The following is a 72,089-nucleotide window of genomic DNA, read 5'->3' on the forward strand; positions in this document are numbered from 1 at the left end:
CCACTGTGTTTTATCAAGGGCAGGGTCAATGCAGCTAGCTATCAGGATATTTTGGAGCACTTCATGCTTCCATCTGCTGAAAAGCTTTATGGAGAAGATTTCATTTTTCAGCACGACCTGGCACCTGCTCACAGTGCCAAAACCACTGGTAAATGGTTTACTGACCATGGTATTACTGTGCTCAATTGGCCTGCCAACTCTCCTGACCTGAACCCCATAGAGAATCTGTGGGATATTGTGAAGAGAAAGTTGAGAGACGCAAGACCCAACACTCTGGATGAGCTTAAGGCCGCTATCGAAGCATCCTGGGCCTCCATAACACCTCAGCAGTGCCACAGGCTGATTGCCTCCATGCCACGCCGCATTGAAGCAGTCATTTCTGCAAAAGGATTCCCGACCAAGTATTGAGTGCATAACTGAACATAATTATTTGAAGGTTGACTTTTTTTGTATTAAAAAAACACTTATTTTATTGGTCGGATGAAATATGCTAATTTTTTGAGATAGGAACTTTGGGTTTTCATGAGCTGTATGCCAAAATCATCAGTATTAAAACAATAAAAGACCTGAAATATTTCAGTTGGCGTGCAATGAATCTAAATATATATGAAAGTTTAATTTTTATCATTACATTATGGAAAATAATTAACTTTATCACAATATGCTAATTTTTTTAGAAGGACCTGTATATATATATATATATATATATATATATATATATATATATATATATATATTCAATATACAAAGCAAAATGATTTTATATATATATATATATATATAATAATTTTGCTTTGTATAAGGCCATGTTAAAGCAAATTTGAATTTTTTCCATATTTTCTCTCAGTGTCTTAGTTTCCTTGTAAATTCATAAATATATTTGAACAAATAAAAAACAAAATAAAATAAATAGGAATACAAGTCAACAAGATATTTATTTGGTTACACATGTAAACATTAACGGCATTGTCCATTTCAAGGAAGACGAACACAAATTAATGTATTTATTCACAGACCTGCTTGTCTTTGATCTAAAGATTCAGCTTTCAGCTTCAAAGGACTTGTTGCTTTAGTCTATTTTTGACACACTGTCATTTACATGCACAAGTGTGCAAAACACAGTACTGAAGATAGCGTCACATTTGCATTTGAGGACAGCATAATAGTCCTTTTACAGAATATTTAATTTTCTGTAGAGGTAGCAAAAAAGAATCTGGCTGAAATGATAGTCACATGATCTTCAGATGTGAAAACACACTATATATAGAGGATACAACAATGTCCTCAAAATCACAAGTCTAATATAAAATCAATCTACAAATAGATCTGAATGGCTATAATTATTTAAGTATTAATCAGGATCAAAAATCGAAATTCCTACTAAAACTTTGAATGTGTTCAAAGCGCATTGTGGATTTCAAATTTCTGAATGCGCAGTTCTCACAGAACTGACATGACATTTATTCTGTTGTAGTACATTTCTGTATTCAGGTTACAGAATTCAGTTAATGTCACAAAAGCAGAAGTGAAATGGCACCAGGAGAAACAAGAATGACGCAGAGCTGAAGGAAGGAATTTTTTATATTGTGTTATACAAGTGTTTATTGCCAACAAAGCTGGCATGCGATGACAAATGTGTTATACCATGAAAGGAGTGCAATTATTGTCATGACAACGGCAGCGTTTATGGCAACGGTACCTCTGAGCTCCAGTGTACAGCAAATCCGCCGCAGCCCTGAGGTGACGTTATTTTATCCACTACAAACAGCGAGTGCAACCAGATTCCACTGATGCAAATGGGTTTTATTTGATTTATTATGAGTATTATGAACTTTGTGAAACCTAAATCTTAGGGTGGGACTTGTACGTCACAGAAAAGTGATGTACAGCCATCATACTCAAGAACTCGAAACCGAAGGGTTTTCAATTGTAAATGTGAATTACTTATTTGAAAAAGTAACTTATATATTATGATTTAAATGTACCAATGTGTAATTATATATATATATATATATATATATATATATATATATATATATATATATATATATACAGGTCCTTCTCAAAAAATTAGCATATTGTGATAAAGTTCATTATTTTCCAGAATGTAATGATAAAAATTAAACTTTCATATATTTTAGATTCATTGCACATCAACTGAAATATTTCAGGTCTTTTATTGTTTTAATACTGATGATTTTGGCATACAGCTCATGAAAACCCAAAATTCCTATCTCAAAAAATTAGCATATCATGAAAAGGGTCTCTAAACGAGCTATTAACCTAATCATCTGAATCAACTAATTAACTCTAAACACCTGCAAAAGATTCCTGAGGCTTTTAAAAACTCCCAGCCTGTTTCATTACTCAAAACCGCAATCATGGGTAAGACTGCCGACCTGACTGCTGTCCAGAAGGCCATCATTGACACCCTCAAGCAAGAGGGTAAGACACAGAAAGAAATTTCTGAACAAATAGGCTGTTCCCAGAGTGCTGTATCAAGGCACCTCAGTGGGAAGTCTGTGGGAAGGAAAAAGTGTGGCAAAAAACGCTGCACAACGAGAAGAGGTGACCGGACCCTGAGGAAGATTGTGGAGAAGGACCGATTCCAGACCTTGGGGGACCTGCGGAAGCAGTGGACTGAGTCTGGAGTAGAAACATCCAGAGCCACCGTGCACAGGCGTGTGCAGGAAATGGGCTACAGGTGCCGCATTCCCCAGGTCAAGCCACTTTTGAACCAGAAACGGCGGCAGAAGCGCCTGACCTGGGCTACAGATAAGCAGCACTTGAGTACCCACAGTCAGTGATGGTCTGGGGTGCCATGTCAGCTGCTGGTGTTGGTCCACTGTGTTTTATCAAGGGCAGGGTCAATGCAGCTAGCTATCAGGAGATTTTGGAGCACTTCATGCTTCCATCTGCTGAAAAGCTTTATGGAGATGAAGATTTCATTTTTCAGCACGACCTGGCACCTGCTCACAGTGCCAAAACCACTGGTAAATGGTTTACTGACCATGGTATTACTGTGCTCAATTGGCCTGCCAACTCTCCTGACCTGAACCCCATAGAGAATCTGTAGGATATTGTGAAGAGAAAGTTGAGAGATGCAAGACCCAACACTGTGGATGAGCTTAAGGCTGCTATCGAAGCATCCTAGGCCTCCATAACACCTCAGCAGTGCCACAGGCTGATTGCCTCCATGCCACGCCGCAATTTCTTTCTGTGTCTTACCCTCTTGCTTGAGGGTGTCAATGATGGCCTTCTGGACAGCAGTCAGGTCGGCAGTCTTACCCATGATTGCGGTTTTGAGTAATGAAACAGGCTGGGAATTTTTAAAAGCCTCAGGAATCTTTGCAGGTGTTTAGAGTTAATTAGTTGATTCAGATGATTAGGTTAATAGCTCGTTTAGAGAACCTTTTCATGATATGCTAATTTTTTAAGACAGTAATAAAACAATAAAAGACCTGAAATATTTTAGTTGGTGTGCAATGAATCTAAAATATATGAAAGTTTAATTTTTCTCATTACATTATGGAAAATAATGAACTTTATCACAATATGCTAATTTTTTGAGAAGGACCTGTATATATATATATATCGTTGCTGTCAGGCAGAAACCATTTTAATTTTTTTCTTATTAATCATTACTATCTGTCTGTGGGTTTTGCAAATATTTATCCAATGAAAAGTAGCCTATTAAAGAACTTGAACTTGAAACTGTCGGTTAAACCTCATAACTCCTCCCTGCCTAAATCTTGAATGAAGTAGGGTTCACATTTTGGACCATCGCTGCTAGTTTGCAATGTAAGGGTAAATAAAGAACTGTTTTTTTCTGTACTCAAGAAATACCATATATATATATATATATATATATATATATGTCAGCGGTCGGCCATCGGTGCACGTCTGTCGGGCTAGTTTATGCAGTGTGTTTCACAGGTTGGCCCTGTCCCAAATGGCGCACTTCATGTGGACTTCTCGGTCTCGTGGACTTACATTGCGCGTGCTCGCTGAGTCTACGAGTCCGTAGGCCGTACCATTCATCATTTAAACGCTCTGAAGTGTGCTCAGCAGCGCCCCCTTTGTACCCTTGAAGCGATCTTCCGCAAAACCCGCATGGATGCAGGCTCCACACACTTTAACTACCCAGGAATCCTTGCGAAAGGCCAATCAGACAATGGATGGGTGGAGATTTCGCTCACGGACAATTGTTAACATGGCTGAGAAGAAAACGGTCCTTCCATTTTGTGGTTAGTGGTTGGTGTCTCAAACATAGGCTAATAATAGCTCGCTAAATAATACGATCGCATTATGATTCATTAAATAAATAGAACTGAATGTCAGGGCTTTACTGAGTCATATGTGACAACAACAACAATAGCATATTTCCCCGAACCTGCAGACCCTGTCCATAACAACAATCAGACCGTCTTCCTATTTCCGACGTGACGATCAAGTCTGTCCCAAAAATACCTCTCAATGTGCCCTCGTGGACTCGCGCCAAGGGCCCTATAGGTCTGCACTACATGACGTCACCAAAGTGTGGACTCTGAGGAAGTCCACAAGTCTGGAGTGTGCCATTTGGGACAGGGCCGTTGGCTCACTTTTGTGCCAGTTTACCGCCGGGGCTGTCTGTAAGACCGATAGCTCTGATTGGCTGCTTAGCCTCCTTGCGAACGATAAAAGCGGAAGTGATGACAGCAAGCAAAAAATTCAAGACGGCACTGACAGAAGGCTGTTCTAATTTTACGCCATCTTATCTCAGCATTCCAATACGGAAATATTTTCATAACATGAGCCGCCTCAAATGAAGAAACTGATCAACATGATGGATCTTCAAAATGGTAAGCAAACCTTTATTTTGGCCCAGACGCAGTCGACGCAAGGTGACAAAACAGTAGGCTTTTGTCGCAGCTAGTTCTTTGACAGAAAACTTATTGTGTCGACCTCTAGTCTAGCATTTGTCATTGAGTCATAGACAATACTGTCAGTCTGTGCTAAGCACTTCATCTTTTATAACATGAGATTTTGGCCAAATGACAGAAAAAAACAGAGCGTCCACATAGTTACAATAAACTGTAAGTTGATGAAAACGTAATGCCTCAGATGCGCCCATTCTAATGACAGACAAAACACATGTCTGAAATTCTCCAAAACTCGCTAGTCAAAAACCTTTTAACTCCATTAGTGCTTGATTTTGGTAAATGTAAATAACATAAATAACACATGCAAGTGTCTGACCATATATAAAGCCACATATATTATATATATTTTTTTCCATTTCCTGAAAACTAGTCGTTTTGGACATACAGGTTTCCACCCGACATCGACAATAAATAATAATGAAAATTGGTAGGAGCTTTTGAGGAACTTTCATGTAATTTAAAAATCCAAAAATAGCTGAAAATGTCCAATGAGTGTTCAATGTCCAATGAGTGAAAATGTTGTATGAGTCCAATGACAAATTAGAGCAATTCTGTGGTTATAGGGTGAACTCTTATTCTAGTGAGCTTAAAACGTTGGAGCCGGGCTTGAATGTTGCTCACCTCTTGCCTGGAATGTGCCATTCAAAAACCAAGCCTCACCACAGTAAGGTACGGTGCTACAGATGCGTTCCCAGTTCCTGTGACTCAACTGATGGGAGAAATGGGAGGTAGTGGAGCAATTTGAACCTCTGAATAAAGTTCATGCAGAAAGGCAGATTGTAACAGGAATGATCGGTCATGTGTATTTTAGATCCTACTTCAACCTTCCTCCAGCTCTTTATTCCTCTTTCTTCTTCGGTTCCTAAGGAAAAAGACATGATTTTTTTATTATTTATATTAACAATACTTTGACACAACTAGAAGAAAAAGCAGATATTTTGAATCTATTCATAATGCAAACATTCATTTAAATAGATTTCAGGTTTTTTTTTTATTGGCATCTAGTTCCACGAAAATCCTTTTAAAGGCCTGTTCACACCAAGGACGATAACTATAAGGTTAACAATAAAGTTTTAAAAATCATTCTAATGTAAAATAGCAGAGTCTACACCACAACTATAACAACAATGTCACAGAGGAACAATATTGTTGGATACACTTTAATAATATTTTTTTTCCATTAAGAGCTTGAGCATTTAAAGTGTGCAAAAGAATGCTATTGGTGTGGACGCTATTATAGTTATCATTATAGTTATCGTTCTTGGTGTGAACGGGCCTTAACATCCATCGAATCTTTCCATTGGACAAAAAGTTCTTTATAGTGGAAAAATATTCTGTACATTACTAAAATGTTCTTTACACTAAAAAAATGATTCTTTTAAGAACTGTTAATTGAAAGGGTCTCTGGGGCACCAAAAAATGGTTCCTTCCATGACATCACTGCAAAAATTACCTTTTGGAGTGTTCCTTAGCATTTCCTGTTGTGTTCACAGATGTCATTTTTATTGAATAGTGAGTTTCATATAGCTTCCGAAGAGCCTGTACAAAGGCGTAACAGCGCGCTAGCTAAACCTTTTGACCACAGCGTGCCCCTGCGGATTTACATGCCCAACAGTCATACTTTATAAAGTCATACTTTATAACGACTTACCTGGTATTGTGTTGTCCAAAACAAACCCAAAGAATCCACCAATGAACATGTGGGTGGTGAAGAGAATCATAATGAGCTGATCCAACTCTTTTATGCCTGTTGACAGATACAAACCATTCAGGTCACAAAGAGCTGGGCGGACAGTGACAGATGCCAAATGCATGTGTGTATATATATATATATATATATATATATGCAAGTCAACGGGTGGGCGTAAAAACTCTTGGTATAAGATAGCTTATTATTATGTCTTAATAGGGTAAATATTCTTGGACCAATTAACATCCATCTGACGAGACCAACGCAGCAAGGTCAGGAGTTCAATGTGTCAGCTTAGATCACTAATTCCTGAAAACCTATCAATAAACTGCTTAAAAGAGCCCCTGATGAATCACTATAAGACTTATGGAGATGAACCCCCCCCCCAAATTTTAAGCAGTGTTAACCCAACACTCAGGACGAAGATTATCGAAAGAGTGCAATGGGCCGAGTGTCGAAGGGGGAACGCTGGCTTTCACACAAAAGGTTTGCACTGAAGCGAAGGGAGGAGATTACAGCAGAGTAACAGAGACTTGTAAAGAGGATTGGCAGATAAGTCGCCCTAACCTCAGGAGTCCAGACAATGCTTCTTACCACTGTGGATAAGCTCGGGATGCGCCACTTGCACTGAGTGACCCGCCACATAGACTCTCAAATGAGATCTCAAGGAACTACTGTTCCCTATCGGTCAGTCACTACAACGTAGGTCATGACTGACCAATAGGAATCTTGCTAGATAGGCCAATCTACTTCGAGTGAAACTAAAACAAGCCAATACACATTGGCGTGCAATCATTTGCAACAGCTGTGCAGCCTCGAAGCGCAGGTATTTAACAAGCAGCTGGTGCGATTGCACACTAGCTTTTTGCTTCGGAGCCAAGCAATTCGTATGCTGAACAGAGTGAATTTGAAAGCAAGCCTCTTCTGGATCTCTCCACTTTGGTGCGGGCGTGACAGCACAGCAGCGCGAGCGGTCTTTTTCTCTTCTCTCTCTCTCTTCTTTGTTTGTTGTTTTAAAACTGAGCAAACAAAAAAGCTGTTTTCACGGCTGGTAAGGTGCGCGGTTAAAGCGCTCAACGGCCGTTTTTACGGCTGGTAAGGTGCGCGATTAAAGCGCTCAACGGCCGTTTTCACGGCTGGTAAGACCAGCTAGAGAGAATCGCGCACAGACAGGTGCACATTCCTGTCTGTGTTCGCCGTGACCGTTCCCCTGCGTGCTTCAGCACCAAGGAGAGCAGTCTCTATAAGAGCTTACACAGTTAGTTTGCATCTTTTTCAAGATGACATTCTATCTGTGTGTTTCTGGATGCGGTCGTTACCTGGGGTCGCGGGATGGTCACGATCGCTGCATTGTGTGTCTGGGCCTCGAACACGCACAGGCAGCGTTCGTGGATTAGTCATGTACCCATTGTGGGAAGATGACCATCTCGGAGCTGAGTTCGAGACTCACGTTCCTGCAAAGGGGCGGAGTCCCCGTGCCTGCACCTCGTTCCAACCCCCCTTCGCGGGTTGCTACGGGCAGTGACACGGGTGACCTGAGGATTACAGTGAGCGCGCTTCCTTCGGGGAACCAACCCCCTAGGAACCCTCACTCCTCTCATGCTCCGCAACCAGTTGAGCTGCCAACGGAACGTTCTGGACCATCCTCGAGATGTGTACCAGTCGTTTCGTTCGGCGCTCCCTGCGACGACCAGATGTCGATCGCTGCATCGGAGGGTGGGTCAGACCTCTCCGCGGACGACGGCTCGGAGCCGCTGCCTCCTTCAGGTGTGTCAGCGGTGCCCGAGTCGGACCCGGAGATGATGGCCATGCTTTCCCGTGCCGCCAACAGGATCGGGCTCGTGTGGAACCCTCCACCGTGTCCCGAGCCCTCGAGGTTGGACGATTGGTATCTCGGGGTGGCGCGCGCTGGTTCTCAGCAACCCACCCCAGTGCCTTTCTTCCCGGAAGTGCATGAGGAGCTCACAGGGACGTGGACGGCACCTTTTACTGCCAGAAACCGTCTCGGTGGCTCCTCCTCCCTCACCACCCTTGATGGCGGGGCAGCTAAGGGATACGCGGGTATCCCGCCAGTGGAACGGGCCGTTGCTATGCAACTGTGCCCTAACTCCACTTGGCGTGGAGAACCGTGTCTTCCTTCCCGGGCCTGTAAGTACTCGTCGGACCTGACCGGCAAGGCTTACAAGGCCTGTGGGGAAGCTGCCTCTGCCATGCACGCTATGGCGTTGTTGCAGGTTCATCAGGCCAAGGCACTGAAGGAACTGCACGAGAGTGGTCATGATCCACAAGTTCTCCAAGAACTTCGTACCGCAACTGACCTCGCGCTTCGTGCGACGAAGATCACTGCGCGGTCAGTGGGTCGTGCGATGTCCACACTAGTGGTCCAGGAACGCCACCTCTGGCTGTGTCTGGCTGACATGCGGGAGACCGACAAGATCAGGTTCCTTAACTCCCCCGTGTCCCAGACCGGCCTCTTCAGCGACGCGGTCGAGAACTTCGCCCAGCAGTTCTCGGCTGTACAGAAGCAGACTGAGGCCATTAAACACATCCTGCTGCGGCGGTCAGCTGCTGCCTCCACCCCACCACCCGCGGCTCCTCGGTCTGCTCGTCGCCGTGGGCGTCCGCCTGCGTCTTGCCCTGCTCCCGCGCTACAGCAGCAGCCTCCATCCAAGCGGCACCGTGGAGCCAGTCGCAGGCAGGGCGCCCTGCCCGTCCAGGCCCCCGCCAAGAGGGGCGGCAAAGCCAAAGGTAAGCGGCCCTAGGACGGGCGACCCAAAGGTGGAAGGGACTGCTCTCCAGGAGACGATGACTGCATCGCTCCCTCCCCCGGAAGAGGGCCGGGTGGAAAATCCTTTGTTTCGTTTTGTTTGTGTTCCGCCGCTGGCCTCAAAACCAGCGGTACCCAAATTTTCAATAAAAGAGCAGTTTCTATCATCTCTGGGTCCGAAGAGGGCCCGGAGAGCAGTGGGGGGTCGGAATCCTTACCACTCTCATCCACCTCTTCTATCGCCAGCCGGCAGCTACGTACGGTCCGAGAACGCCACCGAGCCGCCTCCCGCACCTCCTGCCCCGTGGAACCAGGTAAGTGCTGCACAGCACACTCAGACCCCGCTACGGGCCGCCTCCCAGAGAGAGCCTCCCGAGCCGCGTCCCTGTGTTCCACCTCGCTGCCCCACTCCGGGTACGCCTACGGTTCCTTTGGTCCCACTTGTACGGTCTCTGCGAGCCTGGTTAGCACTCCCCAGGCCGTCTCACTGGCTCATTCGAACCATCAGGCTCGGCTATGCGATTCAGTTCGCCCGGCGTACCCCCAAGTTTCGGGCCATCCACTCCACTACAGTGAGAGCAGCCGATGCCCATGTCTTGCGTGCAGAGATGGCAGTCCTACTGGCGAAGGATGCGATAGAGCCGGTCCCTCCAGCCGATATGAGGTCAGGGCACTACAGTCCCTACTTCATTGTACCCAAGAAAGGTGGTGGGTTACGGCCGATCTTGGATCTGCGAGTTTTGAATCGGAGCCTCCACAAGCTACCGTTCAAAATGCTCACGCAGAGACGCATTTTCGAATGCATCCGTCCCCAAGATTGGTTTGCAGCGATCGACCTGAAGGACGCATACTTTCATGTCTCGATTCTTCCTCGACACAGGCCATTTCTGCGCTTTGCGTTCGAGGGTCGAGCATATCAGTACAAAGTCCTACCCTTCGGGCTGTCCCTGTCCCCCCGTGTCTTCACGAATGTCACGGAGAGGGTCCTTGTTCCCATGAGAGAACAGGGCGTTCGCATCCTCAACTATCTCGACGACTGGCTCATACTAGCACACTCTCGAGATCAGCTATGCGAACACAGGGACCTAGTGCTCAGGCACCTCAGCCAGTTGGGTCTTCAGGTCAACTGGGAAAAGAGCAAACTCTCCCCTGTGCAGAGGATCTCTTTTCTCGGTATGGATTCGGTCGCCCAGACAGCGCGCCTCACAGAGCAGCGTGCTCAGTCAGTGCTGAACTGCTTGAACACGTTCAAGGGCAGGAATGCGGTCCCACTGAAACTCTTTCAGAGGCTCCTGGGGCATATGGCAGCAGCATCAGCGGTAACCCCGCTCGGCCTGCTACATATGAGACCGCTTCAGCACTGGCTTCACGGCCGAGTCCCGAGATGGGCGTGGCATCATGGCACTCACCGGGTGGCAATCAGTGGTCAGACCCCGCGTTCCTGCGGGCAGGAGTCCCCTTGGAGCAGGTGTCCAGGCATGCTGTGGTATTCACAGATGCCTCTGCCACCGGCTGGGGTGCCACGTACAACGGGCATGCAGTGTCAGGGGTGTGGACGGACCCTCAACTGCATTGGCACATCAACTGCCTCGAGTTGCTAGCAGTACATCGCGCCCTGACCCGCTTGAAAAGACGGCTACAGGGCAGGGACGTGCTGGTTCGTACGGACAACACTGCGACCGTTGCGTACATCAACCGTCAAGGTGGTCTACGCTCCCATCGCATGTCGCAACTCGCCCGCCATCTCCTCCTCTGGAGTCAGAAGCATCTGAGGTAGCTTCGAGCCATGTATGTCCCCGGCTTGCTCAACCGTGTGGCCGACAAGCTATCACTAGCTGTGCTCCCGGGAGAATGGCGACTCCACCCCCAGGCGGTTCAGCTGATCTGGAGAGAGTTCGGGGAGGCTCAGGTAGACCTGTTTGCCTCCTCAGAGACCTCCCACTGCCAGCTGTTTTACTCCCTGACCGAGGGAACACTCGGCACGGACGCACTGGCACACAGCTGGCCCCGGGGCCTTCGCAAATATGCGTTTCCCCCAGTGAGCCTACTTGCGCAGACACTGTGCAAAGTCAGGTAGGACGAGGAGCAGGTCCTTCTGGTGGCTCCCTATTGGCCCACCCGGACTTGGTTCCCAGAACTCATGCTCCTTGTGACAGTCCCTCCCTGGCCCATTCCTCTGAGGAAGGACCTTCTGACTCAGAGACGGGGCACCCTATGGCACCCGCGTTCAGACCTCTGGAAACTCCATGTCTGGTCCCTGGACGGGACGCGGAGGTTTTAGGTGACTTACCCCCTGAGGTACTTAACACCATCACTTCAGCATGGGCGCCGTCCACGAGACGTGTTTACGCCCTGAAGTGGAACCTGTTCGTCGAGTGGTGTTCTTCTCGCCGAGAAGACCCCCGAAGATGTCCGATAGGGTCTGTGCTTTCCTTCTTGCAGCAGGGGTTGGAGCGTAGACTGTCTCCCTCCACCCTCAAAGTACATGCTGCCGCTATTTCAACTTATCACGACCACATAGATGGCAAAGCAGTTGGAAAGCACGACCTGGTCGTCAGGTTTCTTAGGGGGGCAAGACGATTAAATCCTCCTCGACCCCCCTCCATACCCTCTTGGGATCTTTCCCTGGTGCTTCGAGCACTTCAGGATGTTCCCTTTGAGCCTCTGCAGTCAGTAGACTTAAAGCTTCTTTCCATGAAGACTTTGCTGCTGGTTGCACTGGCCTCTGTCAAGAGGGTAGGAGACCTGCACGAATTTTCGGTCGACGAATCGTGCCTAGAGTTCGGGCCGGGTGACAGCCACGTGGTACTAAGACCCCGGCCTGGCTATGTGCCCAAGGTTCCTACCACTCCCTTCAAAGACCAGGTAGTGAACCTGCAAGCGCTGCCTTTGGAGGAGGCAGACCCAGCCCTGGCTTTGCTCTGTCCCGTTCGCGCTCTGCGTATGTACGTGGACAGAACTCAAAGCGTCAGGACCTCAGACCAGCTCTTTGTCTGTTACGGAGGCCAGCAGAAGGGAAAGGCTGTCTCCAAGCAGAGGATGGCCCACTGGATAGTGGATGCCATCGCCTTGGCTTACCAAGCACAAGGCGTGCCCTGCCCGCTCAGGTTGCATGCACACTCCACGAGAGGCGTTGCATCCTCCTGGGCACTGGCACGTGGCTCCTCGCTAACAGATATTTGTAGAGCTGCGGGCTGGGCGACACCTAACACGTTCGCTAGATACTATAGCCTACGTGTAGAGCCGGTCTCCTCCCGTGTTCTCACCCTAGACGGGTAGAAGCACTGAGAGGTCTGGCTCTGTCGGCTTGCTGCACCCTACTGTGCACCCTTATTGCTCCAGAGTAAAACCTGTCGAGTCCTCCATAACCCCTCAGCCCGGACTTGGCGGAGCGTCCGGCGCCAGGCCCTTATCCGCTGAATCCTTGAGAACCGGATCTGGGCTGGGTTCCATATGTGTGACCCTACGGGGATCCCATATGTGTATATTCCACGGCTGCTCCTATCGGAAGCCCGTGTCTTTCCCTTGGGCTAAGTCACCCATTATTTCATATGCAGTACAGCCTTCGGGCTAGTCCATATGCATTTCCACATAACTCTTTGAAGAAGTGGCTTCCGCAGCGTTCCTTCCTAAACAGAAAGGGCACGCTTTCCCAGTGTTATCCAATATCTCACTGTATGGGTTATCACGGAACAACAGTGTCAGACTCACTCTGTGTAAGCCTCCGCCTATCGTCCTTCCAGGCAAGAAGGTGTAGAGGCTTGCATGGGGGCGCTGGATGGGGTGCAGCAGCTGTGGTGCTTTGGTAGGGATTCCTATTGGTCAGTCATGACCTACGTTGTAGTGACTGACCGATAGGGAACGTCTCGGTTACATATGGTAACCCTCGTTCCCTGAGGGAGGGAACGGAGACGTAGGTCCCGTTGCCACATCTGCTGCCGCCCGCCGGGGCGGCCAGCTTTTTCCGGCTTGGCTCCTCAGCAAAAAACTAGTGTGCAATCGCACCAGCTGCTTGTTAAATACCCGCGCTGCGAGGCTGCACAGCTGTTGCAAATGATTGCACGCCAATGTGTATTGGCTTATTTTAGTTTCACTCGAAGTAGATTGGCCTCTCTAGCGAGATTCCTGTTGGTCAGTCATGACCTACGTCTCCGTTCCCTCCCTCAGGGAACGAGGGTTACCATATGTAACCGAGACGTTTCTTGCCCTGTTCAGTAGCTGAAGCAATATTTGCGTCTAATGCGCAGCAAAGGAGTTCAGACTGTAATAGTTTTTTTAATGTATTAGTTATTTTTTTTATTAGTTTTATTAACTTTTTAGTTAAGGTCAGATGTGTGTGTTAGACCATGCAAAGACCATGAAAGTGCACAAAAAAACAAGAGCTACATCTCAGACTCTACAGGCCTCAGTAAACATGTTAAATGTTAAAGTTCATGACAGTACAATTAGAAAAAGACTGAACAAGTATGGCTTGTTTGGAAGGGTTGGCCTCTTCTCTCTAAAAAGAACATGGCAGCATGGCTTAGGTTTGCAAAGTTGCATCTGAACAAACCTCAAGACTTCTGGAACAATGTTCTTTGGACAGACGAGACCAAAGGGGAGATATTTGGCAATAATTCACAGCATCACATTTGGCAAAAACCAAACACAGCATATCAGCACAAATCCCTCATACCAACTGTCAACCACAGTGGTGGAGGGGGGTGATGATTTTGGCTTGTTTTGCTGCCACAGGCTTGGGCACCTTGCAGTCGTTGGGTCGACCATAAACTCTCTATACACCAAATTATTCTACAGTCAAATGTGAGGCCATTTGTCCTATAGCTAAAGGTTGGCAGAAATTCGGTCATACAAAAGGACAATGATCCCAAGGACACCAGCAAAACTACAACAGAATGGCTAAAAAAAGAAGAGAATGAAGGCGTTGCACTTGCCAAGTCAAAGTCCAGACCACAACCCGATTGAAATGCTAACCGACCTAAAGAGAGTTGTGCATAAACAGATGCCCACACTGTAAAGAAGAGCGGGCCAAAATTCCTCCAGAATGACTTGAGAGACTGATAAAGACATAAAGAAAATGATTACTTCAAATTATTGCTGTTAAATATCACACATGGCTTCTCCATTTTGACTTTAATTTGTTAAATAAATAATGACATTGTGTAAAATGTCACATGTTGTATTTACCTAATTTTAAGACCTGCTAAAGATCAGATGATTTTTTTTGTTATGTCCTGATGCGCAAATCAATATAATTGAAAAGGGTGTACTTTCTTTTTCACATGACTGTATAGATACATACACACATACATGCATTATATATATTGTGGCGAGCAGGACGAGGCCGAGGGCCGTGGGAGAATGGTACGAGGCAGGTGGTGCTCATTAGTAATCACGCCACTGGCCTCGCGCCGCTCTCTCATGGCCCTCGGCCTCATCCTGCACACACGCACACGCACACGCACACACACACACACATATATATATACAATTAAGTATATATTTTGGAAAAATGCAGTAGGTATGGCTCAACTATACTCAGTTTCAGAGAAAACTTATTGAACATTTATATCAAAGCCATCAAGATTCAACAAAACAAAATTAAACTTAATTTTGTGTGAATGCTTCTTGAAACCATAACAGAAGTCATCAGGTTATGTGTTGTGAGATCGGGTTAACATCACATGCAAACGCTTGTCTGCTGTCCAGGTTTCGTTTCTTTTGATCTGGCCACACTATAAGGTATCCATGTGTTCAAGTATTATATTACCAACAGTCTTTCTAAAACAGAGCAGTCGGATATCACCAGCACAGATGCTGAATACTCATAAACTGGGTGCCCTACAGATTGTGCCAAAAGGGAAAAGGCAAAGTGGTTTGGTCTTGTCTGGTGCTGTTGTTTAAATTCAGTTTACAGTTTACTACAGAACATGACGTCTACATCAGGTTATCAAAAAACAAAGAAGCAGAGAGAGAGGAAAAGAAAGCTGCAGGAGGGCAAACAACTTCTAGTTTGTTTTATTTTTGTGGAGGAATGGTGAGCCTTATGAGAGGACTAACTGTTCCTACCCCTTTACCTCAGTGTTGTAGTGTTGTCAAAGATACCGGTACTTTGGTACAAAGTGGATACTGAAATTGAAAAAATGTGACGATACCAGTCTCTCTTAATTAGATACCTGTTGATAGGCGGCTGCATTCAAACTGATTGTTCATGTTTGCATTCTGAAGAGAGTACAAAACATAACGTTTACAACTTGTGTATTTGAAGCGTTAAGCATTGTAGTCAATCACAGAAAACTCTGAGCAGGTGGACAGTAACGAAGTACATTTACTTCAGTTCTGTACTTAAGTATACTTTTTTAGTATTTGTACTTTACTTGAGTATAATTTTTTCTGGAAACTTTTTACTTGAACTTCACTACATTTGAAAGACAAATATCGTACTTTTTACTCCACTAAATTTCTGTCAAAGTCCATGAGAAGAAAGAAGTTATGTTACTCAGGGAATGATTTTTTCCGTCTCTAAAACATTATTGTTTTTTTTTGCGGGTGACAGACAGCCTATCAGTAATCACTCCTGTAGGGTAATGTGTCATGACGTTTGACAATTAGTACGATAGTGATCTGTGAGAGACAGTATCATTGTCACAAGTAATGGTTTGAAAGTTTTGTTTTCATGGCAAATAAGTATTTCTGTTGTGCTGTTTGTTAAATCAGTATTGCTGTTGGGCAGTTATACAGTTATGGTTGTATAACTAGGGTTTTTTTTGTATTTACAGACCACTTGATTCAAATGTGCATGAATGGACACACATAGTGTACTTCTTTTATTGGGGTGGTAGGAGTGTTAAATCGGAAAATGCGGTTGAGCCAGCGAGACGGGCTGGGAAGCGTAAGCTAAGCTTCCAGACACCGAGCAAGCGGGACCAACGGCACCACAAATGTACCTGCGGTGGGGCAGCGCGGTTGAATATAGGGAGCCCACTCGGACGGCATAGTGACCGGGAGTGGGGTCTGAGTGAATTGGAAAAGAAAAGGAAACAAAAGATTCTCCGCCCGGCCCTCCACCGGGGGAAGGAGCGGCACGTTCACCATCTCCTGAAGAGCAACTTGATCCATCTTTGGGTCGCCCGTCTTAGGGTCATTTGCACCTCCGCTGGCCTCCTGGTTTAGCAGCGGCCTGGACATGTGGGGTTGACTTCCTGCGGCTTGCTCCACGCTGAGGCCTGGATGATGGCTGCTGCTGAGGCTTAGCGGGAGCGGAGGATGCCGTGGGAGGCCGACCTCGGTGACGAGCGGACTGAGGGTCTGCGGCTGGCTGGGAGCAGCAGTGGTCTGCTGGGCATGATGTGTCGGATCGCCTCCGTCTGCTTCTGTGGGGCCGAAAACTGCTGGGCAAAGCTCTCGACCGCGTCGCTGAACAAACAAACCTGGGACAGAGGGGCATCCAGGAACCGATACTTATCGGTGTCCCTCATATCGGCCAGGTTGAGCCAAAAGTGGCGGTCCTGGACCACCAAATGGACCAACCGGACATCGCCTGACCAATGGAACGTGCGGTTTCCTTCGTCACCCTGAGGGCGAGGTCAGTTGCCACACGAAGCTCCCGGAGGAGCTCTGGGTCAGAACCACCCTCGTTCATGTCCATGAGCGCCTGGGCCTGGTGTACCTGCAGGACACCATGGCATGGAGGGCGTAAGCAGCCTGTCCACAGGCTCTGTAAGCCTTCGCCGTAAGACCGGGCGAAAACTTGCATGCTTTGGGCGGGAGGCGTGGATTGCCCCGTCAGGAGGAAGCAGACGCTGGACACAATTGCATCGCAAAGGCACGCTCCACCGGCGGGACATCCACATACCCCTAAGCTGCTCCGCCATTGAGGGTGGTGAAGAGGGAGGAGCCACCAGGAGGGCTTCTGGCACTATACAGCGCTGTCCACATCCGAGTGAGCTCCTCATGCACATCTGGAAAGAATGGTACCGGGGCGGCGCGCTGAGAACATGCACGGCCTGCCCCGAGAAACAATCGTCCAACCGGGAAGGTTCGGTACGTGGTGGAGGGTTCCACCCAAGCCTGACCTTCTCGGTGGCCCGGGAAAGCATAGCCGCCCATTCTGGACACAGTGTCACGCCTGTGTTGCTCTTTTAGTAGAAAACAAAAAACAGAATAAAAAACTCGAAGTTTATAGGGCTCCCTGAAGTGATCCCAATTATGTCATCATGTCGAACGTGAGCGACTGATAGGGAACTATACTTTCACTCAAGTAAGGAAGTTGTGTACTTTGTCCACCTTTAGCGCATGAATCCAGTGACCAATCAGAGGTGATTAATTTAGTCAGAAATTCTCAAAACGGCAGAGTTTTCTTTCAGCCTGAGCTCAAAGAGTTTTAATGAAGAATCATTTTATTTGTAAACATGATGTAAATAAGATATTCATTGTGCTCCTTTGATTATAATGGGAGTTTTCGCAAGAGTGCAGAACCGAGACTGAAGTTATTGACAGCTTCAATGATTAAAGAAAGCTCATTTTGCAAGCTTTTTTTATTGGCTATATCCCATTTGCTATTTCAATAAATGTTGTGTATTTCATGCTACCAACACACTACACAGTTCACAGTTTCAGGAGTGACAACTTGAGAGTGAATCTGCTAAATTATTGTTTTGTTAAGTCACCTGGATATTGAAATGATTCACAGTGATAATTATAGCAATAAAATATATGATATGTAATGTGTTTTTTTAACTGACTTTTCACTTGGTCTTTTTAAAGGAATGATGGCTTAATTGAAAATATTCTAAGAGTACATTAAAATGTTTTAATGCAAATGAATACAATTTGAAATAAAAGCTGTGAATCATAGTGAAAATGAAGCAGTATTGGGGTTTTGTTGTGGTGAGAGGCCTGACCCTTTGGCCCAATAATTGGTGCTACGCCCCTGGGTAGAAATTTTATACTCCAGTAAAATATGTTTGCTGATGGGTTAAATGCTGCATACGTTAGGTGATGCTGATGTTATTTTGTATGTGTTTCAATGTTATATTCACCTGTGTTGATCATGCCTGGATTCGAATGAAACCAGGTTGGGAGCACAAGACCACTGAAGGTTGATAAGCCAAGAATTAGGAGATTCCTGGAGGAGTTCAAGTCCACATACTGCAAGAAAAGAAATGAAATACAAAAGATGCAAACTCTTAGTATGTATTTTATCAGATGAAGTCGCCCTGACATACAATTTTATAACAATGAAATGAAAATGTATGACAACACTCTATCAAGTATACCTGCAGATTGGAAATACCCACTGCTGCTACCATGCCAAACATGATGAGGAACATTCCACCAATGACTGGGTCTGGAATAGTTATAAAGACTGCACTGAATTTACCAAAGAGTCCCAAGATGATCATAAGAAGCCCAGCGGTCTGAAGTACTAATCTGCTGCCAACCTGGCACACAATGTAGGGATCAGCCATCAAAAATATAAATCATCCAAAATACTGTCATGAAACCCAAACCAAACAAACCAAAAAACATTTATGAACATGCAGGAATGCAATAATTGTCATTCACATGGAACAGAGATACATTATATTAAGAGAAATTGCCTGATAACATTTTAAACACCACTTGGCAAAAATCTTTAAAATAAGACCTTTTTTATATAGCATTGCCCTGAAGAAGCTGCACAGCACATGTTTAAGCATTCCTCAAAAAATGACATCAATCTCATGTCATGTGTTGCCTCCTCGAGCATTAATGACGGCTTGCAGCTGTTGGTGATAGATGTGGATGAGACCCTCAATTATCCTGAGAGGGGAAGAACTTAAATGTGCAGAGGATGCTCAAAAACCAAAATAGTTTACAGGAAGTGCAGGATGTTTGAGAACAGTGGGCACCTATATTACTCAAAACTCATAATCAAAAACGTCTTGGTTACTAATGTAACCCTCATTCCCTGAAGGAGGGAAAGGGAGATGTGACGTCGACGTGACGATGTAATTGGGATCACTTCCCAGCCCCGCAGCGCGGGTATAAACAGGAAGCGAGCGCACGCACTCATTGTTTTCCGCTGAGGAGCAGAGATTGTGACGGCAGTACAGTGATGGTCAACAACCGTGGTGACGGGACGTCACGTCTCCCGTTCCCTCCTTCAGGGAACGAGGGTTACATTAGTAACCGAGACGTTCCCTTTCAGTCGCTCACGTTCGATGTAATGACGTAATTGGGATCCCATGGAAAACGTCAAGGCTGCTGCCACATCAAGCGCCCTACGGAAGACTCTCAGACCCCCATCTGGCTGGGGCGGAAGACCTGCGTAGAGGGAGTTCACTGCTGTTCCGTTAAACCCCACACAGTGGAACTCTTTGGATAACACTGGGAAAGAGTGCCTTTCCAGGGGAGAGGGACGCTGCGGAAGCCACATCCTGCCCGAAGGGAGGTAACATGTGGAGAATACACATATGGACTGGCCGGAGGGGCAGTGCAACATATGGAATGTCACTGGGGTGGCTCCAGCCTGAGAAGGGAGAGGCAACACCAGGCAGTGACGGCAGAGCGGACTCTGCCAAGGGAAAGACACGGGCAAGGAGCTGATTGTGTTAGAAGAATACGCATATGGGATCGCCGCAGGGATAACCACATATGGAACCCAGCCTTGCACAAGTTACACAAGGATACGACCACTAGGCCTGGCGTCAGACACTCTGCAACGTCCGACTGCCGAAGGGGTGCGGAGGAACTCTACAGGAAGAAACCGGCTCAACACGTAGGCTATCAAACCTAGCGAACGTGTTAGGTGTCGCCCAGCCCGCAGCTCTACAGATATCTGTCAGCGAGGCGCCGTGTGCCAGCGCCCAAGAACAAGCGACACTCCTAGTGGAGTGGGTTCTCAACCCGGGCGGGCAAGGCACGGCTTGGGCTTCGTAAGCCAAGCATCCACTACCCAGTGGGCCATCCTCTGCTTGGAGACAGCCTTTCCCTTCTGCTGGCCGCCGTAACAGAGAAGAGCTGATCTGAGGTCCTGAGGCTTTGTGCTCTGTCCACATACAGGCGCAGAGTGTGGACGGGACAGAGAAAGGCCAGGGCTGGGTCTGCCTCCTCCGAAGGCCGCACTCTCAGGTTCACCGTCTGGACGCGGGTGCCAAAGGGTGCCCCGTCTCTGAGAGAGCAGGTCCACTCTCAGAGGAATGGGCCAGGGAGGGGCTGTGACGAGGGGCACTAGTTCCGGGAACCAGGTCCGGTTGTGCCAATACGGTGCAACCAACAAGACCTGCTCCTTGTCCTCCCTGACCTTGCACAAGGTCTGTGCAAGAAGGTTCACTGGGGGAATTAGGCCCGGGGGCCAGCTGTGTGCAAGAGCATCCGTGTCAAGGGTCCCCTCGGTCAGGGAATAGAACAACTGGCAGTGAGACGTGTTTGGGGAGGCAAACGTCTACCTGAGCGGTCCCGAAGCGACTGAAAATCAGCTGGACCACCTGGGGATTGAGTCACCATTCTCCCGGTAGCACCCACTACTGTGAGAGCTCATTGGCTGCATGGTTGAGCAGGCCCGGAATATAAATGGCGCGAAGCGACATCAGATGGTTCTGACTCCAAAGGAGGAGATGGCGGGCGAGTTGTGACATGCGGCGGGAGCGTAGACCACCTTGACGGTTGATGTACGCAACGGTTGCAGTGCTGTCCATACGGACAAGTACATGCTTGCCTAGTAGCGACGTTTTGAAGCGACCAAGAGCAAGATGTACTGGATACAACTCGAGGCAGTTGATGTGCCAATGCAGTTGAGGCGCCGTCTACAGACCTGAAGCTGCATGCCCGTTGTACTTGGCCCCCCAGCCGGTGGCAGAGGCATCCATGGTGACCACAGAGTGCCTGGACACTTGTTCTAGGGGAACACCTGCCCGCAGGAATGAAGGGTCCGACCACAAGCTGAGAGTTTGGCGACAGTGCGGAGTCACTTGGACCCGACACAAGCCGCTCCGCCACGCCCATCTCGGGACTCGATAGTGGAGCCAGTGTTGGAGCAGCCTCATATGAAGCAATCCAAGCAGCGTTACCGCGGCTGCAGATGCCATATTCCCCAGGAGCGTCTGAAACAGTTTCAGTGGTGCCGCTGTTCTGCGTCTGAGTGTGCTCACGCAGTTCAATACTGACTGTACGCGCTGTCATGTTGATCGAGTCCAACTCCATACCGAGAAAAGAGATCCTCTGCCCGGGGGTGAGTTTGCTCTTTTCCCAGTTGACCCAAAGCCCTAGGTGGCTGAGGTGACTAAGCACCATGTCCCTGTGTTCGCACAACTGCTCTCTCGACTGGGCTGCGATAGACATCTGGTCATCAGGTGGAGCTCCAAAGGACATGGCTGGTCGTCCATGAGAAGGATTGTGTGGCATGAGGGACCAACGGAGTAAGCCTCGGCGGGCAAGCCCTCACGGTAATCCTCAGCTGACCCTGACCATGCACAGAAGTAGGTCTATTCTGAGGTCCAGAATAGATGCTAGATCGGGGCATAGGCGAGGGGACTGCACCTCCCTTGAGGTAAGCGAGTCTCGATCTCAGCGCTGTCATAGTCATATTCCCAGAATGGGAACATGAACTAATCACAAAAGCTAATGAGTGTGTGCGCCCGCTTCCTGTTTATACCCATGCTGCGGGGCGGGGCGCGTGACACTTCTCACGCATGCCAACGTTCATTGGCTCGTTCTGTAGACACTCGAGGTTGATAGGGCTCCCTGAAGTGATCCCAATTACATCGTCATGTCGAACGTGAGCGACTGAAAGGGAACCACAAATAATCAATGATGCTCGGGAAGTCAACACTAAATATTAAGCACCAAAACAACTTGAAATTCTGATCAGGATAATTTCTGTAAATTAGTTCTCGATTTTGTGGGGTTGGGGATTATATGTATATCTGTGTAATGCATATTCTTTTATTGAATTAAATTTGTTTATTTACTGCACTAACTTCTCTTTAAAAAGTGAAACATTAATATTTTAGTTATTTTATGTTCTGGAATATGTGTAAATATCAGTAATGACAAGTTATGAAAAGCTTATTCACCACCAAAAAAAAACCAAACGTTTTTTTAATGCACATGCAGATTGTCCAAGATGTATGTAAACTTAAGAGAAGAAATGTATGTAAATATTTGTTACGTGAAAAAACATGCAGCATGGCCTCATGCAGTTTTTCTGGTGATACTATTATTAAGAACATATACAAATGGCAATATTAATATTAAGAAGACTTCAAACTTCATCTGAAATTAGTTTAATTTTGATGTAGGCCTACATAAAGTTTTGTTATAGCATGTCATTCTCACATTTTTTATTCTCAAATATAGTGTACTTTACTATATATATATCCAACTTTATCCGCATACATACAGCATACCCACGTAAAGCGATATTTACTATATAGCAAGTCTCAACTGCATGGTTGTTTATATAGAGCTGTGAGATAATAGTTTACATTATGATATGATATACAGTGATGTGAATTAGTTAGGACACCCATGCTAAAGTTGCCTAAAAAGAGGAATAAAAAATCATCTTTTGGAAATTGATCTTAATGCTTTAATTAAAAAAATGAGGATAAATCCAACCTTTAAAGACACCAATTTTCTTTGTGAATGAATAATGTATCATAAATAAATAAATGTTCTTCCTTAAAATCTCTAGGTATGATGAAGGGAATGTGATGATGTGGGGATATTTTAATTCCAAAGGCCATGGGACCTTTATCAGGATGCATATTATCCTGGATCCATGAAATAACTGGCCTTTAAAAATACAAATCTGCCTGGCTCTATGGGAATTTAACATAGGGGTGTCCTGACTTATGCACCCTGTATTTTAAGGAAGAACATTTATTTATTTATGATACATTATTCATTCACAAAGAAAATTGGTGTCCTTAAAGATTGGGTTTTTTCTCATTTTTCTAATTAAGGCATTAAGATCAATTTCCAAAAGATTATTTTTTATTCCTCTTTTTAGGCAACTTTAGCATGGGTGTCCTAACTTATTCACATCACTGTAAAGTGTAATCCAAATTTATTCTCATACATACAGTACACTCGCATAAAGTGATCTATAGAATATAGCAAATCTGCTTGATTGTTTATATTTTCACAAAATCTTTATTATAAGTTCACCCAGCTCTAATCTGTTAAATTTGTGTATAAAGCATGAAGATATTAAAATTGTATAAACAATAACATAATGATTTTCTGTAAAGCTGCTTCGACATAATGTGTATTGTGAAAAGCGCCATATAAAATAAAATCGAGTATGGATTACTAATGTGTGATTTCAGGAAGCCAAGTCAATGTTTTAGTTGAATAGTAATATAAAAGTGTTGAAATATAATGAATAACTTGCTTTGGTGTTGGTGGCCACAACAATAAAGATAGTTATAGTTATTATTATTATTGTTGTTGTCAATAAACAGAGAAATCCTACCCTTGTAATTCCTAGAGCGGCAATATTCTGACTGTAGGAGGTGGTTCCATTACCACTACCCCACAGGGCAGCCAAGATGCAGCCCACGCCTTCCACTGCAATGCCGCGGTTAATAGCATGCGTGGGAGGTGGAGGCGCACCAGAGAGACGGGCGCATGCATAATAGTCTCCAATGGACTCCATTGTTGAGGCCAGCACTCCAGCCATCATGCCCAGTACAGACGACACGCTCACAGTGGGTAAACCCCACTGTCCTGTAAAAGAGTTAATAGATGAGGAAATGCTCGTTACAGACAGTAAGAAGTTCCTTAATATAATTTATGATGCAAAAAAAAAAAAAAAAAAAAGGAATATGTAAGGGAGAGTTTTACATTGGCATGTTGAGAGTAAAACATATTTATAGTATGGGTGGAAACATAAAAAGATTATGATGTTACTAGGAAAACCATTTCTTCTAACTGTTTAAGCTGAAGAAAACTTAACCAAAAGAAAACTTTGGGTTGTTTGTTGTTTTTTCATTTTGTCTATTGACACAAGGAAGCAAAATTTGAATAGTTTGTTATGGCGACAGGAAGGTATGTTTGCTTTGACTCCTACTCAAATTTGTATAAGATTTTCAGCCAAGTAAATACTCAAAATTCCATTTTAATCAGACTTTCTGAGTAATACGTAAGCAAAGTTTCTCAATGACTTAACTCAATGGATTTAGGCATGCAGACATGGTTAAGACGATCTGCTGAAGTTCAGCTTCAAAATGGGAGAAAAGGTGATTTAAGTGACTATGAACGTGGCATGGTTGTTGGTGACAGATGGTCTGGTCTGAGTATTTCTGAAACTGCTGATCTATCTCCTGGGATTTTCACACACAACCATCTCTAGGGTTTACAGAGAATGGGTTCAGGTCAGAGGAGAATGGCCAGATAGAAAGGCAACAGTTACTCAAATAATCCCTTACAGGTGTAACAAGGGATTATTGGTGTGCAAACAAACATTTCTAAACGCAAAACACGTTGAACTATGAAGCAGATGGGCTACAGCAGCAGAAGACACACCGGGTGACACTCCAGTCAGCTAAGAACAGGAAACTGAGTTAACAATTTGCACAGGCTCACCAAAATTGGACAATAGAAGATTGGAAAACCGTTGCCTGGTCTGAGGAGTCTCGATTTCTGCTGTGACATTCAGATGGTAGGGTCAGAATTAGGTGTAAACACACTTTGAATTTGGTACACTTTGGACCCCTTAGTACCAACTGAGCATCACTTAAACACCACAGCCTACCTGAGTATTGCTGACCATGTCCATCCCTTCATGACTGCAGTGTGCCCATCTTCTGATGCATAATTCCAGCAGTATAATGTACCATATCACAAAGCTCTCTCTCTCTCTCTCTCTCTCTCTCTCTCTCTCTCTCTCTCTCTCTCTCTCTCTCTCTCTCTCTCTCTCTCTCTCTCTCTCTCTCTCTCTCTCTCTCTCTCTCTCTCTCTCTCTCTCTCTCTCTCTCTCTCTCTCTATATATATATATATATATATATATATATATATACATACATACAGCTATTTATAAAGAAAAAAGGATAATACACACAGTAGTACAATATACACAGTAGAAACACACTTTGGTAAAAAATACACACAGTAATATGAGGCCCATATTTAGTTATTCTTGTATATCAGCCCGGAGCACATGCATGTCTCAAGGGATTTAAGCGGGTCAAACGAAATGACTGATTGTCCTCACTAACATTCAGACACTGATGGGGTCAAACCTGTATAAGCTATTTGATGTTTAAAATACCACATTCCCGAACATGTAAGCCCCTGGGTGATACAACTAATAGGCTTTATCTAACGATGGAAACCTTAAAGCTGTTTCAAATACATATATGTGCTAGCTGATTCATAGCAGAGGACCAATTGGTGTTAAATGCATTTCTTAATACAACAGAACGGCTGAAAAGACCTGAGTAGGTAGCACGCTGAAATGGGCAAGGGCTCAAAAGCCTGACTGTCATAGACAATAATACACCACACCTTTATGAGTGACAATTGACCCTAGCAAAGAAAACTATGGTTCCTGGTGACTGACAATTCCTAAATGTTCTTCAGGATGAATTAGAGAAGCCCCATTCATTAATTTTCACCAATGCCCTCAGAACATATGTATCTCTCATCCCTGGATTCTGAAAGAAACACTACCATTCAAGATAGCTCTTTCTTTTTTAACATACATGTCTTAAAAACAGCTGGCAAACAGCAATTTGGAACCAGCTTTGACAGTACTGTTGAAATAACGTTCATGTTCATTGACTATGAAAATCAACTTTCATATATTATTTAGAACCATCAGATGGTTGACAAAATGTTTGTTTAATTGAGTTCCAGGGAAACCAAGTATCTTTGCATCAAACCATTCATTGACTTTTTGCTATCATGAATTGGTATTTTAATTCATGACCAGATTAATTTGATCATTTCTTCTGGAATTTTCACAGCTAAGCAAGAGAAAACAAATCTGGGTGTTTTTTGTTTGGCCCTGTGAACTTTTAGGAAATAAATCCTATTAAAACACAACCTTTTCTGAAATGTAATTTCCACCACATCCCAAATTATGTTTTTGTCTGCAGCATTATTTATGGAAAAGACATTCTAAACATTTTTGTAAAATTGTATTTTGTAAAATTACTTTCATTGTCCTTAGTCATCTAAAGCATGTTTTTCATTGGCATGAAAAAATTATAAAATTATATTGTGTAAAATTTAATATAAAAAAAATGTTTACATGATCAAACTTAAAAAATCTTTTATTTATACATATTTTGTATATATACATAGATATATACATATATATACCGTTACACCCCTAATATATATATATATATATATATATATATATATATATATATGTTAGAGGTGTAACGGTACATGTATTCGTCCCGAACTGTCACGGTACTGACATCATGGATCGGTGCATGCAGTCAGATGATGAATACAGTGTCACAGGCGATCCACACTCCAATCCAGAATGGGGTGTGCGCAGTAATGCAACACTGTTTGCGGACCACCACAACACGAAAAATAGCAGAAGAGGAGACGATCTATGCAACCCAACCCAAAACAAGGGCTGTGCTCGAAATCGCACCTATACCCTCATTCACTATTCTCTACGTTACTCCACTAATATAGTCCACTTAAAGGAGTGAATGAGAAGGGCTGCTGCTTTTGCATAGTTTGTGCTTGCAGTTTAATAATTATTTGAATCTCGCAAAACTGGCAGCTCCAGTAGTAATGATAAGACTTATCTTGAACTCTGTCATGGAAACTACCATGTATAAACCTTAATTAATTTAATAATCAAATAAAAAGGAATTTATACCTGTACGATATTACGCTTTTTTAAAAAACTGCAGGGTTGCAAATAAAAGCCCATGTTATTTGCAGTATAGCTGTTTGATGGTGGCTCACCTGGATAAGGCACATAAAACCATGCAGCACTTTTTACTGCATTGAGATTGATGTCAGTTCGGGCCATGTATCCGTACTCATGAGGGGATGAGGGCAGGGCATTGAAATATGTCAGCAGAAAGCACACCAGCCAGGCTCCACACATCCCAAATAAAGCCTGTACATTAAATACAACATACATAAACATATGGCATTCTACGTCTCCTTGTCATGGACTTCACAAAGTACACTTTTTATTGTTTTTGAACCTTTAAAGGCTGGATTTATTAGCTCACTCATGTCAATTAATGTCAGGCTAGTAATGCTAGGAATCTTTTTGTAATCCGTATTTGTAGCATGTAAAATGTGACAAGGGAAGCATGAGCCCTGGGGTATTTCTTGATTTTAGTTCTAGGAACTCCTTTTAGAGGAACTAATTTAACTCCTACTTCAGAGTAGAGTCTAATGGTGCATTCAAGTTCTCCCGGGAAGTTCGTACTTAAGAGGTGGGAGGTCGTGTTTATGACGGCATGTGCGTTCAAGTCAATTTCGTTGGAGTAAGATGGCAGGGTACTTTCTCTTAATTAATTACACAAAAATAGTTTCTTAAACTCTAGTTCTAGAAAATGAAGAACAAAAAAATGTGTGCTTTGGTTTTTTTATGTTTTTAATTAATTTATGATGCCACTGCAAACTTTATCGTTACATATTACATTGTAATATTTTAATGCCATCATATTATGTGCAGGCAATTAGCTTACTTCGCTGTAAATAGAAACAATATCACGGCAGAATAGCACAAAACTTAAAGGTAGTTAGCAATGTTTCTCAGTGACATGCCCCCAACTTGTAAAGATCGGGGCTTAAAGAAAATCCAGAGCTTCCCACTCGTATTTATGACATTGTGGTGACGTTCATGTGCGCTCAACTCGTAAATAAGATCTTTACGAGATGACTTGAACGCACCACAAACCAGCACTATAGGAACTACCAGTGACGCTTGTGTACGCTGATTGGCCAAACGCACGCGAAACACCGACACCTGCCATTTTAAAAAAAGCAGTGTAAACACACAGACTATAGCCTATATGGAACATGGAAAACAGTGATAGATGGGCCTATTAATCTTTACGCGTTCCATCTGGCGGTGTGACTGAAAATCTGCACTATTTCTAGGTCACTAATTTAATTGAAGGATTCAAAAACGTGGTTCACCAGGCACAAACCTGTGGAGTTCATGCCAGTTTGGCACTAAAGCAAAATGAGGACATACCCAATATTAAAGGACAATTCCAGCCAAAAATTAACCTAGGGCTAAATAACACATGGGTACCGAGTCGACCGTTCTTTGGGATGCGTTTTCATGATAATCGAATGTCGTGCTACGTGACCTGAACTGTGACTATCGACCATGATGTAGCACGGCGTTCGTGGTTCGACTAGTTTAGACTGTTTTCCAAAGATGGTTCCTGCTTGTATAAACGAAGTGTACCGTCTTTATAAAGTATCTTCTTATTAAACTGTCTGTACACTTACACTTAAGTTCTCAATGCTTCGGTTTGCAAGTAGAGACCCTAATTATGCTTCAGTGTTAGTGTGAGGCTATTTTGAGCCTTGTTAGTCGTATTAACTAGCGATTTTTATTCATACTTTTTCGATGCAACATACACTAGCGTTATAAACTAATCTGTGGTTAAACTAAAAATAACATTAAAACTGGGTACATTCGATTATCATGAAAATGCATCCCATAGAACGGTCGACTCGGTACCCATGTGTTATTTAGCCCTAGGTTAATTTTTGGCCGGAATTGTACTTTAAGAAATTAAAATTTTCACTCAAATTGTTATGCTATTATACATTTGTAATGACAATTTAAACAGCAATGCAGAAGCATTTTCTATAGTGGCCTCAGACCTTCGGATCCCATGGTAGCTATACCTACGTAATTATATTATACAGACATAATTATAATTATATAAAATACACTTACAGAAAAGAGTTTGAAGAGAGGGTACTGGAAGACTTTCCACTTCTTGTCCTTATAAGCAATGAGAGGAAGGTTAACTTTGCTCAAATACTGGGAGAATAGAAGAATCAGGCAAACAGTTCTGTAAAAAGATGACAAGATATCATCGTTAGAAAGATAGTAGCTCATGTGCACAGATCTGTACAATTTACAGATATTAAACATCTTTATCTTTGTTTCCGTATAAAATAACATCTTATAAAAACCATAATTATTCTTAAATTATTCTAGTTGTTTTAATCCATTACTTTTATCTGTTTTGTAGGTCCAGCAAAGCAAAATTAAATTCTTTCCAAGTATTTTCCACGTGTAAACCCTGATTGGACTGCTTTAAATGTAATCTTCACTTCAAGAACAAAATGTCAATAATGCATTGTTTTTAACTAAATCATAATTGTAATGTGCATACGATTCAGGTTTTTTACTCTAATTCAATTGGTTCACTTTAACAACAACGGTTACCATATGGTGTAGGTAAGGTTTAAGATTAAGACTAGTGAGGATCAGATTAAGGACCGGACGAGAATGAGGAAGAGGATTATGAATAAGGATTGGATTTAATTTGATACTGAATTAAAAATCCTCATAAATAGCATCTGCTTTGATTTTTTTTTAAAGTAGCTGACAACAGACAGCAAAAACACACAAAAAATCAACACGTTAATTGTTCAAACAAACAAACAAAACAAAACAAACAAACAAACAAACAAACAAACAAACAAACAAACAAACAAACAAACAAACAGGCATCTTTTGTCTTGTACACTAATTAATGTTGCCAGGGCTTAATTAATATTTACAGGGCTTAAGATGAGATGTTTACTATGTGACCTAATGGGTTTCACACACATAGCCTTAAACCTTTGTTTACTCTGAGGCACCTGGACAGGTGAGGGGGGCAAAACTCAAACCGATGGCAGGATTAATGTATTCTCTTAGGGATGCTTGGGGATGAGTAATGAACAGCGTTTTTTTCATCAAAGGATCTGAGTGATGTTTTATCATTTAAATGAAAACACTGAAGAGGGTTGATTTGTACAGATAAATACTGAACCCTGAGGGTGTTTTGTTTTTAAAGGGGCCTTGCATTCTTGCATTGTGAGAGCCACACGAAAGCCATACACAATTAGAAATACAGATGAGTGACTCGGCTCTCGAAGTTACACATAGTTCTGCGGTAACTCACAGAGCAGCAATTCCCCAGTGAGCCCCTGACTTCTGTCCAGCCTGGATGAAGAGCGACAGTCCGATGAGGTTGATGGTGGGAGCAATGGCCAGCGGCCCGATGAACCTCAGCACCAGTCCCACGAGACCCGACAGGCCCAGGACAAGCTGAAGCATTGAGGCCACTAGAATAGCACCCTGGATCTACGGAATGTGAAAAAATGGTCAGAATGTTCTGAGAAAATATATGAAAATTTAAAATATTTATTCATGAAACAAGGTACGTTCATTGAGGTTTGGTTTTCCCTATCTGTGTCCCTAGTTAGTTTCTTTGGTTGTTAATTAGCTATGAACATGTACTTTTTTACCTTGATTTCTCTGTCTTTAATTTAAGTATTTAATTCCTTAGTGGCCTGTGTTTCGCGTCATTAACGTTTTGTTGTGAGTTATACCCTGGTTATCTCCTGCACTTTCAATTTATTCTATTAAAATATGTTTTGCATTCAATAAATTCTTACATGCATCACCAACTGGTTGTTCTTCACCTCACAATAAATATGAATGAGAGTGTCTTGGGTGACCAGTACGACATCTTATATATACGACCAGGTCATTTCTATTTTCAAAATAATAAAAATAATTAAATCCTTGATTTAGTACTGGGCTCACCTCATATAGGTTGTTATATGCATTCATTCCATTCCATTCTCCATTTATATGTAAATGTACAGATTTGAATTACCCTATACAACTGAATAACTTTAAAGCCTCCCAATAATTTACAAAGAACATCAATATATTTTTGCAATACTTAAGACTAACCTTTAAAGCTTAAAAATGCCTTTGATTGAAAATATCTGGTCATTCAGATATTAAATATTATAGTTTTTCCTTTTGTTCCTCCTTAAGAAAAAAACTGCTCTTCACATCTGAGACTTTACAAGGTAAAATTATCAACACTTATTTTAAATGAGCAGACAATAGTTCAACATGATCTCATTAGTATTCATAAGTACAGGTCAGGTATAAGAACATCCTTACATTTTTGTGCATTACTGATAATTACAATTTACATGACAGCTTTTAAATCAAACCTTTTTACATTTGAAAATCTTTAGATGTCACGTGTCAGCAGTGTTGGGGAAAGTTCCTTTTAAAAGTAATGCATTACAATATTGCGTTACTCCCCCAAAAAGTAACTAAGTACGTTACTTAGTTACTTTTTATGGAAAGTAATGCGTTACATTACTTTTGCGTTACTTTTTCTCACCTGTGTTTAGTTTATCATCATCATCATCTATGTCACCTGTGTTCTGTTAATCAGTGTTCAACAGTGTTTGTATCTAGTTTCATTCTATTCAGTCAGTCTTTGTCTGATCTCCATTGTAGTAAGTGTGTGAACCTTCTGCCTGTCTTCGATGTACCTTTATGATATATATTGTGAGTAAAAGTTTGTATTGGAACTTATTTTCCCTCTGCACCACACCGTGACATTAGAGGCGTGCAAATTTTTATCAATACTTTTTATGAATTGTATTGCAATCAAACTGGTATAATATTTAATTTAACGTATACACAACGGTTTTACTCTACTGCGTATACATATCAACAATGTTTTCCAATATTTCTTTCTTGTGGAGCTTTTGCGATTCAAAATGTCTTTAAAAGTTCAATGAGAGTACCACTTCGAGGATTGAATTCGCTCATAAAGCTTCCAACGATTTCAGTTTGGATGAGGTTTCGTAATGATTTGCGAGTCTCCAAAACTCACTAAAATGTATGTGCTCACTTTCCACATAGTTCATCTGTCATTATTTATTTTGCTCTTGACACACATTTCCTTTTGACACATGACTCAAAGCTAAGAACAGACATGCTGGTTTCAAATTATGCAATTAGGTTCAGGTTTGAAATAATATTTCCTACAGTACCTCACGGATGCGGACCATCCACACCTCATCGCCATCCACGAGGATGGCTGCAGAATCTGTGGTGTTCGGTTGAGCGGTGGCACTCATGTCTGGGCATCTCCATTTGGGGAGGGCGAGGATAGCCAAGGTCGGAGTAATGAAGGTGAACGTCCCCCCTTGGAGGATTGGCAACCTGCGAAGTCAAAGAATGTTTATTTTGCTCTGAGGCTATCTTATAGTTTGTCAGTTACATCATAAAAACATTGTCAGGAGTCATACAAAACAGTGATATTCCTTTCACTGAATTATGGAGTACATAAAAATCATTAAATGCAAAGGTCCCGGCAGAAAAGAGGAGAGCCGGACTGATTTGAATGTACTTATATTGAATTTCTGTCATTATATATTTGCACTCATTTCATTCCAAACTTCTTTCTACTGTTGAACATCACTACAGATATTTATTTCAGTCAGTGTTCAATGTTGTTGATTTTCATTGTATGGACAAAATCAGTACTCATATTTTTTTTGTACTAATATGACTTAACTCTTTCCCCGCCATTGACAGAATTTTCTGGCAATCCATGTTTTCACGGTTATGCGTTAGGGGGCACTATTACACATCTTTTGATATAGTATAGTATTTCTGGATCAAAACACAGGAGGAGAAGCAGAAACAAGTGATCGAAGCATTGCTTATGCACATGTAAAATTACGCGGTGTTGATGGATGAGATCTACTGGATTATGTTTTGATCATCGTTCTGAATATAATTCGGATGTAGTCTGACAAAAACACGATATTCTCAGCTTTTTGTTCAAAATGTCACTTTTTTTAAATGAAATTTACCCACATTCAATTGTTGATTAAAAAAAATGCATGAAGCTAGAATAAAATGTTTTATTCACTGAAATATAAATAACCTTTTTTGTGTATTGCAAAGATTCCATGGATGTTAAAGAGATTGTTTACCGACAAATTCAAATTTTGATGAAATCTGAGAGTTTTCTGTCCCTCCATTGGCAGCTACCACTTTGATGCTTCAAAAAGTTCACAAAGAGATCGTAAAACTAATCCATAAAAATTCAGCAGTTTTGTCCAAATTTTCTGAAGAGACTTGATCGCTTTATATGTGGAACAGATTGAATTTAGGCTTTTATTCACATATAAACATAAACATTGATCAGCGAACATAAACAGAAGTTCAAACGAACTTGCTTGACGAGCGAGAACAAACCTCTTGTGGAAGCTCAAACATCCTGCGTAACACGAGAATGAACCTCATTGGTTCTTGTGGACCTCAAACGGGATGCATAACACATGAGAACGAACCTCATTGGTTCTTGAGGAAGCTCAAACGTGATGCGTGACACGAGAATGAACCTTACTGGTTCTTGAGGAAGCTCAAACGTGATGCGTGACACGAGAATAAACCTAATTGGTTCTTGCATGTCAAGTGAACATGCTTGAGCTTCCATTTACCACAACTGATGTGTGAGTTGATATGTAGGGCTGGGCAAATATGGGCAGAACTCCTAACTGCCCTAGTACTTAAAAAAGGCTTTTAAACGTATACGGTATATGTGAATTAAAGGTGTATGCTAATGCCTATCAAGTGCAAGGGATTTCATCAATATGCTGATTGAGGACTGTTGGGATACTCCAGGCACAGGATGGTTCTGTCGGGGAGACGGAGTCATTTGCACCTTAACGACACGTCTGTACCATTTGCTTCACAGGACATATGCTTTCAACTACATACTGTTTATTTACTAGTGTGTTCTAATATGTAACTATGTCATGTTTGATCTCATCTGACAGCTTATAAACTGAAATTATCGGTTAAACATGCATTGAGGAGAATATATTAATGTTCTTCTCCCCCAATTGATCACCACCAATTTGCCTCATCTTTTGGTTTCCTGTTGGTCGGTTTCGGTGTTGGTATTCCACTCATGTTTAACAATGCTTTGCTCAGGGTATAAGAATGAAAGGTTGTTGACCCGTCACTCCCGCACACCTGTGCATAACCTCATACTACAAGAAAGGCTTTTACGGCCTCATCAGTGCATTATTTGTTACAACTAAGTTTTCTATACAGTATGTTGTTCCATTCTACTGTCTGTATGTTTAAACATGTAACTTAATGAATAACTTTGCCTGATTTAAAGGCTTTGATTATGATTATGTTGAAAGCTAAAGTGATTATAACTTTTGTTATCTAAACGTTCAGGTTAAATCCTACGTTTTCCTATCAGTTCTAAGAAAAACCTTTACCTTTAAAGAATAAGAGGTAAAAGAATAATAACAACCTTAATAGAGTCAGATTAATTATATAAATACTTGAATTATACAAGTCATCCTTCAACTGCCTTTTGTTCCGATTATTGCTTAAAAATAGCAGCGTAAGCTTCCAGCCTAACAGATGAATGAATGTTTATTTGTGAAAAAACCTGTTCATCATATAAAGACACTACAGACACTGGAGTAAACCGCTTGATTCATATGGATACGTTTTACGATCTTTTTATGGGTTTGGCGCGGCATAAGGGTGAGTAAATGATGACAGAACTTTAAATCTTTATGGAACCTTTAATATCCATGAAATTTTTAAGAGTGAAGGCATTTTTTAAGGCAGTGTATATAACTTCAGATATTTAGGAATGTTAATCCCCATACCTGGTCCCGAAGGTGGTCTGTAGCAAGGTGCACAGACCCGAGACGAAAAAGATGGTAGAGATGAGTTGACTTTTGGCAGAGTTGTTCTCTTTGATGCACAACGGCTCAGCCAGGATAAGAGGAATTGCCAGGATGCCACCAAATGCCAGTATGTAATGCTGTGTGACGCAAGAAATGGGTATGAAAAGCTACCATGGATGACACCGGGCTTAGGTTCATTGCAAACAACTTGTTATGCGGGAAGAGACACAATCGAAGACAGATGATCACAAAAAATGTAGCAAATCTTAAATCCGGCCTGACTAAGCAAGAGAGACGTGCGAATAATGGAAGACAGATGTTGGCCTATCTGTTGTGAATTGATAGCACCTCTTTACTCTCACCAGTAAGCTTCATAAATTTGTCAGGCTCACAAAAAAGTTAAACTTGCCACTATGCTCAGCAGCTTTGACAGGAGATTACGGTGCGGGTACGGAGATGGTGCACGGGAGACTATTTACACAGCAGGAGAGGTATGGAAATTAGAAGTTTTGAAGTTTTGATACTTTATGTTATACACACTTAAATTCCTGTTGTTTTATTGTTTTTCGGCTGTTCTAGTCTATGCTTATCACAAAATTTCATAACCCTAGAGGGATGTGCATTAGCGTAAAAACACCGGTAATGAAAGCAGAAACGGCTGGGGGCTCCAAGGGTGTCAGCGCTGACATGAAATACCAGGTCTCTCCCTGCCTTTTCCTCCCCTCCATGACACCGGAGAGATGAAAGTGAGCATGCTGGATGAGTGAGACTTCTTCTTTGTACTCATCTTTACGCTCAGCACATCATCTTACCTCACATGTCAATGTAAGTCCCTTGTGTACCTTGCTGCCCTTTATCTCCCCCCACCCAGTTGCCTTTGATCTCCATGTGTCATCAGGACGAGTAAGTGGAATGCTTTGGCTCATATTCCCCTCACCTTAAACATCAGATGCATATAAAAAGGAATAACACAGTCAAGAGTGACAGTGAAGCCTTAAGGCGCTTAGGCTGACGATGATGATAAGCGCCGTTAAAGCAACCGAAAGTAATTCGTTTTTAATGAGAATTGCCGATTTGAAATTAAAAAGACTATTTACAAAATGTAAACTCTGAACTCCTGTTCACACCAAGAATGATAACCACACATTTTTTTTAACTGCTGCTGTTCGGCAAAATTTCGCTGGCAAAATCCAGGCATTTCATTAGGAATCGGCACAATCTGGAGTTTTGTGTGGCGGTGAAAAAGTTCAATACGCAGATTTTGCTTGTTGTCAAGTTGGTTGCACAAATTCGCTGCTTTGATCAACAAAAGCTGCTTGGTGTTAAACTAATTTCTGTGTGACCCAGACTATTGACAATAGATAATTGATAAATGTTTTGCTAATGTGACCGTACCTTAAGAAATTTACCAACTGCCAAACAAATGCCAACAATATGTATAGCAGCACAGAGGAAAGATATAATTTGACGCTCAAATAAAAAATAAATAAAAATAAAAAATCCATTATTATAATTAGCATTATAGTTGTTGTAATAGCTTTTGTTCTTGGCTGGAATGAACCTTAAAGCGATAGTCACACAAAAATTTTAATTCATCATCTGTCATAATTTTCTCATCTCGTGTCATTCCAAACCTGTATGACTTTCTTCTGCAGAACACAAAAGAAGATATTTTGAAGAATATTGGTAAACAAACAGTTTAGAATACCATTAACATCTTGTAAAATATTTTCATGAACTATCCATTTAAGCTATGTAAGCAAAATGCAAAGGGTAACTGAAATACCCCAAAAGATTCATACTAAAATCAAATCAAATATATATATATATATATATATATATATATATATGTTCCCAGCCCTAGCAAGCAACTAGAAAGTAACAGTACAACAAATAATTTTAGAGTCAACAAGACTTTACACCGCGTCTAAACTGTGTGATGTGTGATGCAACAAAAAAATAAATTGAGAAATTGAACATTCCTATTTTAAGTACCTAAGCACTGCAAACTAGCTAGGTGACTAGCGGACTTGCAGTGCAGACTGGTACCATTCGCATACTATCCGTCATAAATAGTACTCAAAATTAAAATTAGTATGTCCCAAATCATAGCATGTTGCAGTGAGTATTTCAAAGTTACCCGGATGGTCTACTATTTTCGGTTAGAATACCGGTTAGTGAAGATCCATGCGCACTCAATAGCTAATATAGCCCACAACCTATTGGGCGTTAGACGAGGATTCGATTAGAACTACAAACACACAATTAAAAAATTAAAACTACAAACAGACCAGATATGCAAGATATGCGCAAACGACGATTAAGTAGAGAGGTTAAGATAAAGGGGTTTGAATGATTAAAAATCTGTATCTAACCTGACATAAAAAAGTTTATTCAATGTTATCCACATTATATTTAATCTGCAACAACATGATACGTAAAATAAGCAGATCTGTGAAATATGAGATGCGACCTTCAGTGCAACATTCCTAGGTATTAAGGAGTTACCCTTATCTTTAGTCACTCTGCTCATGCCCTTCAAGGCAACTCCACCATCCAGATGTTTACACACCTTTTTCTTGGCATGCAATGCATAGAACTCTACCCTAAAGCTCAGTTTAACCCTAAAAAGGCCATTAAAGGTCAGTTGTTTAAATCAGGAGAGACCTGTTCGCTTGAGAAGTGATGTGTTCAGAGATGTCTTTACGTGTGGTGGGGGTTAAGCCGCCTTTCTCGAAAGGCTAACTAGAGATCTGTTGCATGTTGTGTCTCACCTGGAAACCCAGAAGAATGCAGAGGTACCAGGGCGGGCGATCATTGATGGAGTAGATAAGGTTGCCATCGGGCCTGGGGTCCAGGCCCTCTTCCAAACTGTCAGCACGGGGTTCAGTGATAACGTTCTTCTCAGGGTCATTGCTGCCATCTGAAATCTGAAGGTAGTGGGGATTATTCCAGCACATTCAAGGAGACTCAGCATTGAGGTTAATTAGCAAGTGAGACTTCGCATGGGGTGGTATTGACATAGATTTAACTCATAAGCTTCATAAGCGATTACATTTGAATCTCGATTCAGTATTCATTAATTTGGATATATACATGGATATAGCCAAGTACATATATATTTCTCAAGAGAAACCACGCCGGATAATGGGATGGCAGCCGTATTGCGCCATCAGCCCATTTCGTGACACGGAGGATATGTAAAATCTGACAAAAGGCCTTGATATTATAGGTACTGCCCTAACAAAAGCCACATTTTTAGCAAATATTATGTCTAATAATTCATGTGCATCAATGTTCTCGTTTTCTTCATAGAAGATGGCAGAGACGCACAAAGGAAATAGGTTATAGTATACATAAACTGGAAATTTTAATTCATGAGAATAGTTTCTTGTGCGATCTCGAAAGTCTATATTTTGTATTTTTGCAAAGGTCCCTTTAGGGGCTTACAGTTTTGTAAATTATGGATAAGACTGGCCATCTTTATTTTCTTATTTAATTCTAATTTATATAATTGAATCAAATTAAATTCCAAAAATATTTTCAGTATTGAAAGAAAAAATATCTTGCCCAGCATTACAGTGTTGCCAAGTCTGCGGTTTTCCTGCGGAATTGGGCAACTTTCACAATGTTGCAGCAGGCTGTTTTTTTAGTCCACAGGCTGATTTGACAAGTGGATGTGAATATGATAGGTCAACATTATCCTGCTGACATTGTAATCAGCCTAAGACAGTGACGAGGAGGCACTGCCTCCTCTCATGTGACTTTTCACTAGTTTTTTGCAATAACCCCCTCAACTGAGGCAAAAGAGATACTACATCCCTCTGAATCTTTATCCACTAGTTTTATTTTACAAAATTCTTCTTCTTCTTAAATTATGTCATGCTAATTCTTTTGAGGAGGCTCTGTCTTCTGTGCCTCCTAGAAGAAAACACCACTGGTTCATTTTCAGAGGCATTATCAGACATTACCAGATAGACTACCAGACATTAATGTATTCCTGTCTCATCATCTATGTTATCTTCATAATTCTCCTTCCAAATACTTACTTTCTCGTGTGACTCATTCAAGTCAATGAGTTTCCCAATCACCCCTTTTCCTTTTGCCTCATGCTCATTGAAAAGTTCATTCAGATGAGCATGCATGCAGCCAAATAATGGGCCTTTTAAACAGTGTTTGTTCTGTGGTTGATCTGCAGTTAAGAAAAACCAGGCCAGAGGACCTCAAGGGGGATACACGATACAGCAAGCAAGTGACTTGATTTAACACGATTCGGTCCAGCGCATACATGTATGAATGATTTTAAGGAGTTTGCTCTTTTCTTTTCATAAGCTACATATCCTCAGGTCAATTTCAATACATAGCATTTCTTTTAAATGAAGGAATAATGATTCATCCGTGCGTGAACGAAAAAGTCATTATGAGAGTGTAGTAGTGAGATTGATGATATCTTAAAAAAAAGAAACTTCTGTCATCATTTACTCAGCTCATGTCGTTCCAAACCTGTCTGACTTTCTTTGTTCTGTGGTACACAAAAGAACATGTATGGCAAAATGACAGTGTCAGTCACCATTCTCTGTAACTGAATGGGGGAGAAAAGATGCAACAACAGTAAATGGTGACTGATGATGTCTAAATAACAATCTTTTTGTGTTTTCCATGGAAGACATATGGATTTAAAACAACAAAAGATGACAGATTAATTTTCAGCTTTGAGTGAACTAACAGACATACAGATGACAGACAGATAGATAGATAGATAGACTGACAGACAGACAGATAGATAGACTGACAGACAGACATAGATAGACTGACAGACTAACAGGTAGATAGACAGACAAACAGATGTACTGGCAGTCATTGAAACTGTAGCTAGCCAGTTAGTTAGCCAGTCAAACAGACAGATTAACAAATACACAGACTAGGCAAGCTAGGTAACCAGACAGAATGTCTGAACAATAAATAAAAATGAATAAGATAGCTAGCTAGCTAACCAGCCATTCAGACAGATTGATAGTTACTTTTTTAATATATTTTTTAATAGCTACATTCATCTCATACGCATGTCAGAATAATTTTACAGGAATGTATCAGCATGTCATTTCTGCAGACCATACATGTGATGAAAGTTCTTTGAAAGCACCTAACTCTGATAAGGAAATGTGTGCTACATAAACTTTGTGTTGACAGTTGTTTTAATGTGAAGATAAACTGGGATATATGACTTCATGGTTTACGAATTTACGACTATACTCAATCCCATCTGGTGAAAATACATAAGTTACCACTTCCCTTTTGGTTGAGGCCCAGGGGTTGAATTTGGCATGAACGCTATTAAACGAATTAACGTTACACATTTTTACCTGAGCAACGCCGCCTGAAGGCACTCGACTGACAAGGCTTTTCTCAATGGTATATACCTTTTGGTTCATATCGACACCGTGGGTGTTGAAAGCAATCACAAAACTCTCCAGTCTGCTAAGAATATTACCATTTTTGCGTAATGTGACTTACTGTATGTGGCATTTAAATCCACTCATCTCTTCGTTTCGTATAGTTACGCAATATGCTTCTGTTTCAAGCTCTGTTGTAGTTTATCACGTCTAATAACACATAAAATCCGCCATTACGGATATGGATACATATGTGTTAATGTTGTTCAAGAATTTGCATACAGTAAACACATTTTATCTGAGGTTTATCTAACCTCTGCATTCCATTCACGCATCGCTGCCGCCTCGTAGTGGTATTGGTGGGTATTTCATTCCCATTATAAGGCCTCTAGCACCGCTTACTGTCAAGTAGGCTACACAAATTCTGCCTTCACGTGCTATCGGAGACTTCCTATTCCCACTTCTGAAGTCGTGATTATGAGTTCATTGCATTCAATTTTGACTTGCGAGGGCGTTCATGTCCAATTTTTTAACTAGAAAACATAGGCGTTTTTACGATAATTCCAACATCACGTGAAGGCAGAATTAGTCTGGACAAATTGTAAGTTATATTTTTTATTCAATAGGCCTATAATATGCTATAATTTGGCGTATAAGTAACAGAATTCACAGAGCCTCCCAACCAGGCCGTGTTGTTATGCACTATTTTTGACTAATGCTTTTTAGGTTTGCAAATATGATTGTTCACAAGGGCGTAGGTTTGGTTTTGAGATTAATGGGGACATTCACAGAAGCTGAGGAATCAGGAAATTAATAGGATAATATTAAGATTTTTAGCCTATATTGACCGTACGTTAATGAATTCTGTAATGTTAGGTTAACTATTAAAGACAAGAAGGGAGTTTAACAGAGACTTAACTTTACTCCGTTCGTGCAATGCAACAGCGCCTTACGGTCTTGTTCCTTGCTTTTTGAAGAAGCCAAACACATATCTGCATCTGTCATAAAGGGATTGTTAGGGAATAGTTCACCCAAAAATGAAAATTCTGTCTCTCCCACAAGTTGTTTTAAACCCTTATGAATTTCCTTCCTCTACTGAACACAGAGGAAGCAATTTTGAAGAATGTTGGTAACCAGACAGTTGATGGACCCCTTGACTTCCATGGTAAAAAAAAATAAAAATACTATGGAAGTCAATGGGGCCCATCAACTGTCTAGTAACCAACATTCTTCAAAATAACTTATTTTGTGGTCAGCATAAGAAACTGGTTTGAAACAACATAATGGCGACAGAATTTTCATTTTTTAACCCGTTAACAGAAATTAACTTTTGGCATATTTGTTTCACATCATTAGGCCTACTGTACAGTTTGTCCTGTTGGACATGACACACAGCAACTTGTGCCATTGTTCTGAGCCATGTTTTCAGTGTCTTAAGAGCAATGACACTTATTTCAGCCTCAGCTGATGAGACTGGGATGACAAGGGTTTCAACTTGATCAAACAGACCTCTCATTTCAAGAGACCAAGCAATTTTGTGTTTTCATGTGGACTTTACATAGTCGTAATGATTTTATACTGTACAAATGTGTATTATATCCCCCCATACACCAACCCTATCACATAACTTTCTGCATTTTCAAAAAACGTCACTTAGTATGATTTATAAGCCGTTTTCAAAAAAAAAATCCCCACAATTTCGGAAATTGCCATCTTTGTAGGGACATTTTGTCTTAGTCCCTACAAAAATGGCAATATACGAAAATCTTGTCCTTGTGGGTATTTTCTTTCTTTTCTTTTTCGGAAAACGGCTTATTAGCTATAAATACTAAGTGATGTTTTTACTAAGTTTCAGTGCTCTTTGCGCGCGCACACACACACACACACTAACGATTATGTTTGCCATTTATCCCGCGATGTCATACATTATATTGTAAAAACTGAGCTATCCCCGAATCATTTGACGCGATTTGCCCCGTATGTTTGTGCACAGAACTGTAGATTACTCCCTAGTTTACAGCATCTAGGAGGTTTCCTTCGGAGGAGCTTCGCACAATCAAATGTAGCTACAGCCTCTCACAAACTAGATAGAAAACACAAAGTTTAGCGATGTGTGTTAAGCAGGCGGGACCTAGATCTATTAACCGTTTGTGTTCCAGGATTTGCGCATTTTTCTCAGAACGCTCTTGTAAGTGATTTTAATCTAAATTAGATGTTTCCTGGTTAAATAAAATAAGAATATAGCCTACGTAAAACCCACAAGACCCAACCAGGCAACAATGGCTATATATAAAAATATTTTAATTTTTGATCGAAATTATTGCTATGGACAAATCAGTGTCACTGGATATTGGTAGGGAGGGACACGTCCCTAGCGTCCGTACTAAATGATATGCCCTGGATTGTTGTATATAAGGTGAATTAAGGGTGATTGGGACATAAGGTCGAATGGGACAGTATAACTATACAGAGTTAATTTTTTCAACTAATGGGTGAAAATAAAACTTTTTTTGCTGAGCCCTAGCTGTAAGACCACATTGGCATAGGCTAATCCAAATTGGATGCGCCACTGGGGCATTCACTAAAGTACAGGGGTTTCAGTACCGCGAGGCACACGGGGCGTATCCGAGGGTGTGGCCATCTTTCCCCTTTCCAAAAAAAATATAATAATTTGCAGGTCAGCGCACATGGGCAGAGTATAATGCATTCTTCCCGCGCTCTTTTCAAATCAGAGACAGAATTAGTGGACGATCAAGAGGAATCTGCCAAACAATAAACAGCAAGGGTCAATCATCAAAGACAAACCAGCGAAATCGGTAACTTTTTTTTTTTTTTTTTACATTTTATTATGATCAAGCGGCAGGCGCTTTCGTAAAAGATGCGGTAGGATTTTAATGTAAGGAGTGTTTTCATGTGAGATAGGCTAACGTTACCTGTCCTAACTATACATGTACATCAGATACCTGTGTGTGTTTACAGGGGTTTCACACGAGTTACCTATGAAGGTAAATTAGTAGCAAAACTCGAGAGCACGTAGATGTGAATTTGAGAACTTGTACAATAAATATTCGTACTTGTACGCGAACATTTACACTCACAGCTCCGATGTGAAAACCTGTAAAATAAAAATCTGAACTTGAACGCTGAGATTTGCACTTGCAGACAATAGTCACAAACCTGTATTCGGAATTTGAAGCTGTAGACAAGTAGTCACAAATGTGTAAAATGCCATTCACAAAGATACAATGACAGACACAAACTTGTAATACAAATGTGCACTTCTTCTAACATTCAAATTCGCAGTACAGCCTCAAATTGGCACTTGCAACTTCTCAAATCTGACACTGCAAATTCAAATTTTGCGCCTTGACTTTTGCTACTCTTTTCGCGATATATTAGGTGCAAAACTGACTTGTGTAGTTGTGCACTTGCAACTCAGTGGCGGCGAGAGAGGATGAAGGGGGCGGGAGCGGGGGTGTTCAAAGGAGCCGTTTTATTGGTTGGCGCCTAGCCAATGAAATAGGACTTCTGTTATTCGTGAAGATGTCACGAAACCCGTTTTTGATGGACTGATATTAAAAGTAATAAATGAGATGATCAAACTCAGTTAACAACACCATACTAATTAAGCATAGCCTTGTAGGCTACAGAAAAGCCATTGAGCCCAGAATATGACGGAAGAAAGGAAATATGTGTTTAGTGCAAATAAACCTGCTGCCTGCAGTTTTATTAATAATAACAAATTGTGTTTTTTTTTTTTTTTAGTTTGGTCCATTAAGCCTCATGAAGTGTTTTCTTGGTTTTCTATGGGAGGGAATGAGTGCGTTGCGTTCATATTATGTGTAAATTACTTTTCTATGCTTTATTAGTAGGCATGGTGTTTCCTGAGTTTGGCCTTTTCATACCACTGTCTTAAATGCGTTGTGTTCATATTCTGTGTTGATCTGCTTTTCTGTACATAGTAGCCTATGCATTATTAGTATGGTGTTGTTTACTGAGTTTGATAATATCATTTATTTCTTTTAATATCAGTCTAATGCATTAAGCCATGCTAGCATTTCAGATCTTTATTTTTTTTAATGCAACAATAGGCCTAAATATACAAAGATTTGTACATGCACCTCACAACAACACCTTTAGCGTTTCAGATCATATTCAGATCGTCCCCGAGAAGCGGGTTTCGTGACATCATCACATATAACAGAAGTCCCATTTCATTGGCTAGGCGCCAACCAATAAAACGGCTCCTTTGAACACCCCCAATCCCGCCCCCCTTCCTCTCTCGCCACCACTGAGTTGCAAGTGCACAAGTCAGTTTTGCACCTAATACAGGGCAAGTCACGCATTTCAACCCGTTCACACGCTCACACGCCACACCTTGTATTTCTCACGCTGAGGAGTAAGGGAACTTGTCCCGCTATACAATTAATGGACGAGGCGCAGGCAAACGGAGGGAAGTTCTCTGCCGAGTTCATAGCATCTGTCTCGAGTTATACAGAGTTAAATGCTAGCTACCAGCCAATCAGAAATTAGAATTAGTTGTTTCCGGGTAAATTATGTGTTCCCGCTGCAAGCTCGTTCGTTACTAGACAACACGCGCACACACGGAGTGGAAGTTGAAAGAGCACGATCTGATGAATGCGGTTTGCGGACATCTTCATTTATTTTTTTTAGCATTTTGATTTTACGATTCCTGGACGATATCTCTTGCCTGTGATCAAAGACAGTGAGAGCTGATGTTGAGGAGTATAGCCAAATTCGTGCTAAATTATTTTTGATGCATTCAAAAACTCTCCAACTGCTTTTAAAGGGGTCATCGGATGCAAAATACACTTTTATATGGTATTTGCAAATATATGTGTCTTTGCAGTGTGTGGACACAATCACCATGCAATGAAAAAAATCCATTCACTTTTTTTTAATCCTCAAAAAGCCAAAAAGTTGTTGCTCATTATCATTTAAAGAGACATGCACCGAAACGGGTCACTGTGAACAGAGCTGTTTTTGAAGAGGTAAAAAGGGTGTTGTTTTACACAACCATTGAGAAATTTTAACCAAAGTATGTTACAAACTTTACATGAAGACCCAAAAGAATCATACCAACTTGTGGAAAATGGGCATCCGATGACCCCTGTAAAGGTGCCCGGTTTGGGTCTTGACATACATGCTCAGGGCAAGTTGTTATGACACAATGTTATGTACATTGAGCACTGATGTTCAGTTGGCTTGTTTGGGGTCAAATTTATTTTTATTTTTCAATAAATTTGTATTTTTAAATATAACTATTTATTTTATTTGGATGAATTTGTCTTTTTATCAGATTTAAAAATTGTTATAATTTCCATTTGTGCTGGTCAATTATGAACAATAGGCAAAATTGAACTGCTAGCAAAAATTGAAGCAAATTTGGTTGGGTCGAGGGACCGCTGCTGCAAATATTTGGGTGGCGCCTCCCCTAAATCTCACTCTAAACTTTTGATAAAACTTGAGAGCCCTGCTAATATATCGCGAAAAGAGTAGCAAAAGTCAAGGCGCGAAATTTGAAATTGCAGTAACAGATTTGAGAAGTTGCAAGTGCCTACTTGAGGTGGTACTGCAAGTGTGAATGTAAGAAGACGTGCAATTATGTTACAAGTTTATGTCTGTCATTGTATCTTTGTGAATGGCATTTTACACATTTTTGACTGCTTGTCTGCAGCTTCAAATTCAGAATACAGGTTTGTGACTATTGTCTGCGAGTGCAAATCTCAGTGTTCAAGTTCAGATTTTTATTTGACAAGTTTTCACATTGAAGCTGTGAGTGTACATTTTAGCGTACAATTACGAATATTTATTGTACAAGTTCTCAAATTCACATCTACGTGTTCTCGAGTTTTGCTACCAATTTACCTTCATAGATACCTGTCCTGTCCTAACTGTATTACATGTGCATCAGATACCTGTGTGTGTTTACAGGGGTTTCACACGAGATACCTGTCCTAACTGTATTACATGTGCATCAGATACCTGTGTGTGTTTACAGGGGTTTCACACGAGATACCTGTCCTAACTGTATTACATGTGCATCAGATACCTGTGTGTGTTTACAGGGGTTTCACGAGAGATACTTGTCCTAACTGTATTACATGTGCATCAGATACCTGTGTGTGTTTACAGGGGTTTCACACGAGATACCTGTCCTAACTGTATTACATGTGCATCAGATACCTGTGTGTGTTTACAGGGGTTTCACACGAGATACCTGTCCTAACTGTATTACATGTGCATCAGATACCTGTGTGTGTTTACAGGGGTTTCACGAGAGATACTTGTCCTAACTGTATTACATGTGCATCAGATACCTGTGTGTGTTTACAGGGGTTTCACGAGAGATACTTGTCCTAACTGTATTACATGTGCATCAGATACCTGTGTGTTTACAGGGGTTTCACGAGAGATACCTGTCCTAACTGTATTACATGTGCCTCAGATACCTGTGTGTTTACAGGGGTTTCACGAGAGATACCTGTCCTAACTGTATTACATGTGCATCAGATACCTGTGTGTGTTTACAGGGGTTTCACGAGAGATACTTGTCCTAACTGTATTACATGTGCATCAGATACCTGTGTGTGTTTACAGGGGTTTCACACGAGATACCTGTCCTAACTGTATTACATGTACATCAGATACCTGTGTGTGTTTACAGGGGATTCACATGAGATACCTGTCCTAACTGTATTACACGTACATCAGATACCTGTGTGTGTTTACAGGGGTTTCACACGAGATACCTGTCCTAACTGTATTACATGTGCATCATATACCTGTGTGTGTTTACAGGGGTTTCACACGAAATACCTGTCCTAACTTTATTACATGTGCATCAGATACCTATGTGTGTTTACAGGGGTTTCACACAAGATACCTGTCCTAACTGTATTACATGTACATCAGATACCTGTGTGTGTTTACAGGGGATTCACACGAGATACCTGTCCTAACTGTATTACATGTGCATCAGATACCTGTGTGTGTTTACAGGGGTTTCACGAGAGATACTTGTCCTAACTGTGTGACATCCTGTAGGTGGGCGGGGCAGGCATTTCCCGCTGTTGTCACTTGTCGTCATCGTTGCTACGATAGGTGACTCCCAAGGACTAACGACCAATTAAAAGGGCATTCTCTGATGTTCCAAGATGTTAAAAACGCTACGCGGCTGATCATAGACAAACAGGGGGAGAAATTAGTATCTACCGCACCGTCGTTTTTTTTTTGTCATTGCCTACAAATTTCTTCGTTCATAGTCTGTCTGACATATATTAGAAGCTATGTGTCTGTCGGATTTGCACTATATTGATTCTCAAAAATACGGAACGAAGTGCATTCCGTATCAGTTCAATACGGAACAAGACTTTTATGTGTCAAATACAGGACGATTCCGTATTATACGGAACGGTGGGCAACCGTAGGACAGTGCTTAAAGGCTTTGCTAATTAAAGGGGTCAAATAATGGTACATGCACTTTTACAAGTTAATTGTACTGAAATGTGTGTTGGCAGTGCCTGTGTACAACCATATAATGATAAAAATCCATCCAGTGTTTTAATCTCCTTATATGTTTTCCCCTGCCTCAGATTGAGCCGTTCGAATTTGTGACGTCACTAAATCGGAAGCCCCTCCCACGATTGATAATTGACAGCAGTGTTTCAACACAGACGCGCCCTGAGCGAGCTGTCACCGTAGTCCGCCATTGTTGATACCATAGGTTGGTTGATACCTATGGTTGATACACTGGAGCAGAATGGCGTCTAAGCGATTGTGGTGTTCTGTTCTTGGCTGTAATAAGGAACACGGCAGTCATTTTGTTGTTCCTAAATTCGAACCGCTAAAGACGCAGTGGCTGAGTTTTATTTTTGAAGGGAATATTCCCCACGATCAACGTCAATGCTTTTATGTTTGCGCTAATCATTTCTCACCAGACTGCTTTCTAAACGAGGGTCAGTGTAAATCTGGTTTTGCTAAGAAGCTGGTCCTGAAAACAGAATCGGTACCAACTATTCGTGTTCCTGCTGCTTCTCCAGAAGAAGTGAGTGTAACGTTTTATTAACCTTTAAAATATTAATCTTTGCAAATCGCTTGCACGCTTCACGATGAATGCGGCTAATGTTTTCACTCAAGGTATATTACGGCATGTTTACGACGTTCTCAATATAATTCTTAATCCCATGTTTATAACGAACAACGGGTTATGGTTAATGTGTTAATAAAAACCCTGCCAGTACATACAAAAATAGATCAAAGTGACATTATGTTAACCAACCATTCAGAAACGTCCTGTTCGAGCCTTAATTGTCGAACTTCTTTGGGGCCGTCACCTTGTTCCGGGTCCGACTCCGGTTCAAATTGGTATGGTTGCACAGATGTGTCCTCAGAGACTCCCGCTGCCATTCTTTCTCCAAAATATACCCTCAACTGTTGTCAAGGCAACACTCCACGTGCATTGTCAAAACCCCACAGAACAGAGGTGCGGAGTGAGCAAAGCTCATTATCATTTAAAGGCATATGCATTGAAACGGCGTGCTGAAAACAGAGCTGTTTTTGACCAGGTAAAATGAGTGTTTTCTTACAATACTAATGAGAATTTTTAATAAAAGTATATTACAAAGTTTTCATTTAGACCCTAAAGATTCATATTAACTTGTACAAAAATGGCATTATATGACCCCTTTAAGAAAATGATAAACCTTGCAATAGACAACCATTGTTTATGCTGTGTATGCTCTAAATCAGTGGTTCCCAACCTCTTTATTTGAGTAAGTCCTAATCAACCACAAAATATTCATGAACTAGCTAGATTTTGCTAAAAATAAAATGACCTAATTCTGAAAATAGAAACATTATAGTTAACAATTTTTTACTGATTGTGTTGCAATAATAAGCCATATGCATGTTTCCATTAAAGGTTTGTGCAGGTTAAATGCTTTTGTCAAGTTAATTCATGGAGGCACCCAACATCTCACCCAAACGTTGTGTCCCAATCACCCAAATATTACTGTCAGGATTCCACCAGCTTCACTCACTCTTCCCTCTCGTTCACTATCCCCTGAATACTGATCACCATCACCTGCACATCATCATTACACCTCCCTTTATATTCAGCTCCCTTTCACACACTCATTGTCTGGTCTCGTCTATACATGACCCACAGACTCTCCCGCAATACTTACCCGCTACTTACCTGCCTTCTTTTGGACCTTATACAAGCATTGCCTTCAGCCTTCATCATCAGTCTTCCATCTGCATCTGTTCCTGGGATCCTTCGCCTGCATCTGCAAAAGAGACTCTAGTTAATTCCACAGCTAAGTTACCATTTCAAAGTATCATCTGCCTTCATACTCACCATATCTCTGTCTGCTTCTGCAAAACCTGTGAAATAAAACCACTTCACTTACCACCAGTCTGACTCCTGTTCTATCCGTGACAGAAGACCAGACCAAGCATGCAGAATTCAGCGGAGCCCGTGGAGAATCCATCCCGCGATCCGTTTGATGAACTTGTCCAGGCAGTTCGCCAAACGCTACTTTCTTCACCACCTACCGATCCACCCGCCGTCTCCGAAGATATCATCCACTCGGCATGCCAGCACTTACTTCCGCAAACATCTGCTGCTTCGTCAGCCGCCTCCCCGAGTCCCATGGCCCGACCAGCGACATTCACCGGAGAGGCGGAGGACTGCAGCGGTTTCCTCCTTCAAACCTCCCTTTACTTCCAGATGCAAGCTCACCAGTTTTCGAAAGATTCAGCCCGTGTGGCCTTTATTATCTCCCTGTTATCCGGTCGAGCGCTCCAATGGGCACAGTCTTTGTGGAATTCTAACTCTCCTGTAGTGAAATCTCTATCGAACTTTGTGCAGCATTTCAAGGAAGTGTTTGGTCAGACAGCATCCGATCTCTCCGTGCACGATCAGCTGTTCAATCTCCGTCAAGGAGCGTCCTCAGTAACCAGTTATGCACTCCAGTTTCGTACATTGGCGGCATCGAGCGGCTGGAATGAAACCGCTCTGATAACAGCTTTCCGTCATGGTCTCAACCCCGACATCCGCCAACTGATCGTGGTATTTGAAAATTCCATTGGAATAGAAAGTCTCATTCAGAGAACCATTCAGGTGTCCCAACATTTGTCTGCCTGTTATAACCCTGCTTCCGCTGTATGTCCTCCGCCACCGGCTCCATCATGCGCTCTTCCAGCACCCGAGCCTATTCAAGTAGACTCCACTCATCTTTCATCTTCTGAGCGGCAGTGTCGCATTCAACGTCCCCTCTGCTTGTACTGTGGGGGTGATAAACATCTCATCAGCACCTGCCCTGTTCGACCTCAACGCCCAGCGGTAAGCACTATTCAGATTCCTCCCAAAATAGCACCTCTGAATCGTACTACTGTCCACCTATTAACCTCTCATGTATGTGTCTCAGCACAAGCCCTCCTCAACTCTGGTTCCGCAGGGAAATTCATATCCACGCAACTCCTCCAGAAACTGAACATCCGTAAACAACAAAATCTCCCAAGATCTTCGAGTGCAAACCATTCAAGGTAAACCCGCTGGGTTGAGGTCGAATTCGCTATGTCACCCCCACACTGAAGCTCTGCGTTTAGGAGTCCACTGCTGAGCTCATCCTGGGACGCCCTTGGATGGTCCAACACCAACCCACCATCAACTGGACGTCCGGGGAGGTCCTTCGTTGGGGTGAGAACTACTTCCCTTCCTGCATATCGACAGTAAAAAGATTTCATCAGAGTTTTTCATCTTCAGAGGGAAGCCCCGAGTTTCCCGTTTGTTCCACGTCTATCGAGAGTCCAGAGATCCAACACCAGGTGGAGATCCCCGCAGAGTACAGGGCGTTCCAGGATGTGTTCAGCAAACAACTGGCAACCAAACTACCACCTCATCGGCCACGGGACTGCGCTATCGACCTGATACCAGGAGCCACTCTGTCTAAAGGTCGTGTCTACCCTCTGTCCATCCCGGAGCAGAAGGCCATGGAGGAGTATGTGGAGGAAGCCCTCAAGCAAGAATACATTCGACCATCCACGTCCCCTGCCGCTTCCAGCTTCTTCTTCGTGGTCAAGAAGGACGGAGGCTTGAGGCCGTGCATAGATTACCGTCACCTCAACTCTCAAACTGTCAAGTTCAGCTATCCCCTTCCTCTGGTCCCAGCAGCTCTGGAGCAGCTGCGTGGAGCCCGCATCTTCTCTAAACTCGATTTACGCAGTGCATACAACCTGATCCGAATTCGTCGAGGCGATGAGTGGAAGACAGCTTTCATCACGCCCTCCTGTCATTATGAATACCGGGTTATGCCCTTCGGACTGTCTAACGCTCCAGCCGTCTTCCAGGGGTACATGAACGAGGTCTTCAGAGAGTATCTCAACAGGTTCGTGGTCGTCTACATAGACGATATTCTCATCTACTCATCTTCTCTGTCTGAACATCAACGTCACGTCTCTCTGGTCCTGGAGAAACTAAGAGCCCACCAACTGTACCTCAAGCTAGAGAAGTGCGAGTTTCACACCGCCTCAGTCCAGTTCCTGGGCTATGACATCGATCAGTTCGGAGTGCGGATGGACCAGAGGAAGGTGGAAACTATCCAGAACTGGCCCCTTCCTTTGACAGTGAAGGATCTGCAGCGGTTTCTGGGATTCGCTAACTTCTATCGGAGATTCATCAAGAATTACAGTCACTTCAGTGCTCCCCTCACTTCTTCACTCCAGGGCCGGCCCAAGTCTCTGTCCTTGTCCCCAGAAGCCACACTCGCCTTTCAGCACCTCAAAGAACCCTTTCAAACCGCTCCAATTCTGGTTCATCTGGATCCCGAGATTCCCTTTGTCGTCGAGGTGGACGCATCCTCAACCGGGGTTGGAGCTGTACTCTCACAGCGGCAGGGTGATCCTCCCAAACTCCATCCATGTGCCTTCTTCTCAAAGAAGCTGTCCCCGGCGGAGCGGAATTACGATATCGGCAATCGTGAGCTGCTCACCATCAAGTTGGCTTTGGAGGAGTGGAGGCACTGGCTGGAGGGAGCAAGATATCAGTTTCAAGTCATCACAGATCATCGCAACTTGGAATACCTCAGAGAAGCAAAGAGACTGAATCCGCGCCAAGCTCGATGGGCCCTCTTCTTCACTCGCTTTGATTTCCTCGTATCTTACCGTCCTGGCAACAAGAATTCCAGAGCTGATGCTCTTTCCCGAATCCATAGTCCTCCCTGTGAAGATACCTCACCGGAACCCATTACCCCTCCAGCCGTATTTGTCAACCCAATTATCTGTGATATCGACGAGCAGTTAGCCGATGAGAACCGTCTCCATCCCGCTCCGCCGGGAGGTCCAGAAGGGCGCGTCTTCATTCCTCGCCACCTTCGTACCGCTCTTCTGGACTCCGCTCACACCTCTTCTGGACTCCGCTCACACCACTCCGGGCTCTGGACATCCAGGTAGCAGGCGTACCTTTTCGCTTCTCAGTAACCGGTACTGGTGGCCATCCATCGCCCAGGGTGTGTCCAGGTACGTCAAGGGTTGCTTAGTCTGCGCCGTTACCAACACCCCCAGAAAACTCCCGGAGGGCAAGCTCGTGGCACTGCCTATTCCCCTGTGTCCATGGTCTCATATTGGAGTGGACTTCATGACTGACCTGCCCCGATCCGACAACCACACGTGTATTCGTAGTTGTGGATCGCTTTTCTAAAGCCTGCAAGCTGATTCCCCTACCTGGACTTCCTACTGCATTCGAGGCCGCTGAGGCCGTCTTCAATCATGTATTTCGGAACTTCGGAATTCCCGAAGACATTGTCTCGGACAGAGGTCCGCAGTTCATTTCTAGAGTGTGGAAAGCATTCAGGGTTACGGTCAGCTTGACTTCTGGATACCACCCTCAGACTAACGGCCAGACTGAGCGGAAGATCCAGGAGATCGGACGTTACCTGAGGACCTACTGTCATCAGTACCAGGACAGCTGGAGCCAGTTCCTTCCCTGGGCGGAATATGCCCAGAACTACCTTCGGCAGTCAAACACTGGGCTCACCCCCTTTCAGTGTGTCCTGGGCTATCAACCTCCTCTCTTCCCTTCGTCGGGTGAGCCCTCCCAGGTTCCAGCTGTCGATTACTGGTTCCATCAGAGCGAGAGGGTATGGGACTCGGCTCACGTGCATCTCCAGCAGGCAGTGCGGAGGCATAAGGACCAAGCTGATAGTCGGCGCTTGGAATCTTCTCAGTATCAGCCAGGACAGAAGGTGTGGTTATCGACTCGGGACATTCGCCTCCGCCTGCCTTGCCATAAGCTGAGTCCTCGATACATCGGTCCATTCACAATACAGAGGCAGCTGTACGACGTCACATACAGACTCAACCTTCCTCCACAGTACCGGATATCACCTTCTTTTCATGTTTCCCTGTTAAACCCTTTCACTGATCCTGTCACTCCTCCCTTCACAGAAGCCGTTCCAGCGGACGTACCTCCTCCTCCGGTTCCCATCGTAGAAGAGCCCATCTACCAGGTCCATACCATCTTGGACTCGTGGCGTCGAGATCCCAGGCTGGAGTACCTGGTTGACTGGGTGGACTATGGCCCGGAGGAACGGTCGTGGGTTCCCCGTGAGGACATCCTGGATCCAGCCTTACTCACCCAGTTACATTCCGATTGTCCTGACCGTCCAGCTCCCAGGCCCCGGGGTAGACCTCGTCGCCGCCCTCATCCCTCTTCTCAGTCGTCAAGAGCCGCCTCGGAGGAGGGGGGTGCTGTCAGGATTCCACCAGCTTCACTCACTCCTCCCACTCATTCACTCACTCCTCCCTCTCGTTCACTATCCCCGGAATACTGATCACCATCACCTGCACATCATCATTAAACCTCCCTTTATATTCAGCTCCCTTTCACACACTCATTGTCTGGTCTCGTCTATACATGAGCCACAGACTCTCCCGCAATACTTATTCGCTACTTACCTGCCTTCCGTTGGACATTATACAAGCCTTGCCTTCAGCCTTCATCATCAGTCTTCTGTCTTCCGTCTGCATCCGTTCCTGGGATCCTTCGCCTGCATCTGCAAAAGAGACTCAAGTTAATTTCTCAGCTAAGTTACCATTTCAAAGTATCATCTGTCTTCATACTCACCATATCTCTGTCTGCTTCTGCAAAACCTGTGAAATAAATCCACTTCACTTACCACCAATCTGACTCCTGTTCCATCCGTGACAATTACCCCCCCAAAAAAGGGTTTTGGCTCAGTTTACATAAGTGTATGTAACAAATCCTTTCATTAAAATATAAACTTTTTTCCTGTTCAAATGGATAGGTAACATCTTCAGTTTTACATAAATGTATCATGTGTTGGGCTGATGTTTTTAATTTATGGCAAGAAACCTTGCACAAGGCTTCCGTGCAAAAACTGTCCCAATCACCCTAATTCACCTTATGTAAATGTTTAATCAATGATGTAGTTGCTCATGACATGAAATTCCACATAGTGACTGATCCTTCATAAAACCCAGTTGGCCTATATCTGCAAAACATTAAAAGCAGGTTGAGGGTAGAGTGTTGGTTATTGTTGGACTATGGTGTCTATTTTTTGCACTCAAGGAAGTAGTGTGTTTATCTAAAACAACAAGATGGTGTCCCACTGTTTTCCCCCAAAGCCATTTGACCTTTCTAAATCTGTTTTCAGTCTGTAATTAAATTACTCTGGTCTTTATCAGCCTTTCCCTCCAAAACATATGAAACAAATTTACAAGAGCTAAACTTATTAATATCTGATATGCATTTTATAATAATGCTTTCTTTTATGGATGAAGCCCCCAAAATAGTAGGCTATTACATCAAATTATTAACCCATAGCCTATATATCTGTAATTAATGAATAATAAACTATTAAAGACACATTATCAGAGAATGAATAAATAAATTATATATGTTTATGCTTTACAATGTTATTTTATTTCAATAACTGTAGGATATTCTGCAATATATACTCTAAATGTGTCGAAATTAATAATTTTTCCAGTGTGTTCATTAATTATACTTGGAAATATTTTTCTTACATCATATTGGAATCAGACTTAATTATTTAAAACTAAACTTCATATGCAGTTTCATTGCATATGACATTTTTCTGATTTTGTGGTTATGTGTGTTACTGGCCTTGTAAAGCATATTAATAATACATAATGTGGTGGCAACAAGAATTTCACTAAACCATTGGCTAAATATTACCTCAACAAGCCAAGCATTCATATGGTCTTTCAAGACCACAAATTATGTCTTATTACCTTCTCAGATTACTCATGATAGTGTTGCAGAATTCCACTCAGACAAGATGGTTATGATGATTTGAAAATGATACTAAGAAATTTGGAATCCAGTTTGAACAGTTCCATTCTGTCACGTAACATTTTGACCTCATTATTCAAAAAGCTAAATCACAAATATATATAAACCAATGTTAATACATAATCCACCACATGGCTCCAGAAAACAATATACACTATATTGTTTCACATTCGTTAACATTAACTAATAATGAACTGCACTTCCACTGCATTTATTAATCTTTGTTAATTTCAACGTTTACTAATACATTATTATAATCAAAATTTATATTTTTTAACATTAGTTAATGCACTTTGAACTAACATGAACAAACAATGCACAGCTGTATATGTATTAACTAGAGTCATCATAGATTAATAAATAATGTAACAAATGAATTGCTCATAGTTAATGAGTAAATAGTTTGTTACGTTAGTTAACTAATGTTAACAAATGAAAACTAACTGTTAAGTGATACCCATGTATTGACTTGCTCGTAACTAAAACGAACAAAACAAGGCCTTCTATAAAATCACATGTGATGAAGAGAAACAAGCAGCAATTGATAAAACTTGTTTTCCTCAGAATTGAGCTGTTTTTATTTAGAGCATTTTTTGGCACTTACTTCAAAAGTTGAGTCTGTGGCTCCCTGGTTTCTTAACACGATGTCAAGCTTTTGGTCCTGTTGAGTGAGATGCATAGCTGACCTGTAGGTTTTGGAGAGAGACACCGGCCACACTTCTGATAAGTTCAGAGAGAGAGAGAGAGAGATACTGGCCTTTGCAGTCTGCTGGTCGTCAAGGAAACCACAGCTGTTTTTTACATGCGCTTTGAACTCTTGAAGCATTTATGTAATCGGCAGCTTGACTGAGGGTTTTGGAGTCATGTGCCTGCCTGAGGACCGCTATACGGCCACTGATAGGGCCCAAGACCACACGAGTGCTCCCAGTGTTTGTGTTGATTTTAAGCAGATCAAACCAACCCTGACTGAACATGAAGAGGACCAGGGGGTGTTCTTTTACGTCGAGTGGAACAGGAGACACGCTGACTAGAGCGATGCAAATCAAAATCTATTCTCCAGTCTGGGAAAGACACTTTTTAAAGCAGAAACAGAAGGAATCAACCCAGTGTATATCAAGAACCGAACAGATATCTCATTAAAGGATTAGTTCACTTTTTAAAAAACTTTTGCTGATAATTTACTCAGCCCCATGTCATCCAAGATGTCCATGTCTTTCTTTCTTCATTCGAAAAGAAATTAAGTTTTTTGATGAAAACATTCTAGGATTTTTCTCCATATAATGGACTTCATGGGGTACCAAACGGTCCAAGGTCCAAATGACAGTTTCAGTGCAGCTTCAAATGGCTTTAAACGACACCAGATGATGCATAAGGGTCTTATCTTGCGAAACGATCGGTCATTTCAAAAATAAATAATAAAGTTTACGTTTTATAAGCACAAATCCTCGCCTTGCGTTGTTCTGTGATGCACGTTCGTGACTCTCCTGTTCGAACTCGTTCATCAAAATGAACGAATCTTTTTTCGAGTCATTTAGTTCATTCAACGAACGAAATGACTCGAAAAAAGATTTGTTCATTTTGATGAACGAGAAGACCCTTATGCATCGTCTGGTGTCGTTTAAAGCCATTTGAAGCTGCACTGAAACTGTCATTTGACCTTGGACCGTTTGGTACCCAATTAAGTCCATTATATGGAGAAAAATGCTAGAATGTTTTCATCAAAAACCTTAATTTCTTTTCGACTGAAGAAAGAAAGACATGGACATCTTGGATGACATGGGGGTGAGTAAATTATCAGAAAAAGTTTTTTAAAAAGTGAACTAATCCTTTAACTGATGTTAAGGTCACTTGAATTTCTTTTAATCTGTTTTGTAGTAAAATAGAACACAGGATGAATTAAAGTTCATCAAAATAGAGAGTAAAATTACATTTAATGTTTGTTTTATATATGTAATGTTTGACCATATATGGAAAAGAAACAGTTAACCAATTAACAAGCTTTTACTATGTTTTCTCATTCTCCCATAAAAATGTTAAATACAATTAATAATAAAATGTCTTAAAAAATTGCCTTTAACTTTTTAGTAACATTATACATTGACAGTAAAAATATAATAAATTAATAAAAACTGAGAATTCTCAAATCATTTACCAATATAATATAAACGTGTTGTGAACGTAAGGAAACTGCATGTCATGTACTCCTCTGAGACACAAAGGTTGAGGATTAAAACGCTGTTTTATTGAACAGAGGGTAATCCAAAAAATGTAATACAGAAAACAGGCAAGAGGTCATAAACAGCGGGTAATCAGTCCAAACAATAACAGGGTCACAGGCAAAAATAAATAAATAAAAGGACAGAGATCAACAGATCAAAACCCAAGAACACAGGAATAACAGACAGAACGCCCATAAATGCAGTACAAACGACTAACAAGACATTGCAGGGAATAACAGAAAGAACCAGGCTTATATAGGGTGAGCAAACAAAAAGATGAGACACAGGTGAAAACAATGAGTGCTGATGAGTCCAGGCAGAGAATTATGGGAGATGTGGTTTGTGAGGGAATGACAATAGTCTGGTGTGGAGTGCCCTCTGGTGGCTCTCAAGGGCACTCCAGGTGGGGATCAACAGAAACACAGTTAATCAATTAACAGGTTTTTACTGAGGCATTTTAAAATTCTTTTCCTATCAAATTATTGCATTTAGACCAGCATATCTAGTCAATTGCATTTATGAGGCATGGAGTGCTGGTGTACAGTTGTAGCCATCATGCTTTTTGATTAACTTAAAGGACCCCATTAACTTACATAGTAGATACTAAAATACTATGGAAGTCAATGGGGTCCATCAACTGTTTGGTTACCGACATTCTTCAACATATCTTCTTTTTTTTTTCAGCAGAAGCAAGAAATACAAACAGGTTTGAAGGGTTGAGGGTTGGTGGATCTTAATTTTTAAGTGAACTATTCCTTAAACCAACTTCACCAGAATTACCATGTTGACTAGTCTCATCAAGATTTGCTTGAGAGGAACAAGGCAGAGCTGTTCTTGACTATAGCACTAAACCAGTATGAATCAACCTAGACCAGCATGGAAATTGTTGGCAGTTTTGTGGAATCATCATTACATGAACTGTCATTTTGATGATGTCAGCTCTGACCCTATTTGCTCTAAATGCCTTCTCACTGTCACGATTATAATTGATTAATAGTGTGTCAGAGCAGCTCTCTTTAAGCGGTCTTGTTATTGTGGCTTTGCATTTGTCTGTTGGATTGATACATACAAGAATCAATTGATCTCTGTGACCTCTTTTTTCATCCTGCCCCCCTCATCAGCCATCAACCAAATAAAATACTTTCAATCTATAGATTTTCAAAGAGCCCTTATAAACTCATCACAATCTGGGTGAAAGGTGACACTAGCTTGGCTGACAGGGTCAGAATCGTATTATAGATGCTAAGAAGTGACTTTTCACCTGGAATTTTTCTGTTTGTGTATTTTGCTTTTGCAAACATGGTCACCAACCCCCTATGTCGAACAGCTGGACAAATGTCTAAATATACAAACGTTTTTTATTTTTCAAAAGTTTTTTTTATACGTTTTTAAAAGTGGTGACTCTCAAGCCTTTGTTAATTATTGCAAATGCTCTCTTTTTTTCTTTCCATTGTCCAGATATCCCTTTTTAAATGACAATATATTATATTATATTATATATGAATCAGTTCAAGGTTTAAGGTCATTATGTTTTCGAAACAAGTCTGTCATGCTCACCAAGGCTGCATTTATTTGATTAAAAATACAGTAAAAAAGTAATATTTTGAAATATTATTACAATTTAAAATTTGATTATCTGCTGCTTAAGAAACATTTCTTATTTTAACATTTCTTTTTTATTTCTGTTTACATCATTATCAATATGCTTAATATATTCCTGGAAACCGTGATACATTTTGTTCAGGACTCTTGGATGATTAGAAAGTAGACATTATAAATATGGCTTTACTGTCACTTTTGATCAATTTAGTAATACATCATTGCTGAATAAAATAAATTAGCTTAAATTCAAACACAGTCTTGGGACATATTGTAAAAAAAAAGAAAAGAAAAAAGGCCCACCATAACCTTCTGTAATTTAGTGATATGGTCCCGTGAGGGGATCGTTTGAGCAAAACAGAGTGGGCTTATAGAATATTGAGTAGACCACATTCATGAGTCCAGACCCTTAAAAAGAGAGTTAAATCAATTTACTCTGGTGTGGCAGAAACACAACCTATATACAAACACTCTGTTATTTAAGCCTGTCGTCTGTAATCATGCCTTATCGATGCACTGTTCGTGCACATAAAAAGCAAATTAGATGTAGATTGACTCACATGAACCTCACATGGTTTGACTGACTGACTATAGATGTGTCATTGCTATATATAGAATGTAATGTGATATATAGAATGTAATATATATAAATGAATGAATGAAATACTAAGAAAAGGCTTAAAAAGGTTATTTTAAGAAACTGGGGAACCAAAAATGTTTCTTATATGACATCACTTTTTTATAGAGTGTAACAGGTATATTTTTTGGGGGATATTATGCTGATATAATATAATGCTGTATAACTGGGGTAATTTTGGATACATACTCAATAGCTGAGATTTTTGGGGGGGATATTTTGCCGTTCTATAATACTAAATAACTGAAATACTCTATAATTAGGATATTTTCTATAACTGGGATATTTTGGAGATATATATTAGATGGGATATTTTAGGGATACATGGTACTTTATAACTATAGAATATTTGTGGATATATGATACTATGTAACTGTGATATTTTAACATTTATATGATAAACACATAAACTTAAAACAAAAGGAATGATGTTATACATTTGATCAGTTCACAGAAAATTCCTCAAAGAAACACAGGGGAGATCAATGTGCATTTAACATATCAAATAAGACCAAACATATTCCTCCTGTTTCATTCCATTTCCCCTAAAACCAATGGGATCTTAGCTCATATTAAATACTGTTTTGTTTTCTCATAGAACTGGCCAAGAATGGTCAGAGTTTCCATATGTTCAAGATGTGATGTTGTTTAGAGGCCCCAAAGCAAAAGGGGGTCTTGGGGGATCTCTATGAAATCCGTGAACTCAAGTAAAAGGAAATGAGAGAACACTAGTACTGCATTAAAAACATAATATGATTTGCAGTTGATTCATAAGTATTATGACAGTTCCATAGAACATCAATTTAGAGCATTCATTGCATGCTCATATTGCTACAGGGCAGGGGTTACATGATTACATTGCATGATGATTGTAACAGTGGTTATATTCAGAATTAATATAATCCAGCAATACAATATAGAATAATACAGTAATATTTTATGAATATCTGGGCAGCTATTTACCTTTGAGCATGATTTAAAGAAAAACATAGACTTGTGTACTGTAACTTTTTTTACTTGCTTAACTTGCCTTTTTCCAAAATTACTAAAACATTATGAAACACAAAAACAAATTAACCTTAAAGATTTGATACATTTCTAATGACTTTAATGATCTATATGATCAAAACTCTGCTGAAAACCCTGCTATACACAATATACTTACATGCTTTGTCGTCTGAGTTTAGCACTTTTTTAGCAAGTAAAAGGCTTCTAAAAATGTCCACAATTTGTCACAATTTGATTTTGGTTCTTGTCTCATGTCATGTTTCTGTCTTGTCATGTGATTCCCTGTATGTCATGTGATCCTGCCATGTGTCTTGTGATTGGTCTGATCGTCTGATCATTGTTCTCAGGTGTTCCTCCTCTTGTAATTAGTCTGTGTATTTAAAGGTACAATGTAGGAATTTTCACCACCAGGGGTCGCTACCTCTTACAATAACAAAGGCGTATATTGATGAGGTGTATTCCGCATTAAGCGTATGGATCTTGTCGTCAGGCTGATGGATCTTTTATGCATTAGTGAATACATTGATGTTTTTAATATGACTGTGGTATGAAGCAGGGCGCGATTGCTACTAGACCAGAGTGCGAATTACCCCACCATAATTGGGGGGTACTGCCCCTTCACTTCTTCTATGACCATCATGGTCCACTACCATATCAATCCCCACCGTGATCGCCAAGTGCAACATGTGTTGTGCAACACACATACAAGGTCTAAACATGCGACAAACTGATAATCAGTAGGCTACAGAATATCTCATTGTTATTATATATCCAAAAGAGAACTGTTTTGATCAACTCCCAAAAGTTAGAAGTTAAGTGCACTGAAATACCATTCTAATTACTAGTAAAAGTAATACCTTTTCAAGAAGCCTATTGCCTATTTCATGAAATATTGATTTGGTTTATTTTTAGATTTCATAAGACCTGGAGGTAAGACCCAACCCTCTCATATACTGTATAAACAGAAACCAATTTTCCATTGTAGTCTATGGTAGTCAGTGTCAAATCAACACAATCTTTAATGTGATTAAGGAGCATACTATAAAAAACCATACTACCACCTGGGGTTGTAAAGGGGTGCCATGAGGTTTCAGGAGGGGGGCCATGGACATAATTCATAATTTAAAATGCTACGGTTTTCATTGAATGTGTTTTGTTCTCTACACCTACATTACACGGAGTGGGAGTCAAATCAGAGATGTAGCTGGGTTTTTGGATGGTGAGGGTCTTAATTTGTGAATTGTGGACCCTTTCTCTGTGTAATCACTATCAACAGTCTGTGTAGTCTATACTTAAATTGTACTTTGTGAAAAAGCAATTCTTGGGGGGTTTGCTCCCCAGGAGATAAAAAAAAAAAAAAGACCCCTCAAATGATGTCTTCTAGTGAGTTTTGAGGAAATATGAACAGATTTAGTCATACGACACACACACACACACACACACACAGTTCGATCTCGATCGCGCCCGCGCCTCTCTCTCTCTCTCTCTCTCTCTCTCTCTCACACACACACACACACAGTTCTATCGCGCCCACGGCTCTAATACACTAACAATGTTGTTTGTAGATCCGCCCCTGATTTTAACTCACCACAATGTAAAGCTTGATTTAAATAGAGAATTATCTTGCTACCTAACCTTGCTAACTAACCTTGGTAACTAAGGTCCACTTAACTAGCCTCAGTGGGTAAGTAGCAGGTAAGTAGCCGGTAATTCAATGTATGAAGACGTGACATGAGCTATGAAAGAACAAAACACGTTAATAAATGAAGGTTGTAAAATCAACAAGCTAGACGTCAGCTAGCAACTTACATTTATCCATGCAGGTCAGCAGCAAAGCGTTCTCTATCTCCGTTGCTTCTAGCCACGGTGGTTAAAAATAGTACGGTCCACAATAGGGGTGTCTGAAATCGCTTTACATTAAAATGTTCCTACAGTGAAAATATGAGTTGACTTGTAGCCTATTGTAACTCTAATTATATTTTTTCACAATATCAGAAAAATTATCTGACCCCCCCAAAACTGATATTTCTGTCCCTTTGGGAGGTACTGGGTCTTCATTGGGGGGTATAGTACCCCCCAGTACCCCCTGTAATTCGAACTATGTACTAGACGTATATCAGCGCCACACACAACGCTAATCCCGCGGATATAAGGACATTTCATTCTACCGAACTACACGCAAGTGCTGAATTAATACTCAAACAGGTCAGTTTATCAGATGAATTAAACTTGAGGTAACGCAACGCAGCGCTGTTTCACTTGTTCTAACAGTTACACTATCACACTAAACGGCATTTGAGTGTGTTGAATGTTGTTAGTTAGGTTGTTTGTTGGCTGTACGAGATCTAGCAGTAAGCTAGATCAACATTAGAATAACATACAGATCATATTCTAACATTTCATCATGTTGAACTAAATAACATTGATTAGTTTTATGTACATTTGCTCACCTGTCTAATAAAGTACATGCAACACATCGCGTCTCTGTCAAGTCGAAGTTAGTCACGGACGTGGAGCTCTCTGCATCTCGAAAGATGTTGATCTTCGTTTTAGTCCTCTTTTTGTCTCAAAGTCTGCTTGCAATGGTCCATAATGTTTCAACAAATCCGTGAGCGTCCTGCTAGGCATAAACCTGTTGTCCTCGTCTGTCGCCATGGTTACTATCATGGTTACTATAGCCAGTAAGAGCGGAAACCGGTGGGTAACGCGGATATGACGTCATTGACTGGCGACTTCTCACTCCTGCTCACACGCCCCGTTTCCTTTTTTTTTTTTTTTTGGTTAAAATCGCAATTTTTTTTAACGATTTACAAATAGTTGGAAATATTTGGAATATTGTAAGTAATCAACTAAACAAAAAGATTTGCCTAGTGGTTTTTGGATATTTTACTGCAAAATTCCTACATATTGTACCTTTAAGCCCTCATGTTTTCCCTATGTCTTGGTCGAGTATTGAATGTTTCCTGTCTATGTTCTTGTTCTTGTTTTGAGTCTCCAGTTTCATGCCTTATTTTTATGTTTGATCACGTTTTGTTAATAGATTGCATTTGGGTTCTCACTTGAACTTGCCTCCAGTGGACCTCATTCGTTACATTATCATACTGTATACGCCATAAAGGCCTGAAGTATCAAATATGATACTCAACAAAAAAACACATACACCCAATATATTTTTTTTAAATTTGTCTAAATGTTAAATAAACTTTTCCATTTAAAATATAATAAAAATAATTGTTTTCTGTCTTTATTTCATATGCCAGGCTTTACAGGGTTGACATTTATTCTTTTTAAATTTTTACTGTTTTCACAGTTTTACATGCTGTTTTTAATGGCTTTTAAAAGTGATATGGTTTTGAGGGAGCAAATTTACCCCTCAAATTCTCACATTTGAAGACACAAATGTATGCATTTATTCTTAAATTAAAGCATTTAATTAAAAAAATGGGTAAAACAATATATAACATTAGCTGACACTGAACTGTATCACGGTGAATTGAATGTGTTAAAGGTAAGAAAAGTAATGTAAAATTACATTAACATTTTTTAGAAACCTGGCTTTAAATAAAATTATTTAAATAAATTTTAAATAATAATTTAGATTAAATTAATCAAATATAATGCTAAACACTACATTTAAAGAAACACTTAACACTACATCCTTCCTCTTCTTTCTATTCCATTATTGTATAACTGATTTTCAATGTCCTCCAACTGTTAAATGACCCTTTTTTTGAATCCTATGCTGCAGTCTGTCCAGCAGATGGAAGCATGTATCATCTTATGCACCACAGCAAACTCCTGACATCATCAACCTTGGGGCAGAAATATCCATGGTAACCCTTGAATGAATTCTCCCAGCTTACTGTAATGAATAAAATGAACCCAACTAAGAGATACGTCTCCTGTCACATGAACGCTTAAACATTAGGATTTGCACTTGATCACACCTGGTGAATATTTAACATCATGTTTAGGGCTCAAGATTTGGCTGGTTCATGGTCCAGTATAGCCTCTCTTGGAAAGTGCTGAAACGACACCATTCTGTCTTTCTCTAGGTCACCACAATGGCCTCTGCATCTGTTCTTAATCTCTAGAACAGTTACATTTCCAACAGGAAGGGACTGATAACATGTCTGTTCAACCGAATCAGGCCAATTAGCTTCCTGTGAACACAGAGTGGACAGTCAATAGTGACAGGGAAGGGTCACTAGCCACTGGCTGTTAATGACATGCTGAGAGGACACAGGATTAGTGAGGGATGATGTCATCCCTGCCAACAGCAACTGTGCCCTAAATGACATTCCTATTATTATGTGGGAAGGAACAACATTCCCTGCTGACCTGCAAGGAACTTGTGCCATTTTAATGTCAAAGTGACACAGAGAAAGAAGGTTTGTGGGTGACAAAAAAACGAGGTGTACCGATATCCTTTTCTCTGATTTATTTGCTTGTTATGAATCATACAGTGAATGGCTGAATTCATATTGCTTCATGCAGCAAGAATGCCTGATTTGTTAAAGTCTCAGTACGACTTCTCGAAGATACAATAGATTCCAGTACATCTGTGTTACATTATATCCAAGTTAGATCATTGTATGACTCACCTTTTGTGGAAATCTGCGTACTTGGTGATGGGGGAATATATGCCGCTTTTTATATATATAGATTTTTGTTGTTGATGTTGAGTGAACAGTCTCAGTTGTTTCTGTACAGCTACAGTTTTTAACCAAGGTTTAGAGAACATATTTACATATTAGAAGAGCAAGATTGCTGCTGTTATGAATATCATATTATTCAGCCATAGCCATGACACAGTATTGCCAGTTCAAGCCTTTTCACACCAAGGACGAAAACTATTGTGATAACTATAATGAAAAAGCTCTAAAAATCTTTCTAGTTCTATGAGAATAGCAGAGTTCACACCACCACAACTATAACGATAACATCACAGAGAAGCTTATGTAGTTGGAATCACTTTCAGAACGTTTTTGTCCAGCTAATGAACAAAATCATTAGCAGCCAATCAGAATGCTCAAGCATGTAAAGTGGCAGATGACAAAACTGCAGCGCACAATTCAAATAAACAGAATGGCTGCATGTTCTTTTGAGGTACTTATTTTGAATAAGTAAATTGGGATCGCTAAAAAAAATATGTTCTATATTGTATGAATATGTATAGTATTATTAAATATCCAGACATACTACATCAGCCATGTAGTTACTGTCACGTGACCTGCGTCAGTTGCGTCACTTCACTGCCATTCACAGATCCTCTCCTGTGGCCTCATGGGATGTATTGCTTATTCTTTTATGAGTACTGTGAATTTGGACATTCTACTTTTGTCACTTACTGTTTTTCACCTACTAGCCGATTATAGTTAGTACGGAAGTATGCAGTTTCCAATGCAGCCAACGTTATCATCTGTTGGTGTGGGCACTTATCACTATAGTTATCGTTCTTGATGTGAATAGGCCTTAACAATAATGATAACAATAACGTTTTTAAAATATCGCTGGAATCACTTTCAAAACAATGTTTTACTGCTGTCGAACAAAAAAAAATGTATAGCCAATCATAATCTACCCAACTTTAAAAGCCTTGAGCATATAAAGCAGCAGACCTCATGCAAAAAGAACATTATCTTGCATCTGTGTGTACTTTAATATAGTTATCGTTATATTTATCATTTTGAATGGCCCTTTACAGCCTTTTTTTACTCCATCAATGCATTGAAATAGTTTCAGTCAATGCCATTGTGTGTCTCAGAGCAACACAGTAGTGGTGTTTTGTTCCTGAATGAATCAGTGTTTTTGAACAAATCAGTTGAGTGAATGATTCAATAACTCACTCAAAGGCAGTTCAATGAAAGAATCAGTGTTTTGGACTCATTGGTTCAGTGAATATCTGAATGAATCCGTCCAAGAAGACCGTTTGCTTGTTTCTTTCCTGAAATTAATCAGTGTGTTTGAATGAATCGTTGACTGAATGATTCACTCATAAAAAAAGCTACTTGTCGCTGCTTACCTGCATAATAATGTAAATGTGCAAAATCCCCACCACTAATGCACAGCAATCAGCCAGTCAGATTTGAAAATCGTTGTGTAATATTATGTAAAATGGTCATTATGATGGTCTTCTTTTAAATAAACGGTAGTCTTGATGGCTGATTCATTCAGGATTTTAACTCAAAATTCTCTTTTGATTTATCTTCTCTGTCATTTGTTTCATCCATTCGTTTTCTTTTGCTTGTCTGCCTACTTTCATTATTCATAAGCTTTCATTCATCCCTCGTTCCTTTGATTCGTCTGCCACACTCAATGCTAATATCTGTTGAATCCATTAGGTATTATTTTTAGCCCTGCTTTACAAAGGAAGAAAATGTGGTCTAAATGCATTCTCTTTACACTGACTATTTTTTCCATTCTCTCTCTCTCTCTCTCTCTCTCTCTCTCTCTCTCTCTCTCTCTCTCTCTCTCTCTCTCTCTCTCTCTCTCTCTCTCTCTCTCTCTCTCTCTCTCTCTCTCTCTCTCTCTCTCTCTGTCTCTCTGTCTCTCTCTCCCCCCCCTCTCTCTCTCTCTCTCTCTCTCTCTGTCTCTCCCCCCCCCCCTCTCTCTCTCTCTCTCTCTCTCCAGGGTTGAGTAAAATTCAAAACTTTTAAAATTAGTTTCCCTTCATGAATGAATGAATGAATTTCCCCCACACAGGAATTAGCTAATTTTAATAATTTAAATGTTTAATGTTTTTGAAAGAGGTTTCTTATGCTCACCAAGGCAGCAATAATTTGATCAAAATTAAAACAGTAATATTATGAAATATTATTAGATTTTAAAGAAATCCTTCAGAAATCATTATAATATGCTGATGTGCGTAAATATGATTGGGAATATGATTGGGAAAAAAGAAAGAAATTAATACTTCAATTAAGCAAGGACACTTTGAACTGAAATAAGTGGCAGTAAAGGCATTTATAATGTAACAATAATGTAACCTCCCTTTCGTTTCCAAGTTACTTGAGAAGGTAGTTGTGGCACACATGAACCGCTTCAATCTGGGTTTCATCCCTATCACAGCACTTTTAAAAGTGCTAAATGATCTCCTTCTGGGGTCTGATTCTGGTGCCCATAGTATTCTGGTTCTTCTTGATCTCAGTGCAGCATTTGACACTGTGTGCCACTCTACACTTCTTTCTCGACTGTCTGCAATAGGTATCACTGGTGCTGCTTTTCAATGGTTAACTTCAAATCTTTCGGATAGACAGCAATTTGTTAGGATACTGTAGGTGAGAATCGATCCTATTTCTCATGGTGTACCTCAAGGTTCTGTACTTGGTCCTCTTTATTTCTCATTTATGTGCTGCCACTAGGACAGATCATCAGACGGCATGGTCTCAACTTTCATAGTTACGCTGATGAATTTATTTCACGGTTAAACCTAACTCAGCTTGTCCACCCGCTTCTGTTATCTCTTGCCTTCAGGTACTTACAACATGGATGTCTGATAACTTCTTACAGCTTAATGCTGGCAAAACTGAAATCCAGTTGATTGGCCCTAAATCACAGAGTTTACCCCGGCATGACATTTTCATTAATATTGATGGTGCCCAGATTAGGAAATCTGTGAGTTTTGTTTGACTCTTTGTTACGTTTTGACTCATTCATTGGTCAGATTGTTAAATCATGCTTCTTCTACTTGCGGAATATTCTTCGTATATGTCCCTCTCTTAACTTTGGAGATGCTGAAACTGTTATCCACATGTTTATAACCTCCATATTGGACTACTGTAACTCCTTATACTGTATAGCGGCTTACCCACCAAAGCCATACATCGCCATCAAATGGTGCAAAACTCTGCTGCCGAGCCCTTACATATAATAAAAAATCTGCACATATCACTCCCATCCTTTAACAACTTCACTGGCTTCAATCGTATCCAGTTTAAACTTTTAGTCTTAGTTTATACAGCCTGTCATGGCCCCGCACCCCAATACCTTGCTGAGTTAGTGCAAAAATATGTTCCTGCCCGGACCCTTAGATCTAGCAATGACAATTTGCTTTTAGTGTTATTGGCCCTAAGCTATGGAATAAGCTGCCCCCTAATCTTCGTGCCACCCCTAACCTCCAGACCTTCAAATCTCAACTTAAAACTCATCTATTCACCATGCTCACTAAATAATCACTTTCCTCTATACTTCTCTGTCTTCCAATTTTTCAGTATTTATGTTACGTTTACTTTATCAAAATTGATGTTATCTCTGATTTTATAACTTCTCATGTTAATTACTTGTAGTTATTTGTTGTCTCCATCTGCTTTTCTGCTTGTTTGATTGTTATAATAAGCAGATTGCTTGTCTCTTTGTCTGTCAACTGTTTGTATTATTTTGTGAAGCGACCTTGGGTTTCTGAAAGGCGCTATCAAAAATAATATTATTATTAAAGGGGTGATAGAATGATTTCTATAACCATGCCCGTTGAATGTTTGGTTCCTTGGGAAGACAATGAAAAGTTCCAACATTCCCTGTGCAGCCGGGAACACTGCAGTAACGACCGTGACTAATTTTGAAGATACTTTCTTATTTGTAATTCCAGAAGCAGTAAACTTAGCGCACCGGCTAAACTGTTATTATATCAACAAACCACCATTGATATTACTGGGCCCAGAAAGTGTGCAGTGTGTATGCAAATTTAGGGGCGTAACAAACGTACAGACCAGATCCGAATGAGGAAATCCCTTATCAGCTGAATCCCATTTTACAGCTAAAGCTTTGAGATTTTCATATTAAGAAGGTGACATAGGATTTTGAGATTCTGTGCATGGCCATTTTTCCCACCGAGCTGCTGTTATTCAACTATGCCAAGGTAAACTTGATTTTGCATTCTATCACCCCTTTAACAAACAATTTCTGTTTCAAATAAATGCTGTTCTTTTGAACTTCTTTTGCATTGCTGAAAAACGTGTCACGGTTTCTACAGAAATATTAAACAGCAAAAACTGTTTTCAACATAGATGTTCACAATATTACTGTTTTATCTGATCAAAATAAAGCAGCCTTGGTGAGCATAGGAAACTACTTTCAAAAATATTTTAAAAAAATCATAATTATTCCTAACTTTTGGCCAGTGGTTTATATGAAACATACAGTACCTATAATTTATATATTTTATAGACTTTGTAGATTCATTTATGCATCCTGTTTGCTACTTCAATTAAAATTTGATTTGTGAATGGCGCACAACCTTTCCATTCACAATGCGACTCTCACACTCATGCTGCGGTATATGAACTTCCCCTTCCCCCCTCCTGCTGACTTTTTCCTGAATGGATGCTGAAGCTCAGGGACCGGCAGCTTCCACGCTGCGGCTGTGGCTCAGGGAGGGAGGAATCTGGAGGTATTAGTGGCTTCTGTCGCCATTACACGTGCAAGCTAGAAACATCCAGCCTCCCATTCGATGTAGAGAAAGGGGGGTAAGGGAACTCTGTCATCCACACTCACTCTGCCTGAGGATTACAGCCCATAATCTGCACGGCAACAGCCCCGCTCTCTCTCTCTCTCACTGAGATGATGGAAGGAAAGAGGGAGGGTGGGGGGAGAGAGAGAAGAGATAGAAAAAAGATGTGAGATTAAGAATGGCTGCTGATTCATTCATATAATTTCCTCTTTATTCACATTCCTGGCCTGCACTGGGGTGTGTGTGTGTGTGTGTGTGTGTGGGGGGGGGGGGGGGGGGGGGGGGTGAATAGCAAAAAATGGGCATCACTAAGATGAAGGAGGGTGAGTGAGGATGAGCACAGCTTCATCCATCCACACCCCCATCTTCATCAGCGGTGAGGAAGAGGAGGGAGCTAATGACGTCATTGCAAAGGCACTGCAGTACAAAGGCAAAGTTGCAATGAAATACAGACGTGCACTAGTTTTGCCAAAAATCCCACGAATTGTGGAAAAACGCTGGTGTGCAAAAATTGGATTTGAAGCACAATTCAGAGAAGATGTTGGTTTATATTGGCTGAAAACGTTTCAAACCATTGGTAGGATAGTACTGGGAAAAATGTGGAAAGTCTTTCCATACGCAAGCTTTTTTATTAGGACAGGTCGTTTTGGGAAAAGGGGGGCAGAGAATATGCCAGTGCAGTGGTTCGGGCTTGACGTAGGCACGCTGATGTCATTGATTCAGGAGCACAAAGAACTAGGTGCAGTCTGATTTTTATTTTTTTAGCGCTGTAGTTGTCAGGAAAGACAGTGCTAACAAAGAAAATTCTGGAACAAGTGTACAAACTCCAAGGGACAAAATATAGCATGATTTTATGTGACACTGCACTAAAAATCTACTTTATGCTGTGCCACTGTGGTAGAGACGATTGCAAAAACTATTTCAAGAATGGATCCATAGAGGAGCCATAGATGCATTCATCCAATATAGCATTGATGATGTCATAAAGCAGTGTCTTTCAACTAGCAGGTCAAGGTTTGACAAGTTTGGTAGATGCCGTAACTGTTATATCACAAGTCTTTCTCCAATGACAGATAATAAAAAGTAACAAATATAACAATCTATTGAAAATATTTCTCTAGTTGCAGGCTATAGATATTTTACCAACGCCAATTTACCAATGTTCTTGAAAGAAGTCTAAAGTCTAAATCTAAAAAAATCTTACTGACCCCAAACTTTTGAACAGTAGGCCACTATATATTTTACATATATACTTGGATATAACAATTTTTATTTACATGTATTAATTTATTGTTTGATTAACATTAATTTACATATTTATTTATTTTGAGAACAGA

General features: G+C 41.2%; 1 protein-coding gene across 5 annotated transcripts; it reads right to left on the reverse strand.

Moving 5' to 3' along the window:
- Positions 1 to 4,675: 4,675 nt before the first annotated feature.
- LOC143720835 (solute carrier family 23 member 2) lies at positions 4,676 to 56,604 on the reverse strand. Of its 5 annotated transcripts, none has more exons than XM_077210705.1 (12): positions 56,446 to 56,604; positions 37,862 to 38,017; positions 35,067 to 35,224; positions 32,409 to 32,580; positions 30,500 to 30,681; positions 29,278 to 29,395; positions 27,306 to 27,462; positions 23,841 to 24,094; positions 18,658 to 18,822; positions 18,421 to 18,529; positions 6,574 to 6,669; positions 4,676 to 5,784 (listed from the first exon to the last, which is right to left on the reverse strand). In XM_077210705.1, exons 1-12 carry the CDS (start codon positions 56,518 to 56,520, stop codon positions 5,600 to 5,602), a joined length of 1,827 nt encoding a protein of 608 aa, XP_077066820.1. In that variant the 5' UTR covers positions 56,521 to 56,604; the 3' UTR covers positions 4,676 to 5,599. The 5 variants fall into 5 exon arrangements, with proteins under 5 accessions (XP_077066820.1, XP_077066823.1, XP_077066821.1 ...); XM_077210708.1 differs by lacking the exon at positions 56,446 to 56,604 and adding an exon at positions 48,783 to 48,945; XM_077210706.1 differs by lacking the exon at positions 56,446 to 56,604 and adding an exon at positions 40,451 to 40,801.
- Positions 56,605 to 72,089: the final 15,485 nt, after the last annotated feature.

This window comes from Siphateles boraxobius, unplaced genomic scaffold (genome assembly GCF_051911475.1).
Source record: "Siphateles boraxobius isolate OS27281-9 unplaced genomic scaffold, OSU_SipBor_1 65, whole genome shotgun sequence".
NCBI classification, from domain to species: Eukaryota; Metazoa; Chordata; class Actinopteri; order Cypriniformes; family Leuciscidae; genus Siphateles; species Siphateles boraxobius.

Excerpts from the sequence above, each read along its gene's own strand:
- LOC143720835 (XM_077210705.1), bottom strand. The coding sequence starts at position 56,520 with ATGCATCTCACTCAACAGGACCAAAAGCTTGACATCGTGTTAAGAAAC. Across the intron at positions 27,463-29,277 it reads CTCTCTTCAAACTCTTTTCT|GCTTTATTTGGGATGTGTGG; the intron begins GTAAGTGTATTT and ends TTTAATGTACAG. Across the intron at positions 6,670-18,420 it reads TCCAGGCATGATCAACACAG|GCATAAAAGAGTTGGATCAG; the intron begins GTGAATATAACA and ends ATCTGTCAACAG.